Source organism: Lactuca saligna, chromosome 8, assembly GCF_052625555.1.
Source record: "Lactuca saligna cultivar CGN05327 chromosome 8, ASM5262555v1, whole genome shotgun sequence".
Classification (NCBI taxonomy): domain Eukaryota; kingdom Viridiplantae; phylum Streptophyta; class Magnoliopsida; order Asterales; family Asteraceae; genus Lactuca; species Lactuca saligna.
Window position 1 is genome coordinate 173,258,119 of NC_136424.1, and position 60,948 is coordinate 173,319,066.

The following is a 60,948-nucleotide window of genomic DNA, read 5'->3' on the forward strand; positions in this document are numbered from 1 at the left end:
TATAATTATTATTTGCATGTATTCAAAAATGAATAGGATGAAATAACATAAAAAAAAAAACAAAAAACAAAAATCCTAGATGTCTTGTGTTGATTGAGCAATTGCAATAGTTACCGGACATGTATGTAAATTGTGAAAAACTTGTTCTCCACATCCTAAGCACATTTTATGTTCTTTTTTAGAATTAACATACGCTATTTCACCTACACTTGGAATTCTTTTCTTGATTTTAGAACCTTTGTTGTTTTGAACTTGTCGACCATGAATATTAATCTCTTATGGAATAGGAACAGAAACACTCATAAGCTTGCATACGACTTCACCATCCGTCTTGCTTTTCAATCCACCAGATGTATAATCACTATCAATTCCCTTCAACAATATATGTTGTTTCCCAGCAAACAAATCTAACTTCTTTTTTTTTCATCTCTTACAGTATCCAAACATTATATAAAACTATAATATGAATCATTGACTAGCTTCACATTCTCATGATCCCCTAAATCGGATTGATGAGAACTAAAATAATAATTTCTTGATATCACGTCCTTTCTCCATCTTTTCAGAATGCACCTTTCAGGAATTTCTTTAACACCACGTCTCATCATTATTGTGAAAGCATGTTTTCATAAAACACCCATATGGTTGAAATGTAACGACCCAAATTTTCAAAGAAAATTTTCATTTTTAAATAGTCAAAACATTTTCAGTAACTCACAAAATCTCAAGAATAATTGTTTTAAAATTCATAACATCTACAATGTTATTTCAAATATCATAGTATCCCATAAAAACCACTTGAGAGAGTGCATGTCGCGCCATCAAGCCTTGCCCTTGCCCTTCGGCTCAGAAGTACCTGAAACAATCAACAAACTGTAAGCTAATGCTTAGTGAGTTCCCCAGAGCATACCCCATACAATCCATATAATCACATAACCATATTAGTTATAAAAGCTACATAAACCACATAATCCATGCATATAACATATATGGATGTCGTGGGCTCGTCCCCAGGGTCTTACTCAAGGATGCCATGGGCACTCCACATGGTGTTACACGTAAGTGACATGTGCTCTCTCATGGTCTTTAATAGGAAAGCCATATGCTCTCCACATGGTCTTACATCTAGTTGCCATGGGCTCTCCCATGGTCTTTAGTAGGAAAGTCATGGGCTCTCCGTATAGTCTTATATCCAGGTGTCATGGGCTCTCCCATAATCTTCAATATAAGCACACCACATATACAACTAGCATACTTCCTAACACATAACCAACTATCATGCCTCATAATATAACTTCAGCTAGTGTACTGTTATCATAAAATGGGTCGGCCCTGGTGCCTTCGACCAATTGGTATGGTATAAGATTAGATCGGATAAGTCCCCACATGCAGCTCCAACTTAACTGCCTATAGCCATCATGTGATTAACTTGTTAAACTCCCGAAATACCATAAATACCCTCAAAGTCAACCCTAGTCAAATTCCAAGTCAACAGTCAAGGTTAACAATCCATGTTAACCCCAAATCGTCGAGTGTATCTAGCAACTCGCCGAGTTACCTTAGTAATTCATCAACTCGCTGAGTTACCTGAATAACTCGTCGAGTTCCTTAATGTCCAGAAGAACAAAAACTCATGTAGACGGAAACAGGGCCGGTCCAAACGTATATGGGGCCTAGGGTGAAAAGAAAAATATGGCCCCTTAAATACAAATATAATAAAGATTAAAGAAAATATAATTTATTCTTCACTATAAACGCGCTAAATTAGCAATAACAAGCAACCCAAATTGTTTATCTTTTAAGCTAGTTTGAGTTTGAACCAACTTTAGACCCTAAAAATCATTTACGTAATAATTTTTTTTATATATATGCACTACATAGCCCAAGAATTTTGTGCCCCTTGGAGACGTGGGCCCTGGGCGGTCGCCCAGGTTGCCCACCGTCTAGACCGGCCCTGGACGGAAAACCCTAATCCTTCACCAAAACCACTCAGAATCTCAAAAACGGGTAAACCTGACCCGACTCGTCGAGTTGCCTAAGCAACTCGTCGAGTCCCTTTAACCCTCTTTTTGTTCAGTCCTTTCCAGTGGGATCCAAGGCTCAAAACTACAGATCCAACCCCTTATGGTATAGTTACCACGTAAAGTTGCAAACTTTACGTGCATGCAAGGCCTCCCAAGGCCAAAACACTAAAACTAGGGTTCATACAACACTTAGGACATGGAAAAGGGCTTAGACTAGGTAAAGGAAGCAACTTTATGTCATGAAAGACCTAGAGGTGTCCAGATCTAGAACCATATCCTTATGACAAGTCCAAATCCGATTTTAACACCCTTTTTGCACCAAAAGTGGCCATATTCTTCCATAAGATGGGATCTAAGCAAGAAGAGATCAAGGTAGCAACTTTTTACCTCTAACTGGATGCTAACAACTGGTAGATGTCGAATCCAAGCCTTCTCCTCACTTCAATCTCTTCACTCTCCAAGTTTCCTTCCAAAAAGCCCAATATTCACTCTCCAAAGCTAACACACACTCAAGAAAGCTCCAAAATGCGACTAGGGTTTCTCTTTGGACTGGAAGAACAATGAAAGAGGCTACAAATGAGCGATAAGTTCTTTAAATAGGGTACACCCCCCCCCCCCTGAAAATTAGGGTTTTCCTCTACTGCGCCTACTCGTCGATTCGAGGCCTTCCGACTAGCCGAGTAGGTTCTAAAACCCGCGTCCTCATAAATGAACTCTACCCGATGAGTTGGAGCTCCCCAGCTCGTTGAGTCCTAGCACAAAATCCTAAAACTTAGAGAATTAAATGATACTTGGAACAGGCGTTACATGAAATATTTGTTGGGTTATGAGCATTCTAACACTCCTAAGTGTACATGCAACCCTAAATACCTTGGATCTATGTTTTCTCTATTATACATGCAAATATCAACTTTCCAAGGTATTGTTCTATTCTAGCATACTAAACGTTAAATAACACAAGTTAGAATAACATACCTTTTGTTAGTGCTTGTCTTCATGAAGCTTGAGTGCCTAGTGCCCCAAGTGTGACACCTCAAATGGTTCACACAACACCATAAACACTTGGAATAACTTAGAGATAATTCTACACTTCATGAAATCGGCTAGCCCTCTCTAGAATAATACTAGTGCCCGATTTTGTCAAGAATAAGATCTTTATATAGTGTTACAATTAGGGTAAACCCTAATTGTCATGACTTTCCATTTCCTTGGATCCATGGGTTCAAATACACCATGGAGCATCCATGGACCATCCTATGGGTTTTAGCCCAACTTGATTATCCATGGAGCATTAGCCCACTATACAAGTATGGATGATTTACACAATCAACCCATATATTTAATTAGTCTTCTTTTGATCACTTAATTAATCCTAGATTAATTCTTGATCAATACTAATTAAATAATCTTATTATTCTTATTATTAATATACTAGAACTTATAATATATTAATAACCATAAGTGTCTTATTTCTCTCATTATAGTATATCCAAGTGCATGATGCCATGCAACCCAAATGGACCATGCCGGGTCGGGTCAAGTCTTACCAATTATAGTTATGGACTTAGACATTAACCCAACAATATTCACAACTGTAATTTATTTCTTTCTCTTCAACTTTTATTTCAACCTGATACAAAAACATAATAAAAAAATGAAAAAAAGAATTTATACATAATTTATACATTTAAAATCATATATAAATACTCATATTCATATATGAATACTCATATATGAATAATCATATATAAGTATTCATATATGAATATCCAATCATATATAATAATTCATATTCATATATGAGTAATCATATATATATATATATATATATATATATATATATATATATATATATATTCATATATAATAGTCACATTATAAGTATTCATATAAGAAACTAAATTCATATCTGAACATGTTCTAATTTAAAATGATCAGAATATTCATATATGAATATTCTCATATTTATGTATAAAAATTACTTTATTCATAAAAAACTATTCAATTACCTTGAATTCATTTTTAAATTCATGTTTACTGTTGTTATGTTGCACACTATAAACTTCTCACCCATCTTCAATACCAACATTGGAGTATGTACAGGAAAAAAGTTGCTTTATATATTTCCTTTTGCACCTCAAAAAACAATGTACTTGTATAAACTTTTGATGCATGTAGTTCTATTTCTCGAGGTGTTTCCAATTTATATGATGCTTTCTTTGTTGCCTTATCAAGCTCTCGTTGAGTATTCATTTGATTTTGAATAGCAATGTCGTAATTCATCTTGAAATTCAAAAGTAAATTCTCACTTTCAGAGTAGGTATTAAAGAAATAATTCATACTCTCTGACCTCGACGTAGTCTTCATCAACCCACACAGTGGGATATCGTTAAAATATCCAGGTATCCATGAATCACGTTTTGTAAGCATGTCTTTAAACCACCTCGTGTCTTCAAGATTGAATTCCTTCATAAGCAAACCCCACTTCACCTCAAAGACATTAGGTTTCATATTCATGTCCCAAACAAGCTTCGAGAATCATTTTCTAAAGTTTGTGTTCGTAAATAAATCATATGATATATGTATTAAAACAAAAATAAAGTAAACTTCTATATTTATTCATAAATGAATAAATACTAGTAATAAGTAAAATAATAATAGATATACACAAATGAATATACTGATATTTGAAAAAATTACTATATTCATCTATGAATAACTAATACTATGTAACATATTTGAAATATATTAAAATAATACCATGTTATTCAACTTCTTCATTATATGTTGCATACATAATCGGTGCTTTGAATTAGGAAACACATTCTCAGTAGTTTGTTTTATTGCCACATCTTGATCAGTTAAAACTAGTGTTGGTTCTTTCCCATGAGTTTTAAGAAACACTTTAAGCAACCAAGAGTATGAATCAATGTTTTCATTGCTTAGCAACCCCGCTCCAATAGTAACTGATTTTTTATAGTGGTCAATAGCAGTAAATGGAACAAAAACTATTTGATACCCATAACACAAAAAAGAAGTCTTAATTAAAGTAAATGTTTTATTGTATTCATAATTAAATATAAAAATATTCATGTATAAATAGAGTTACAATATGTATGAATATTAAACATAAAGTTAAAATATTCATATATTAATAAGATATAAAAAACTAGATATAATAACTTACTTATTTGTTCGGAAAGTTGCATAAAATGAGATAACATCACCAAATTCAACATAATATGTCTTCTCCATTTCATCAATCCAAAACATAGAGTCCAAAACATCATCTTGACAATTAAACTCAAATTAGTAATTTGGATAGTGAGCTCGACGGTCATTCATTGTGTTTACTATCAACTGGGCATCTTTATAACCTATAACCCTGTTGATATCTATCCTTAAATTTTTCTAGTCAACTATTGTGGGCTTTACAAACTCATACCCACCTCTCATACTTGCCTTCAACTTATGAGCTATATTTGGGCCTATTTTTTATGTGGAAGCACACACTATAAACTCTTTTTCTGAATATGACATTTGTCTCGCTTTTTTTAAATCACTTCTCTTCTTAAGTGGATGGTTGTCAAGTTCATAAAACTGAAAAACTTTATAATTTGGAGTTCCATACACATATTCAAATATAATCTTTGCTTGATAACCAATAAATCTTGAATTTGACTTTCGTTTCCTCCTAACATCACTTGTACCTAATGTGTTACAAGATTTCTTTTTATTTTTGCCACCACGATTACATATAACATGTTTCTTCTTTATAATATTATTATCAAACCTTGTCTGTATGCTCAATCCCACATCAAAACCACCAATTTCAGCATACATATTATACATTTTAATGGCCAACTTTAATGATTTGAAGATTAAACATTCAAATGGAATAAATTGAGCAGGCACATCTGACTTATAGACATGTTCTCCAATTACATTACTATAATCATCTACTAAACTCGAAGATTCATCGGATAAAAATTTATAAAATCTAAATCAATCTAGTGACACTTTATTATAATCAATAATAAACACAAAGGCACTCTTTATTCACATATGAATAAACCAAAAAACAATGTTTATTAATGCATGAATAAAACAATCATATATGAATACATGAAATTCGTATGATTCAAAAAAATATAAAATAAAAACAACATTTATTCATATATGAATAAAATGAAAATAATAATAAATTCGAAATTCCAATTATCACACATTTATTCATGTATGAATAAGACAATAATTTATTCAGATTTACAGATTCATATGTAAATACATGATACTCACAAAAATTAAAAACAACATAAAAATTCAATTAGTGATACCTTCAATAAATGAGTTCGTAACATCTTCTTCTCCACTCTCACACATCAAAGAATATAAATCACCATAAATAACACTCGAATTTGACATAATAAACCAATTGAACTGTAATAAGCAACAAACACAATCTTACTATCGATGAATGATGTGTGTGAAACGAACTAGTTTTAATCCTACTAACTTAAACACAAAGACAAACACACGAAAGGCAGTGTACCTATCGATTAGCAGTTTAGTTCAGGTAAGTAGGGTATCGAACACAGGGAACGGTAAACAATTAAAATAGATGCTAATATTATCTAAATAAAACAAGTAATAGAAAGAGTTTTCTCTAGTTTTGCAAGACTAGAAACTTAAACAATTAACTAAAACTTAAACTAAGAAACTAAGAGCTAAGCAAATAAAAATCAACTAAATTCAATAATAAAGAGGACTTCTGTTTAGGTTCGACTCATTTGTTCCCATGGATGATTTTATGGTAAATATATCGGATTAATTCTTCATTGGTTACCGACTAAAGTGATTAGATTCACATTCGCTGTAGCTAATCCTTAGAAAACAGATTAATTCAAGCAATGGCCAGTTGTCTAAATTAATGAATTTCCTAGTTTGTTGATTCGGGTTTAGAAAGACTTGTAATTAGCTAATCAAATTGGTGATTCAATTAACCTCTTGTTGATGGTGTATCACACAAGCTCACACATTAACTTACCTATCTTCAAGTTAATTCTAGTTTCACATTCGTTATTCCTAGACATACAACTATGTGGTCACGTAAATCATATGAAATTAGCAACTAAGAGATGTTCATACAACTAAATTACTGATTTATTAACAGAAGAATAGTTATTGTTAACACATAAGGTTCTTTAACAAGCTTAATAAAACATAATCACCAATTAAAATTAATCCTAATCAAATAATCAATCCATGTTCACAAATTCATCTACCTAAACAGAAGTTATGAGTTTTTAGCTTATCATTACAATGGAAACAAGCACAAAAACGAAATCAATTGGTAAAAACATAGTTCAAACAAGAGATTAGGTAAGAGTAAACTTGATTTTGACTTGATTCTCCTTAAAATTGAATGTAGGGTTGATTCCCTTGCTTCCCACGCTCTAGCAGCACCTTTAGTCGACAATTGGCCTCCAAGGGTTCATCTCTATCCTAGGGTATCGATCTGAAAGTCCCTTTATATAGATTTTCACAAAACAGGGGCTACTCGGCGAGTCCATTGACCTACTCGGCGAGTCCATCACTTAAAACCCGTGTACGGCAAGTCAGCGCGTCCAGAATCGCGAAACTTCTGAGCAACTCGGCGAGTAATCGACCCTACTCGCCGAGTACGTTTGGAATCAGCATTTTCTCAAAACACGAAAGTCGTCCGAAATTGTGTCTACTTTTCAGAACCTTTTGAATCTCCTCAATCGGAGTTACGGTTCATGAGATATGGCCAAAATACTAATGAGGGGTCAAGCTGTCCAGCAACATCCTTTTTTTCTTCAAAATCCAAGATCCAAGCGTCCAATCGCTAGTTCCGCTTCCTTTTCCATCTGAGCATGTCATTATTGCTGAAAAATTAAATTCTAAACTAATTAAGCACCTTTTTTTCATTAAATGAGATAAAATCAACATAAAGTATTAAGATAATGCATGAAGTTTATAACTAAATATGCCCATATCAAAATACCCCACACTTGACTTTTGCTTGCCCCCAAGCAAAACTGAATTTTAGTACACTAATATTACATAAGACAATCCCAATCAAACCCAGCCATTATGCCAAGACTGCAACGCATGCATTTGTGTCTAAAATTTTCCTAATAACCCCCCATACTCCAAATACTCACAATCCTCATAAACAGTCGCCCACTTTTTCTGAACAATGCTCATTTTATGCATCCCTCCGAATCCATCCTCAGAAAACCTCTTAACCTCAAGGTATTTTTGGTTGAGCAACCCAAGCATACATAATCTAGACAATTACAATTTATGATACCACATTGGAGCTCTTTTGAATTCTTTACTTCTTTGACATTTGATCTTTAATTTCTTTGAATTCACCACCTTGTTGTTTGATTTTTAGTATCTTCAACTTTTTAATTTCTTCGGAATTTTCGATCTTCTAATTTCATACTTAACTTTGATGCTCCAAAAACTCTTCAAACTTTTTCTTGTAATTCTCTCTCTTTTTTTTTAACATGTAACTCACTTTTTTTTTCACTCAAAACCTACATGCTTAAGCAGGGGCGCCCAACTTCAACCTTTATTGGTTAACGATAATAATTTTCCTAGATACATTTCTGGTACATGATGCTAAACCTATTGCATCCTTCAAACTAAGCGAGGTCGTGTTTTTGTCCCATGATTTCACTGGAATAAGGAAGCCACAAATGCACTAGAACGTATATAGGCTCAACTAAACATTTGGGTTTTCATGCAATCATCAAATATAATACTAGCATGATCCCTAATTGCTTTACCAAAATTTTCTAAATTAATCCTAGAAAATTTTATGCAAAACTTTAAAAATTAACTAGTGTAACCAACCAACCCCCTACCCCACACTTAATTTATGCAATGTCCCCATTGCATATCATGCATGATAAAGAACAATAAAAATAAAGAGAGAATTGGAACAAACTCCCCTGGGATAGTAGTGGCGAGGTTGATATCTATTCTCTTCATCTCCATCTTCAATTGACTTTAGACATGGGAACAGCTCATCCATGTCTTGGGTGTCAAAATCTCGTGTGGTACAGTCTTTACAAAAGCTCCGAACATAAGGGAAAAACTCTTAGAAATGCTCGGAAAATGATCTTCAAAGAATAGAACCAATGCGCATATCAAATGTCATCAAATCTTCAGCTCAAAATTAAGAAGAATGAGCGACTCATCGAGTAAGTATGTAGACTCGCCGAGTTGAAGCGTAAATGGCAGAAGAATCGTGAATTTTCACATGGACCCGACGAGTCCATAAGATGCACTCGGCGAGTAGACCGCTGTGTGACAAAAATTTTATTCTGCCCAAGTCCGTTTCTGATGTATGGGGGTTATATAAACTAATAATTTCCCTCATTTTTCTTTAGGTAACAAACACTATATAACCCTTCTATCAATTGGACTCATAGCTTAACTCAAAACTTCGTTTCCTCTCTCGCCTAGACTCGATTTCTCGCTTCATCAGCCTTGACTCTAGACCCTCACATGCATCCTTACACTCAAACTGAACAGATCAAAAACAAAAACCAAGTAATTAAAAAAACATTAAAATAAAAAAAATCCTAAATTATCCTTAAACACTAGAAGTTTAGAAAGAAAAAGAAAAGAAAACTCTAATGACGGGTTGCCTCCCGCAAGCGCTTCTTTTTGTGCGAGTCTTTAGCTGGACTCTCAACTTAATAAACTTCTAATAAATTCGATGCCCATCCATCCATTGCATTAAATATTTTCTTTGGTGGACCAATTTGTAAAATTTGGCTCTTTACTTCTAAAATTGGCCAAACAAGCTCGAATTCATGAAACCCAACAATCTTGACAAAGGTTGGAATCGGTTGGATACTAATCAAAAACGGATCGTGCCTCAGAACTTTCTCCAAAGTTGGAGTCGTCACCCCACGCTTCGAAACACAAAATGTAAATACAGGGGGGCATGTCGTGGTAATAGTCAAACCACAACTTGGTTCCTGCAATTCAGCTTGTTCTTGTTCTTCATCTGACCCTTCTGCTAGCAATCTTTCCAGCTCCTCTAAGTCTCTTTCTGGATTAAATTCTTCATCTTGTAACTTTAGCTCTTGTGACTCAAATTGTTCTTGTGTGTTGGGCAAGATGTTATCTAACCATCTATCAAATTTCTTCAAATCTTCATCCCATCCACACTCCTCATCTTCTTGCTCAATTTCCTGTACTACTTCCTCAAGAAAAGCATCAAAAGCATCGAGATTTGGAAAATACATAATAAATAAAAAATAAAAATAAACTATTAAACTAAATAAAAAAATTAATCAACAAATAAAATAAAAAAATGATAACAATTAGCAAATAAAATTAACTATTTAGAACCGTTCCCCGGCAACGGCGCCAAAAACTTGATGTGTGTGAAACGGACTAGTTTTAATCCTACTAACTTAAACACAAAGACAAACACACGAAAGGCAGTGTACCTATCGATTAGCAGTTTAGTTCAGGTAAGTAGGGTATCGAACACAGGGAACGGTAAACAATTAAAATAGATGCTAATATTATCTAAATAAAACAAGTAATAGAAAGAGTTTTCTCTAGTTTTGCAAGACTAGAAACTTAAACAATTAACTAAAACTTAAACTAAGAAACTAAGAGCTAAGCAAATAAAAATCAACTAAATTCAATAATAAAGAGGACTTCTGTTTAGGTTCGACTCATTTGTTCCCATGGATGATTTTATGGTAAATATATCGGATTAATTCTTCATTGGTTACCGACTAAAGTGATTAGATTCACATTCGCTGTAGCTAATCCTTAGAAAACAGATTAATTCAAGCAATGGCCAGTTGTCTAAATTAATGAATTTCCTAGTTTGTTGATTCGGGTTTAGAAAGACTTGTAATTAGCTAATCAAATTGGTGATTCAATTAACCTCTTGTTGATGGTGTATCACACAAGCTCACACATTAACTTACCTATCTTCAAGTTAATTCTAGTTTCACATTCGTTATTCCTAGACATACAACTATGTGGTCACGTAAATCATATGAAATTAGCAACTAAGAGATGTTCATACAACTAAATTACTGATTTATTAACAGAAGAATAGTTATTGTTAACACATAAGGTTCTTTAACAAGCTTAATAAAACATAATCACCAATTAAAATTAATCCTAATCAAATAATCAATCCATGTTCACAAATTCATCTACCTAAACAGAAGTTATGAGTTTTTAGCTCATCATTACAATGGAAACAAGCACAAAAACGAAATCAATTGGTAAAAACATAGTTCAAACAAGAGATTAGGTAAGAGTAAACTTGATTTTGACTTGATTCTCCTTAAAATTGAATGTAGGGTTGATTCCCTTGCTTCCCACGCTCTAGCAGCACCTTTAGTCGACAATTGGCCTCCAAGGGTTCATCTCTATCCTAGGGTATCGATCTGAAAGTCCCTTTATATAGATTTTCACAAAACAGGGGCTACTCGGCGAGTCCATTGACCTACTCGGCGAGTCCATCACTTAAAACCCGTGTACGGCAAGTCAGCGCGTCCAGAATCGCGAAACTTCTGAGCAACTCGGCGAGTAATCGACCCTACTCGCCGAGTACGTTTGGAATCAGCATTTTCTCAAAACACGAAAGTCGTCCGAAATTGTGTCTACTTTTCAGAACATTTTGAATCTCCTCAATCGGAGTTACGGTTCATGAGATATGGCCAAAATACTAATGAGGGGTCAAGCTGTCCAGCAACATCCTTTTTTTCTTCAAAATCCAAGATCCAAGCGTCCAATCGCTAGTTCCGCTTCCTTTTCCATCTGAGCATGTCATTATTGCTGAAAAATTAAATTCTAAACTAATTAAGCACCTTTTTTTCATTAAATGAGATAAAATCAACATAAAGTATTAAGATAATGCATGAAGTTTATAACTAAATATGCCCATATCAATAAAAATCATGATAAAATAAAATAGAAACTGACGACAACAAATTGTAAATATGAAAACCTGATCAATGTCGAATTTGTCTCACTATAGAGTGTCAAACGATTTGCTTGAAAATTAAATCAGTTCCTATTAGATGATGCAATTGCAATAGAGATCATATGAAAACGTGTTCTGTTTTGAGTATGTCTCACTTTAGAGCGTAAAAACGATATGCTTGAAAATTTAATCAGCTTCGATCAGATGATGCAATGGCAATACAAATCTCACACTTCACAACAAATATTTGATGAAACAATTGCAATACAGATGTGAAACTCCACGATAAATGCATAAAATGACTCAAATTGAACGAATACGTGTAATTGCTAACAAATTATATAAAGAAAGAATCTTGATAATGAATTATGATACATTCGATTCAAACGAGATAAAGTATAGCGAATTTTGATTGAAAAGGAAGAAAGAATAATAGGATTGATATTCAATATCTGAGAAAATTGCAAACTAAATATGAACAAGAAAGAAGAAGATCTAAAAAGTGGCTAATTTACATGCATACCCTTAATGAATAAATGATTTGCATGTTTTTAAGGTTTACATGTTAGTTAAATGATTGGCTGAGAATGATTCACACATTCTCAACATTTTTTATTTTCTCAATTGAAGTTATATATATATATATATATATATATATATATATATATATATATATATATATAGAGAGAGAGAGAGAGAGAGAGAGATAGGTTCAAATGTTTCCAATAACTATTGTGTGCATGAATTGACCAATCAAAATTTAGGAAAAAAGAAATCATTAATTAAATTAATAAGGGTAAATTAGTAATATTACATATATGTATTAATTAACATCCAAAACTATCCATTTTGTAACGACCCAAATTTCACGTCCAAAAATTTCGTTATAAAACATTACTTAGAAAACATTAATAGTTAAAACATTGTTTGATTAAACCATCTCACATCGAAAACCAAATTGAAAACCATACAACCAAAATATCAGTGTCAATCCCAGCATAAACTCATAACTACGGAAACAAGAGTGTGTGTGATATGCTGCTACCGTGTCTGCTCCTTCCCCTTGGCTGAAGAGGTACCTGAAACAACAACTGAAAAAAACGTAAGCACAACGCTTAGTGAGTTCCCCCACTGTACCACATACCACAATAATCACATAACACACATATATCGTCAGGCATATCTGGGTGCCTGACCTACCCCTTCGGTCCTCTCGACCGGATATTGCCAAGCATATCTGGGTGCTGGCCTCCCCTTCGATCCTCTCGACCAGATACTGCCTAGCATATCTGGGTGCTGGCATCCCCTTCGTTCCTCTCGTCCGGGTACTAGAGACTACCTCTCCCCTCTACTACTACCACATAACACGTATCACAATATCAGAATCTATCTAGCATGACTGGGTATAACTACCCCTTCGGCCCTATCGACCGGATATCTTGGGGACTATCTCCCCTACTGCCACTAACACATAGCATCATATCATACTAGCACATACACATAGCACAGTTAGTAGTAATCCTTAGATGAATATCACAGAGACAAACATCTACATACGGCTCCTACTGGTGGGCCGGCATTGTGGCCGCGACCCACCGCTACTGGAAGGTAACTCACCTCAGAGTAGCTGTTGATCTGATCGGGAACTGACTACCTACTGTTGCTGCTGCTGCTCTGGAAATCCTCCGGCTGTAATTCCCACAACATACTCAATCAATTACTACTAACTGTCCTTTGGGTAAAATGACCATTTTACCCCTGATCATGTCTTTAAGTCAAAGTCAGAGTCAACTTTCAATTGACCCGACTCGCCGAGTTGGCTCGCCGAGTCCCCATCCAATAGACTGCCCTGGGTCCCATCTTTACTCGTCGAGTTAGGCATTGACTCGACGAGTTCTCCTTCCAAATTGATGTCTAAGTGTTGGATAAGGTGTCTAAGTCCATAACTTATTTGGTACATACTTGATCCGACCCGGCATGGTCCATTTGGGTTGCATTTCATCCAAACTATTTATGGATAATTTTATGAGAGTTATACACATATGTTTATTAATATATTGTAAGTTATAATATATTAATATGAAGTCATGTTATTTAATTAGTCTTAGTCTTAAATTAATTATGAATTAATTTAGAGATTAAAAGGAAGACTAATTAGATTTTGGGCTATTGGTTTTATATGGTGTGGGCTAACACTCATTTGTTAATGGGCTAGGCTTTTATGGAAGTCCATGGATGATCCATGGAGCTTTTAACCCATGGATCCTTGGAAAAGGAAAGGTCATGGGTTATTAGGGTTTCACCCTAATCATGTACACTATATAAGCATGCTTATGTTGCATGAAATAGCCACTAGTGTGACTAGAGTATGTGTGTTTTTGTGTGACCGATTTTATAAGTGTGTATACACTCTCTCAAAGTTTTCCAAGAGTTTGTGGTGATTTGTGATTCCATTTGAGGCATTCACACTATTGGTGCTTGGCCCTCAAACTCCTTAGGAATCAAACTCATCATCAAAAGGTATGTAATCTCATCTAATTCTTTTATGTTTAAAAGTACCCCATGCCATATTAGATAGGTTATGAACCTTGGAAAAATTATTATTTTGCATGTATTTAGACAAACATAGATCCAAGGTTTATTAGGGTTGCATGCACACTTAGGAAGTGTTAGATTGCTCAAAACCCAACAGTGGTATCAGAGCCTAGGCTTGCTTGTTTGATACTTGATGCAAAATAGTGAAAAAAAAGTCGAAATTTTTTGCTGTCTGCATGATGGACTCACCGAGTCCATGGGGGGACTCGCCGACTCCAAGGCAAAATTCATCCTACTCGTCGAGTAGGATCGTGCACTTGGCGAGTAGAAGGTTCAGAATGCAGATTTTCGACTTTTGCTGCTGGAAATGGACTAGAAACTTTACCCTAAACTGTTTTGATGTTTTAAAACTTATTTTAGTTGGTGTAATGGTTTTTCTAATCCATTTACAATAGCATATATCAAAATTTCATGCTTTGTATGTGTTCATATAATTTTTGAAACTTTGATAATCATGTTCATGTTCTTATGAATTTAGAAGATGATAGGAATTATTTGCTGAATTGTTTAGGATTAATTCTTGATCATTTATGTGTTTTAATGGAGTCCATAATTTGTCCGCAAGTTATGGATATCCAAAGGTCACTTTTCTTTAACACACATTAAAAACACATAAGTTACATAAAATGAAGAGTCTTCATTTTATGAACCTTTAATTCATAAGTTATGAAATGAAAAGTTTTGAAGAGTTACAAAACTTGCCCTCAAGTTTTGGAATTTGGAAAAGTTTCACACACTTTAATAAACTTTAATTCCAACACTTAGAATTTTAAAAGTTAAAATTCAACACTTATACTATTTATAACATTAATGGTTAATTATATATATATATATATATATATGTGTGTGTGTGTGTGTGTGTGTGTGTAAGAACAAGTCGTTTTACTGTTAGTAGGCCTCATTCACGAAGCCGGTCTATAAGGTGGGTATAAGGTTGTTGCCTATAAAATGGTGACTTAATGGGTGTCCACTCTCACCCACCGCTTGCTTGATCGGTGGAGGGTCGTTAGCCGAACGGGTAGGACAATGACTTTAAATTCTCATTAAAAGTATAATGATTATTATAAAGTAACTGAATATTTTATTTAATTCCCAATCTTAGTTACTTTAGGAAAAATGTGAATTTGGTGCTAGCCCATGGAATTCACACTTTGTACCTTACCAAGTCGTTGGTGGAGCGTGTGTGGTTAACCGGCACACTAACTTGGACTAGTAAGGACCACGAAGGGTGACTTAATGTTTGTCATAGATCAATGGAGCGTGTGTGGTTAACCGGCACAATGATTAGGTGATAATATTAAGGGTATCAAGTGAATTGGTATGGTTATTCACACCTTGTTTTGTGATCCTCGGCATCCCAATCACAAAATTTGAGAGGGCACACTCGAGATTGAAACATGCCATTGAAAAGTTCAATGAATCTCAAAAGATCTAGGAATTTCAAATCCAATTAAAACCTAATAAATTATTTCGTTTTTCATGGTGGAAATTGGTGAATCATCATTCGCCTACCTTCAAATATTTTATAGCTTGGATTACGGCATCCCTCTTCCAAGTTATAAAATATTGTGTTGGGTCCTAGCCTTAATATTTCATATTGGGTGTTATATTAAGGACTTTGAATCAACTAACTTGATTTTCTCCCATTATAGATGTCTGGTTCAGACAACTATGATCTTCCCAAATCTCTTGAAGATGGTGTCCCTCAACATCATGATTCACTTCCTCCACCTCCTCCAATTATTCTCCCTCGCCCACAAGTTCTTCAAAAGTTTAAAGTCACTCAATCCCTATTGGCAAGCATAGTATATGTGCTCACATCTTGGAGATAAAGTCACATATTGACAAGCCGGGAGAGTTGGGTGTCAAAGTCTCGTGAAAGTTGGATGTTCAATCACTTTCTTAGTAACATAGTGAGTCTCTTTGGGACTACTATGAGACAGACTATGACACGAGCCTTAGTGATCTTATCTATTTGCTGACTGCTGCAGATTCAGCAATGATTTGGAACACTAGTAAAGCAACTTTTATTAAAAGATCAACTTCCCAAACCTTAAATGGACATTGGCAATGGTAGCATTGGATATCTAGAAAAGCATTTCTCTTCCCAATGGAAAGGGATCGGCCATAGTCAACTCGGTTGACCAAATGGTAAAGAGAAAGGCTAAGTCTGAGATAGTCTCATGTGCTATTACCAAAGGGTCCATGTGTTTTGTTGTCAAAGGAAGGGGCATTGGTTGCGAAGCTGCCATATTTACCTGAAAGTTCATAAGATTGATCAAGTCAAAAAGTTTGACTCTACTTCAGTTAAAAGTCCACTGACTAACTCTATTAAGTTCCTATTTGGAGATTCTTATTACATAATGTGAATGGGTCACATGTTGATGTTTTTAAGAATCAAAGAAAAGATAGGAAGCTTAAAGTAAGTATATGTTGATTCTGATTGCGAAGGTGGGTTTCGATCGCATGGTTCGGTAATCAGAATTTTCAGCTGTTGCTTAAGAGTTATAATATATTGCTTATGAATAGATAACAACAAGGTTTTCATGTGGATTGTAAGGATAAGTTTTTCCGCAAAGTTTTAAAATAAAAGAAAAAAAGGGTTTTAATTTTATTTATTTTAAAAAAAATATCCTTACAATGGCATCTGTGGAAATTTGTTGCTTATATGTTTCCAGTAATAGCAATATTGGAAAGTGGATTTGATTCTTGCATTTGTGGTAGTGTCTGAATTTACCAAATGAAGGAAGTTTTTCATCACCCAAGTTTCAATTGGACAGAAACTTGGAATCATACAAGTTGTATTGTATGATGAATGAGAATTTTCATCTTTGAAAATTAAGACTAATTCTTTGATCACATGTATATGTGAGTCAATTGAAGGACTAAGGAATTAGGTACACTGGGTGTGCGCTGGTCAAGGTCCACCACAAAGATGATTTGTCATGATTTACTAAAGATTAGTAAATATGATTATACTTATAAGGTTAAGTATAATTCTGTAACATTGGAAAGGTTACAATGTATGACAAAACAAATGAGAAGAATCAAATTAGGCAGAAAGATAAAAGTTTCTCAAATCTGAAAGGATGGGAGAGTACTTTAGTATCATATTTCATGATCATCTTAATGATTATGAAACCATATCACAAATTCATACTCTAAGGACGTCTTAGTGCATTGTTATGACTAAGAAGAGAGGTCATGAATTGTTGCATTGGTTAAAATCAAGAAGATGAGTCATACTTCGTTCCAAAACAATTCTTAGAGTCATACTCCAAGATTGTAACCTTGAGTGACATAAAGGAAGATTTATTAACACTAGTTGAATGTAAGAGTAAAATGTTTTCTACCCTTGTACATTTGAGATTGGTAAGTTGTGATGTCTTGGATGAGACAAAGACCATCTAAGACCAATTGTGTGAAGTGTCAGTCTTGATAAGAATCCGCACTATCCCTTGAATATTTGTTTTGTCAAGGAATGGTTCTTGAATGGGGAAACTTATATGTCAAGGGGACAGTGGGAGCCTTAAAGATCCTGAAAGAGTTTCAAGATTTAATCAAGAGTAAAACCTGTAATTTATCACTAGCACACGACTTGAGGTTTGCAACCTATCGTGTTGACATAATTCTTATTTTTGTACCTACTTCAAATAAGTTGAATTTGCATGTGAGTTATCAGAGTTCAACTTGGAAGCATTGGTGGGCCTTGTGCTACCAAGGTGACAAGAAACTAAGATTGAACAAGTTTAATCCATGTAAGGCTGAATTTGTCACTAACCTTATCTTGTGATTATGGTTTTGACAAATTCACATGGATAGGAACTCATACACTATAAAATCTAAGTGTCATAAGGTTTCTCTCCGATTCATGAAAATGATGGTGAGGAAACGCTTTCACTAAGTAGATTTTACGTAGATATCAATTGTGTTATTTGCATTTTCAAAAGTCGTTAATGGAGCGCGTGTGGTTAATCGGCACACTAACATGGACTTGTGAGAAATGGAAAAGGTCTAAGGAATTGAGACTATGATTACGGCATCCCTTTTCATAGTTCTGAAAATTGTTTAGACACACATGTGAGCTATCTAAGAAAGGGTGTATGAATCTAAATTTCAGAAGTCCAGCAGATTTCTGGAAATATGTCAGAGCTAGTGGGAGCATAAGTGTTATGCTGATAATCATCATGTTAGTGGGAGCATGATAATTATGATTAGTATTGCAAGCTAGCAATGTTAATTATAGAAAAACAAAAGTTTCAATTCGTGAAGTTGCAAGGGTTGAAAAAGTCGTTTTGCTATAATTAAGGGAGAGAAAATTATACTTCATTTCAATTCTAGAAGCTTAGATTGAGATTTTAATCATCTTTAGTCAAGGACATATATATGAATTTTATGTCTGAATGGTTCGACTTAAGGAAATTCTATATATATTGCGTTTTCAAAATTCGATTATGATTACGGCATCCCTCTTCATAGTTAAATTTTGAAAACATGGCAAATAAAAAATATTGTAGCAAAAGACTGGTCTGGTATCATGTCTTTATGTGAGACATCATGAATCGTGTCCCATATGCTTCGGATATAGGATCGATTGCATGTGCTATAATATTCATCTTTTCTAAATTTTCCAAATACTTAAGGCATTGAGAAGGGAAAAGTCTAGAACTGGATATGACTAAAGTAATTAAGCAATTGTCGAGGACAATCTGAGGTTCGCCAAAGATTGGTTGCTCAGGGAAAGTTGGAAGTATGATGTAAGTTGTCGAAAAGGACCGTATTGACATGTTCTGAAAAGAAGTAACTCTTGTTCCGAAGTGATAGTCAAAATGGGACTGTGGAAATGTCTCCATAGGTGGAAGTTATTCAATCTATGCAAGATTAGAAAACTAAATGCAAGAAGGATGTTCAAAGCAATGTACTTTGAATATGAGACTTTCGTTCCATAGAAGTTGACCTTCTTTGGAATACTCTGTAATGACTGGTAACAAGGTTTTGGTGACTTTGTGAATAATCATTACAAGAGGAACATTGCATAAAAGTTTAAAATCTAACAGATTTTTTGGTAAATGATAGGAATCGGGGATTCTCACATTTACAATAAGGATTTGGGATTGTGAAATAAGTATCATTGGAATCATGTTCAATTGATCGACATCACAATGTAAGGATCATAGACAAACATAGTGTGCATACTTGGAGTATGGCATAACTATTGTTTAGAAAACAAAGTGTACATGCTAGGAGCATGGGACGACTGTTGTTTTTATTCAAGTCTTAAGTTGATTGTTTGAAACATCATACAATGAATAATGTGTAATCAATATGGTGATAAATAAAAGGTGGTTCTATTTATATTCAAAAGGGTTCTGAGACCATATTGGATTCGATTATTATTGTGTTTCACTTTGCATGTTTTGACTTCTAAAATAGCTAGGTTATTCTTTCCGAATGACTAAGTTATTTAAACACTCCACAGTCGTTCATATGTTGGAAGTAGGTATGAATCAAGACTGTCATGAATCGAGTTTGTAGATGGCTAAATGGGTTTAGTCATAGCAATGGTTGCTACAACATTCATGAGTGCTCATAAGTTATGAGTATTGGAATAAACCCACGCTCACTTGTATCACTTCATGGAATTTATCTCGAGTGATCGTGAGACGGTAATATCATATAAATCTTCAAACCTAGAGATATGAGTTGTTACCTATGAGTTGGTTGTGCATTGAGTGCACGTAAACGCATCAGTAACTTGATGTTATAAAACGTGCCTTTGTGTACAATTCAACAAGTAGTAGAACAAGCATATGAGTCACAGTTTATCTATTCCTTCTTAGAAATAGAAGCGATATATGGGCCCCTCGATGATTTTGTTGTGACCTATGTACCGGCCGGTCAGAACTAAATTGATGTGTTCGATTAAGTTCTTTGTCTAACAAATCGAAAATCGGGAAACAAACTGTTGGACAATAAGTACGACGTTGTTCCATGTATTTGTCCGGTTGATATCATGAGAACAGAGGATTATATGATCACTTATCTAAAATAGCGCTTCATAGTTCAACGGAGTTTTCGAGAGCTACGATTGCTGGTTGGTTCCTGAAGTAACATAAGCAAATATAGTTATTAGACTTATCCAAGTGGGAGTCTGTTGGATAAGGTGTCTAAGTCCATAACTTATTTGGTACATACTTGATCCGACCCGGCATGGTCCATTTGGGTTGCATTTCATCCAAACTATTTATGGATAATTTTATGAGAGTTATACACATATGTTTATTAATATATTGTAAGTTATAATATATTAATATGAAGTCATGTTATTTAATTAGTCTTAGTCTTAAATTAATTATGAATTAATTTAGAGATTAAAAGGAAGACTAATTAGATTTTGGGCTATTGGTTTTATATGGTGTGGGCTAACACTCATTTGTTAATGGGCTAGGCTTTTATGGAAGTCCATGGATGATCCATGGAGCTTTTAACCCATGGATCCTTGGAAAAGGAAAGGTCATGGGTTATTAGGGTTTCACCCTAATCATGTACACTATATAAGCATGCTTATGTTGCATGAAATAGCCACTAGTGTGACTAGAGTATGTGTGTTTTTGTGTGACCGATTTTATAAGTGTGTATACACTCTCTCAAAGTTTTCCAAGAGTTTGTGGTGATTTGTGATTCCATTTGAGGCATTCACACTATTGGTGCTTGGCCCTCAAACTCCTTAGGAATCAAACTCATCATCAAAAGGTATGTAATCTCATCTAATTCTTTTATGTTTAAAAGTACCCCATGCCATATTAGATAGGTTATGAACCTTGGAAAAATTATTATTTTGCATGTATTTAGACAAACATAGATCTAAGGTTTATTAGGGTTGCATGCACACTTAGGAAGTGTTAGATTGCTCAAAACCCAACACTAAGTCCTTCATCCTACTCGCCGAGTTGTATGAACAACTCGTCGAGTTCATCTTCATCCGATGAACACTCATGCTGAGACTCGCCGAGTTGTATGAACAACTCGCTGAGTCTGTTCTTGATCTATGAAGATTGCCTTGAACTCGCCGAGTCAGGCAATGACTCGCCGAGTTCCTCTATGGATGAGTTCGGCTTCCAACTCACTGAGTCACACCCCGTGACTCACTGTTAACACTCGACACTACGAAAAGGGGACAAACTCGGAGACTCGCGAGCAGACTCACCGAGTCGTTGCCATGCAATCATGAACTACACGGATTTGCTCGATTCTAGTCCATGCCATTCACAGATCTGGGTTCCTAGAGAATGAATCACACGTAAAGTTTCCAACTTTACGTGTAGATATTCACCAATATGGGTTGTAGGGTTCAAAATGCACCCAAAGGGGTAGATCTAGGGTCTTCATGCAATGTGGGTCCATAAAGGCAACAGATATGAGCTCCTGGAGCTCAACCATGCCAAGATCTAAAGGCCAATCAGCTTATTATGAAATAATTTGCACATACAAGCTTGGGGATTAGATCAAGAATGACTTAAGTGAAGTAATAAGCATAGAAACAGGGGGAAAACGGGTTATACCTCAAAGGAACTACTGAGAGAGCACAAAGATGCTTGGCTTCCTTCCCTTCCTCTTGATCTACTTCCCTTCTTTCTCCAAACTTTCAAGAACACACAAAAATTGCCTCAAACTCTCAAGGAACAAGCTTTGAACGAGGGTTGGGAGCTCTGAGGGTGAATGGGGGCTAGCCTGGGGCGGATATGATGTTTAAATAGGGTGCAAACCCCTGAGACTTAGGGTTTCATCCAACAGGGGTGACTCGCCGAGTCCAGGATATGGACTCGCCGAGTCGCCAACTTAAACGTGTCCCGAGTCCCGTCCCTACTCGGCGAGTCGGACCTATGACTCGCCGAGTCCAAGGCTAAAAAAAATGGAAAATATTAAAATAAGATTTACGTACCTGGAACCAGGTGCTACACATTTATTTAAGGGATCAATTTTTATTTATCTATTAAAACCTTACTCTACCATTTCATCGTCAGCCATCGACGCTATAGCCACTTTTTCATCGTCCATCTCCATCTTAAATTGTCTTCTTGGTTATAAATAATGATTTTTTTTGTCTTGTTTTCCTATTAGGTTTCTTAATTCGGGACATGTTTAGGCCTTTTTCTTAAAAAGAACTCATGGAAAGTTTGGTATTCTACCAATACAATTTATAATGAATGTTATTTTACACCTGCAAATTCTTATAGAATTAGAAAACACAATATTCTTTTAGAATGAGGTTAGTAACACTCATCAATTTGATGCCTATTATTCAGACAAAATTCGATTTCAATCTCCTTATTTGTCAAGATAGGAAAAGTAAAAAAACATTACAATATAGGAAAAGTAAAAAAACATTCGTTGATGTATTTTTTTGTCATATAGAAGAAAATAATATTATTTGAGTGAATTCTCTTGTGTACTCTATCAGAATTTATTTGTATAAATGCATTATGTCAGAATGTCTTTAAGAATGTTTGTTGACATGTATATTTGCTTAACTAGTAATAATAACGAGTAATGTACGTTATTCTTTCAGAATGCCTCCAATAAGGAATCAAATATATATTATACAAGAGAAAGACTTGGAATGGAGTTCAAAAACAAGTATATTTACGAAAATTACATTCTTACCATAATACATCACATTTTCGTAAGAATACTTGGATTCAATTCGATTATTTGGACCCTTGAAGAAGATCAAGTACATTTGTTCAATAATTTTATATTTAAGAATGCAATTTTATAAGAATTTTATTCATTTTTATGACATTCTCTTAGAATATTTCTAATTATATTAAAATATATAAGGTTGTTATTCTGTAAGAATATGTATTAATGTGTATTTAAGTTCGGATGTCTATGAATACATATAAAAATGTTGTTATTAGTCAAATAGGGGTTCAAAAAAATGATCCTTTAATAATATTCTAATAGAATACTATTTTGACATAATCACAAAACAACATTCTAACTAAATAACATTATGATAGAATAAAATTGGTTTATGCTTACAAATTACGTTTGAAATTGAATTAATTTAAAAAATCAGACTTTTTTAGTCAAGAGCATTAATTATTCCCTAAACCTCGAATTTTCCTTTTTATAATTTTTTATTAATTGACTATAATACCCTTATAATGAATTTATAAGGTTTTTTTGTGTTATCTTTAATTTAGTAATATTTATTAATCACTTACTTAAAATAACTAAAATGATTGGACCACAATCAACCATGCATGCACACAATACTTATCAAAAACACAATAACCTAACTATATATATATATATATATATATATATATATATATATATATATATATATATATATAGAGAGAGAGAGAGAGAGAGAGAGAAAGAGAGAAAGAGAGGGGTAAGTTCAATTGAGAAAATAAAAAATATTGAAAATGAAAATCATTCTCAGTCAATCATTTATTTTTGCCGCAAAACCCTCCATTGTACCAGCCGAATGGAAACATAGTTTTTTCTTTTTTTAATCTTTAAGTAGCTATTTTTATCGAAACATTATTTTAAATATATCAAAATTCATAATTTTTTATTCTATACAAATAGACATTCATATCGATATAGTTTTAAGATAAAATATTTTTTCTATAGTTTCAGCTTTCGTTATTCATAAATGAATAAAAATGTATCAGATTTTATTATAATACATTCGTTAATTACTTATGAATAAAAAATATGCTTAATTTTTTTTACAGTTTAACTATCATTCATATATGAATGAAACATGTATTAGCTATTCTCACAAGTTATATTCATATAAGAATAATGCATTTATCAGAATTTTATTACAGTTCATTTGGTATTCATATATGAATAATGAGTTCGAATTTTCAAAACGTTTCGTCTTTTATTAATATACTACTTATTCATATATGAATAACAAATGAATTGTAACATAAATAAGATAAATGTTTTGTTCATATATATGAATATAACATATGACGATAGTTGTTAATATATGAATATAAATGTGACGAAATATGATGTAAAAAATTTATTTTAGGTAAGAAAATTTAATTATGTGTTATATTCATATATAAATGACATTTAAACTGTAAAAAAGAATTAAACATATTTTTATTCAAAAGTGAATACTGAATGTATTTTAATAAAAATCTAATTCATTTTTATTCACTTATGAATAACGTGAACTGAAACTATATATATATATATATATATATATATATATATATATATATATATATATATATATATATATTATCTTAAAACTATCAATACAGATGTATATTTATAAAGAAAAAAAATTATGAATTTTGATATATTTAAAATAATTTTTTGATAAAAATAACTCCTTAAAAAAAATTTAAAAAAAAAGACTATTTTTTTATATATATTAAGGTGATGATTACCATAGTTTAAGTAAATATGTTTGGTTTGAATACACACGTGTATCCGTTGCCTATTTTCTCCGGCACACCTAAATGTTTTGCGGCAAAATAAATATGTGGTTGAAATTGATTCTCTCATTCTCAACTTTATTTTTCCTCAGTTGATCTCTCTCTCTCTCTCTCTCTCTCTCTCTCTCTCTCTATATATATATATATATATATATATATATATATATATATATATATATATATATATAATTATTCTTATCTATAGCAATTATTTCTCTAAACAAAAACATAATTAAATTAAATACCATATGATAATTGTTTTTAGTGATTTGATATATTATCTAAAAGTAGCCTTTAAATAGATAAGAAAGTTATGTACGATAAGCATCATGAAATATGTAATTATATTTATGACTCATATTATAATCAAATAAATAAATATCAAATAATGTTAAAAAACAATAAAATAATAATTAATAAACATATTTAAAATACATAAAAAGATATAGCTACTGACATTACATTTATTACGATGTTAGAATGAAGAATATAACAAACATATTGACTATATACATACATGTCGACACCTGTAATTTTTAGGTGGTCTAAACTAAATTGGTTAAGTTAGATTGAATCGTCAAATTCTTTGTCTGCTACTTATTTGAATCTTATAATATATCTTAATGCTTTAAATGTAATTAAAATAATATCCTCAATATGTTTGAATAAATCCATTTGATCCAATTTGCTTGAAAAAAACAAACTTTCATGATTGCAAACATGAAATAATCTTGTGATGCTCTAGCTATCCTCATGTATGTATCTTACTTAATTCATAATACATCGTTTGTGTGGCCTTAAGCCTTCTAACAAACGGACATGACTCTAAAAACAATTTGAAAAATAAGGGTATGTTTGGTAAAATAATTGGTAATCGAAAGTTATAACTTGTAGATAAAAGTTTGAAACTTGAAGTTGCAATTTTTATTTATACAAAAATATTCAATAAAAAAGTTGTAAGTTTTTTATATTTATAAATAAATAAAACATAAAAGTTAAAAGTTTTTAAAAACTAATTCTATTTAAAAAATAAAATATCAGGCTTGTACTTTCAAATAATTTTTTTTAATTTGTAAATTTTTTATTTTGAAAACTGAAAATTAAAAACTCTTAAAAAAAAGTTTATTGTATGATTATACCTGAAAGTCACTATTAGTAAATAATCAGATCTTGTAATTGACCATTAAACCAACATCTATGATGAGGAATTATTTAAAATATAAAGTGATACTCAATGAATAATCCACATCGTACTACTTCACATCAATAGTTTTCTGGATCATTGTCATCCAAAACTATTAAGAAATTCTCCCAAATAAAACATTGTATGTCAATTTTATGATACCACTTTATTTATAAAGACAAAATCACACCTATTTGTACTTTTTTTTTTCTTTTTCAATGTTAATTTTTATACTGGTTATTGGGATTATAGATTAATTAATTCATTTGAAGTGATGGTGAATTAGCTTATTTTAGCATAACTTTAAGATGAAGTAAAGGAAAACCGAAAGAAAACAAATATTATAAAAATTCATTAGTCGTAACTTGCGCATATGAAAATGTATTAAATTTTAAGGTTGAAATCGTTTTTATCATTTAATATGTTATTTTATGGGGTTTTATATGATATAAAATATAATTAAGGATTTAAAAGTAAATATAAGACCATAAGATAGATATTAAACATGGTATATACAAGTAAAACATGAGTGACAACGGAATTTTGATTTAGAGAAGGAATTTTGGCATAACTCAAAATAGAAATTCTTTGAGGTGACTTTTTATGTGATTGTTCTTGTTCTCAAATAAATAGGTGTTTTTTTTTGTATTTTTATATTTTATAATATATGTATACACATAAACTTATGTATGTAATACACATAAATGCATGTATATAAATACATATATTGTTGTATATATATATATATATATATATATATATATATATATATATATATATATATATATATATATATATATATGGAAAAGTGAATATACCCTTAAGGATATATAAGCTTAGATACCCAAACACACCATAACACGTCATTTTGTATGATATATTTATTATAATGTTCTTAAACTTCAACTCCTAACATGATTTACTTTTAATATTTTCGAAATTTCATTATTATCTTTCTCATACATCACATCTTTTGCCGAACACCTACTAGCCTATATATATTGTAGTTGAAAATAAAAATTATGTAAGAGTAAAATAAATGTGTAATTTATTAAAATCCTAGAAGTAAATCAACTTCGAAGTTAAATTATAAGAACATTGGATAATTAGAATGTATTATATGATACAAAATGATGTAGTATAATGAGTTTGGGTACCTAAGCTTATATACCCTTAAGGGTATATTCACTTTTCCCATATATATATATATATATATATATATATATATATATATATATATATATATATATATATATATATATATATATATATATATATATATATATGTTTGTGTGTGTGTGTTTATATGTTGATGTTATGATGCTTCCATTTCTTATATTAAACATGTGATTAGTATACTAGTATATTCATCTAACTTGTGATCAATAATTATTTATCTTTTGATCTGTTTATATAATAAATTGTTATCGTTTTAAGGACAAAAAAAGAAAATATAAAACATAATATTGTAGTTCACATGATGGTACTAGTACCATTTCCCATGTGCATGCATGAATCCCTCATTTAATGGTTTTGTAAGTTGTCATTTTCAAAAAAAAATAGCAAAGATGGCATTCTGTAGCACATAAACAACTATCCTTCCAATCTTATCTCTTCGAGCTAAGAGATGCTTATGGTTCAGTTTAATTTGGTTTCCACTAAAATTGAACTATATTGAAAGTTGTCTTAGCCCTAAAAAAAATTGTACAACGGCTTAATAATGCCAAAGTTATGAAAGCATGAAGAAGAAATTTGCTTAATTTCGCAGTATAATACCAAAAGGAAAAAAAGTTGAAAGATACGTATCTAACAAGGCTTATTAGAATGCAACAAATGTCGTAAAGACCTCAAATAATTAATTAGGTAAATAACTTACATATGTATATGTTACAAATATAATATCTTATCAAGATACAACTTGGTTGATTTTGATTTTTCATGCAATACCCTTTAAATTTGAGGATATGTCGCAATAAATTCTCATATAGAGAGGGAATAAACAACATTAAATAAACAAAATCTCCCAAAATCAATAATGTTCATAAAAAATGTTATAACAGTCAAAAAAATTAATAGAACCATCAAGTTCATATTGATCAACATCAACACGATATGACGTCAATGATACCAGAACCAAATATTTAGAATCTAATGAATCGACAATGTTAAAACTCATCAATTCTCTTACATCTCTAAGTCCTAAAGTGCTCAATATCAAGAAATCCATAATCAAAACCTTACATGGAATACACATTGTAATAAGGATTAGGCTATAAATCTTAGTAAGACATGCCATTACTTATCTACATCACCACAATAAGGGTACTTCCATGCCTTTATAGAATAATCCCTATTTGGCTCTTGTTGATGAGCCACACTTCGGGATCCTACTTTATTTCATCATTTGGTGGGCTCTCGAGTATATCTTAAAGTTACTCGTATGGGTCATGTTTATTATATACACATAGTTACTGAATTTATCATTGTCTTTTGCTCTTATAGTTGCATCGGATTTTTTGCATCATAGGGTATCACAAGGTAACAATGTAACTATGCTTCATGATCTTTATGTCTCATATACATCATCTCAAACCCTTTCGAGCTACTAGATGAGACTTAATATATCTTCGTTGTTGCATTTTATGTGGATAATCTCTTATGTCTTGAAGTAATAAGAAACATTAATTATCAACTAAATCCAACATTGAAACTAAATACCATGCCTTAGCTAATACCATTGAAGAGTTTATTTAGTTATGTTCACACTTATTTTGTATATGGGTTGTTAGAGTTCAATATATGGATCTAGTTGTAGTTTGATACTTACTTTAGATCACTATATAGCAAATATATAATTATGGTCACAACCATTTGGGATTTATAGTTATTCTACTTTGAGGTAAACTTCATGTGATGTAGTATAGAATTCATCAATGCACATAGACCAAATAAGCTCATATATATTAATAGTTACACATGAGTATAGTAACTTCGATAAATAAGTGTTATCTCCCTAATGAATAAACACATAATAGAATTGAGATTATTGATCTCATTAGAGAATGGTAACTATAACGTCCTCACATTTCGGTTAGAAGACAAGTGTACATATTTTGGATGATGATTCAACGTTATGAAGAGATAAAGAATGTCATGGAATTGGAAAATAATGGAACTAATGAGATGTTTAATATGAAAGTATTCTCTAAATATCATATTTGGATGCAAGTATTCAGGAGAGCCTTTTACCTAAACATGTGCATATTTATGTGGGTCTTAATGTAACTAGTTTATCTGGAAATATAAGGACCTATATTTTTCCATGGTGATGTACATTTTGTGTCATTGTTTGTTGACTTGCTTCCATTAGTCTAGATGTGATCCACGTGAACCGAAAAACGAAACAATCTACACTAGGTGTTGTTGACCATGTAGAAGTGCAAATGGATCGTGGTAGACCTGTCGACTAGCCTTCCAGAAAATTTCCAGGGAAGTATGTGCATTCTTAATGAGATAAGTGTGTGTATTTGAAGCTTGTAAGGTGAGTTTATAAAGCTTGACAAGGATTAACATGATAACATTCAACACTCTTTTCTTAGTTGTGATGAATTGAGGTTTATGGGACAAACTCAAATGTGAGTAATTGTGTTGCATGAAGAAACCATGTACATATTATGAAAGAATGAGCAATAATGTCATGATTTCTTGCAACAATTACATAAATGATGGTTCGATGATATAACTTTACAATGGTCAAGTCAAGAGCCACTAAATTGAGTTTGAATGAGTTATGTATCGTTAGTTTTGATTTGATGCAAGAACACGTATGTGAATGATAAATTACTAGTTTAACCTTTGACTTTAAGAAGTCAAATTTGAAGATTTGTGCTAAGAAATGAGAAGTGGCATTATGACGCTAATGAAATGAGAAGTTAGTCACAAAACTTAATGTGTCATTAAGAAGGAATGATGGATGGTAAAGATTGATAAATCAGTGATAAAGTGTTATCATTAGCGTTATGGGACATATAGTGAACAAGTGGTACGATTGAAAGCTTGATAAACCATTTACCCTAACGAATTGAAACAAGATACATACCAGAGTTTCAAAAGAGGTACAAAGCTAAAAGAATGAATTGGAATGAAGATAAGATGTTGAATGAGTATATTTGGTCTTATGCACATATTTGGAACTTAAAAAAAGGACAAGTTGAGAGTAAGCTTTGAGGTTAACCTAAGGGCTAGTACAGAAACACAAACACATTTTCCCATTTTAGGGTACTACATGTCGCAAATGATTGAACTTGTTTTCTAGCAAAGATTTATCTGTGAATGTATATTTGAAAAGCATCATTTGGAATGCATATACTTCAAGAGTCTAGTATGCTTTTATTATTATTATTATGCAGTATACATGAAGATTTGTTACAATGGATTATATGGATATAATTCATTTTGTTCCATTTTGGTAAACAGGAACATGGAAAAAAGAAAGAAAAGTTAACAATGTTGATCATAGCCTTTTTATTTTAACTGAAACAGATCCTGAGTACTTTTTTTTTTTTTTTTTTTTTCCAAAAGTATGGCAAAAGGTAAAACTTAATATGGCGTAAGGAACCATGTAAACAGAAGTAGCGATTAGAGATATAAGACTTATAAGAGAGACAAATAATACGATGTTTTGCTAGTTGCTATTTACAAAACAAATTCTGTAGAAACCAAACAAACCATCGGATCAAATCACCACATCCACATATAACTGTAAAAAAGAAACAAACATGATTAAAAATAAATAACGATTTTTCCTTAAATCAATGTAACCGGCCTTTTGCGATGCGATGTTGATATGTTTTTTTTTTTTTCAGATGAAAAGTTTACTGACCTTGAGATTGAGAGTCCGGGAGGGCGCCTGGAGAAACTTTTATTGCAGTTAAGAAATGATTCCAAATTCCAAAAGCTTTCCAGACAAAATGTACAAAATTCGGTTAATAGTTTGAAATGAAAAGCTTCTTGTTCATGACAAATCAAACGATCCTTGTCCTTCACTGATAGCATACACCAGTTGCTTGTACATAATTTCCTGTAGTAATCACTTGTTAGTTGCTACCCAAAATTACAAAATTACAAAATTGCCCTCATTTAAATACAACCAACCTACTTTCATTTAATTGTTTATTTTTATTATACCTTGGTGGAATAAGCAGGAAGCTTCAAGTAATTAGCACATGTCATGACACTTGGCAAGTCATCATCTGCAGATTCCGACGCGCCACCCGCACTCGATGTCACATTACTGCTTGTTGAAGAGTGCTGAGCAACACACAAACAACATTTTATAACCATTTATTTTAAAATTATTAATTAATTATTATACAGAAAGTCAACAATACCTTTCTCACAATGGTCAACTTAGGATTCAAAATTGCAAAACCACCGGGAGGAAGCCGAGGTGCACCAGTGACAAATTGACAAAATGCCCTTTGCTGTTCGGGAGTGAACTCTCCCATTATCTCAAGCAACTAAACAGTTGTGAAAAAAAAACAATAGTAAGTTTTTTTTTTTAATGATAATGTGAATTATATGGAATTTTGACTTACGTTGACTATTGCAGGGCTCTTGGAAGTATATCCGTGATCGAATTTTATGTGGTCCACAAGTTTGTCAGCCTGCGGTTTTGTAAGAAAAATGAAGCAAAAAAAATATTTAATTACAACAACTGGATAAAAAATATTTAACATATTTACCTCCCACAACTCTCGTTGGCCACAAAGTAAATGATCTAATTCATTTGGGGTGAATATTTGCAAAGCCGTAATGTCAAAGACCTGGTGAATGAGCAAAAAATACACATTAGTTGAAATTATTTAAATCAAAATTATGAAAAGATATGTCTCAGGAAAACAGGTTATGTGAAAGACATATCTATAACAATATAACTGTAACGTATTGTTACCAATATGTAAGAAAAGAGAGCATATGAAAAATCATCATTTTTTTTAAAGAAGCAACATCAACATGAAGTTAAAAATATAAAAAAGAAATATGACCTGATTGAAACCAGCTCTGAATGCTTCCATTTGTCTTGTGATACCTGTCTTGACAGTAGCAGCAACTACAAGGGAAATGTACTCTTCCAAATTGTCTATGCTGACCTGTCATTCCCAAAAAAGAATCATATGAATTATGAATATACACAGCAGCCTTATTAAAAAAAAAAAAAATTGAAAGGTAAAAGGATGAGTAAATACATCTTCATTGCCAGGTCTCAAAATGTAATCAGGAAATCCAGGAAGTGTGAAGTCCAAACAAAGATCTTCAACAGGAGCACCTCGGAAATTTAAGTCAAGTATTGCATTGCAATCATGCCTAGGTGTTGACTCCAGGTATTTTTTCCGACAAACAATCGCTTGCAATTCTTGCAATGTCTTCCCAAGTTCAGCATCAAAAGAAGAAACATCATGTAAATCAAGCTCCTACAATGAAAAATTAAGAAAAGGCGCATAAGTCAATTCAGAACAGAAAAAAAGTGGAGTCAATAGTTCATTAACAATCAACTTACTTGTCCAAGAACAAGCTTGTAGAAAGCAGTAGAAAGAGGCATGTCCAAAAGCCTCCCATCTTGAAGAGCTTTCGCCATTACACAACCAAAAAGCCAGAAATGCTCAATCACTTTACCATCACAAGAAGATTCAACCCAAGGGCGTGGGAACAACCCAAGAGGTGAAATTACAATATCGCCCAAATCATCTTTCTTCTCTTCAACTTCAACTTCCATTGCCATACTCCCGTCACCCGAGTTATTACATCTCCACATCTTCAACCCCGTTCTTTGCAAATCATGACTCAAAAGCGTATAAAACTCCAAAGTGGGACCCAACCCAGTCCCAACCTCACCAAAATACTCCACTTCCAAAACAGCCTTTTGGCTCGAATACATTTCCATTACTTTCGCAGCAGATTCCAATATTCTATTCCGGGAAACCCGCACTTTCTGGCGCGACAATCGCCTGACCCGTAACTCCCGCTCGGTGGTCGACCCGTGCCCGTCTGCCCCCTGTTGCTGGAGCCGATGTAGGGCCCGCGACAACCCGAAAGCAGTGGAATAAAAATACTGTCTTCGTGTTTCAAATGGAAACAAGAAAGGACATGCTTTGGTCAACTGATAACACCATGAAGGAAGACTACCACTGCAAAGAGCGAGCACATCTTGAACTTGTCTGGATAATTTCGGGGTTAATTTAGAGTTCACAAACTCGTCAGATGAAACTCGAACACCAGGGGTAATTATGTCGTTTATGCTTGAAATTTTTCCTTCCGAGAATTGATCGATTATTGTTTCGATACGTAAACGCGGTGCTAGCTGATTTAAACCTTCTAATACGCGAAGCAGAGACAGAATATTGTAAGTGGGGTTTTCTTTTTCCATGTCGCAAGGGAGTTCGCCTTGGAGGATGCTATCTAAGAGAGACATTTGACATGTGGACCCCGGTTTTGTTGAATTTGTTGTTTTTTGTGAGTTTATATCGGCTTTTTGGTAGGTGATTGTGTAGATATCGTTCCATAGTTTGCTTCCATCGGTGTTGTATTGGTCATTGTCGCCTTCATCTAACACAAGCTGTTGTTGAATGGCTTGATAGATTGTTAAATGTCGGTTGAGTTGTTTACCATTTGAGGAGAAGCTTAACCGGGGGGTGTTGTGGTCTCTACCACCACCGCTGCCGCCCCTAACCGCCCTAGCGTTGGCGGACGCGAGCCCGGCCATGGCGGCTGCTGCGAATGACATTGATCCCCTTGAGCTGAATGAAGTCGGACCACGGAAGTCGGTTGAGTCTGAGCCGCGAGCTGGGGTTGATCGGCTCGTGGAACCGCGTGCGGGGTTTGTGTGGCTGTCGCTGGTTGTGGGACCCGCGAGGGTGGTGTTGTCGGTTAGTTTGACATCGTGGACATCTGGCATGCAAGCTGGAAGTGAATCGTCCCTTAGCACCTGTGAAAATGGGAAGAAGGAGAATCGTATGTAAAAAGTTGTATTTGTGAAAGATTATAAAAAGTTATCAATGAGTCTTCGTTGTATGTCTGTAGTAAACAAATGAATGATATAATAAACAAGTGAACAGAAATAAGGGTAACATACATCATCATCATCGTCATCTTCTGATATTTCATCATCTTCAATCACCAATGCATCATCAATATCAACAGGTGATATATCTACATCCTCATCCTACAGTACACACATAAGTAAAGTAATCAAAAACAATAAAAAAATTAAAGAGCACTTTATTTAGCACATGAAGAGCATACCTCAGAAGAAGATTCATCATCCACAGACTTCATCAAAGTGTCTTTATCAGAAGCAGCCCTTCTTCTAGAAGCATTTCTTGTATGTGGTCCTCCTCTCCCCTCATCTTGACTTGCCTTCAACACAGCCTTCCCCTTTCCCTTTGAAGAACTTGCATTTTTCTCATGTGGGGTATCCTTTTCACCTGAATTCCCTATACTAATCGCTGACCTGGACCTTGTTGACTGACGCCGTGTACCCGAAGCAGGAGTAGAAGAAGAAGGCGACGAACCGCTGCCGCCACCTGCCGCCGTGTTTCCAGACTCCGAGTTCCCAACAGAAGTACAAGGCTTATTATGGCTAGATTCACTACGTTGCACCCTAGGCCAAAGAAAGTCTTCAACAGCAGCCAAACTTGCTAAAGGGTCAATGAGAAGAACATTTGAGGAATAATCACGAAGTGATTTTTCACCATGTGATCTTACAAGCCGAAGTTTGAACGGACAAGATGAAGCGGATAAACCAGATGACAGACGCGCACTTGTAGAGGATCGAGAATTGTGAGTCAACACTACAGGAAACCTTTCTAACGAAGTCAATGCATTTTGAAGCTTTTGAACTAAAACACTCATAGGAACTAAATTCGATTCATTGTAGACACTTGAAAACGCGATTGATATAAAAGATTTGTATCTTTTGATAGCTAGTTGACGTAACTTTGGGAGATTCGCTTCTGACACTGACACCCTTTCTTTTGAGAAGCTTCCACAAGTTAAGTAGTTAAGTAAAGCATCCACAACACCACTTCCTATGAACTCAAATGTAGAAACACTGTCTCTTTTGGTTAACTCTGAGAGCATAAAGGTTACCACTCTTAACAAATTATCTTCCTTAGTGGGTGAAAAATCAAGAAACCGGGGTGATGTGGAAGCTTTTGACTTCCCTTTTGACTTTGACTTATGGTCGTCAGATAAAGCAACCAACTTTGAGCAAAGATTCTTTAAATGTAGAAGATCATCTGTAATCCCAGCTTCAGGAGCTCCAGGGATTGAAGGGAAGAATTTATCTTTGAAAGCTTTTGCACTTGTACTTACTGACACCCGGAGATTGGAATTGAGTGTGGGAGCCTCTAGGGAACTTGGAGGTGAGCCCTCGGTTTTGGGATCTTCGGGGTCCACATTGGGTGGTCCAAGGCGGCGGCGATAGCGTCTTGAACGTGATGATCCGGGGGTAGAATCGGTATTATTATTTGATGATGATTGGGAAAGAGGATTGGTGGATGGACCAGATAAAATGAGTGTGTCTATAGCATGAACTACACCTTCTCTCACAAAAAGTTTGGAGAAAGTTTCCGGAAGCTTTTCCATTAGGATTTCTGCAATTTGAAGTGATGGCAATAGAGCTTGTGGATCTTTCCATGCCAAAACTCCTGCTAGGAAACTAGTCACGATAGCATATAACATCAGGGGTCTGTTTGGTATGATGGAATTCAACGAGAAAGGAATGAAAACTTATATACCTTGATATATTTGTAACACCAAGTAGAGATTGGATCATATCTGATGTGCTGAAGTACATCAGTTTCCCAATAACTGATAGACATTTATGACGCACAGGTGTATTCACACTTGACCCATATATCTACAAGACCAAAAAAAAAAAAGTTCATTTTAAACTTTAAAGTAGGTTGCTAAAATGAGTTGTAATTAAGAGTTTCCATTAAAACTAACCTGAATGAGAACAGGAAGAAGGTCCATTCCAAATTGCAGCAAAAGGCCAGGTTGATCAGTCAATAACTTCTCTTTTTCTGGTGCACCACCACTTGTTTCTTCTTGCTTTCCAGGTGACTTTCTTATAAGAGACCCTTTGACAAATAAGGTAGAGCTAGAAGGAAGAGATATGGTTCCTTGAGGCAATGGAGGAAGAAGCTCATTTGTCAAATTCACAATCTCAAATATCTGCATGAAGACATCAAACAGATTGGTTATAAATTTTTTCGATTATTAAAATTATAAGGAGTCAGGGAAAATCTGTAAGCATGGAGAAGGAGAACAAGAAGTATAAATAAGCATTACCTGTTCTGGTGGCCTACTCAAAGCAGGGGATACATACATGCTTGCAGCATGACCAGAGCCTGATAATATATCTTTAAGAATGCCACTAATCCCAAGAAGCAGCAATGTTTTTGATCCTAAAGGAGACCCACTTGCACATGCGGATAACAATCGAATTAATCCCTGAAAAATCTTTTTGTTAGGTAATGCAACCTCCAAAAGCTATGTGCTTTTTCCAAAATAAAGTCATCAATATACCGTATATGTAGATGGACTGAGAGATGCCTGTCCACCTCCAGAACTACTGGTTGAAATGAGGGAGGCAGCTTGTGTAACTAATCCATGGTTGCATAGCTCATCTAGTTTATCAGGAGATGCTGCAAATGCTTCTACAATTCGAGTCAAACAAACGGATGCATGCTCCAAAACCTACAAAGAGAGTATTGTTTCAAAAAACAATCAGAAACATAAAAAAGTTAATAAATTTTTTATTCTTGGAATCAAACAACTCACCTTTGCATCATGATACTGAAGAAGGTTTGTCAATAGAGGAACGGCTTCCATGACAAAATCAGCTGCATCAGATGGAAGTTTCTTGCAGATATTTGCAGCAGTAGAAAGTGCTACTCGCTGAAAGATAAAATGAGATTATGGAAAAAGGGATAATATTATATATATATATGCTTAAAACTTAAAACTATATCATGATTAAGCAACATACCTGGACTCCTGTAGAGAAGAAGTCAAGATACGACAGTACTGCCATTAGTGCACCTGCCCTCAAGCATGCAGTTGGATGCTCCTGGGAGATCTTCTTAAGAGCTTGCAAGGACTGTTGTGAAAACAATTCCATTGAACACAGGATTAGTTTAAATCCACAAGTGAAGTGATATAAACATTTAGGAAGTAAGATTGCACACCTGTTCAGCCAAGTCCATGTACTCGATTGTAAGCAATCTAGCAACAAAGCAAGAAACAGCACCATAATGCACAACTGCTGGGCATGAAGAAGGTAGCACATCACATAGATGTGTGAGTGCCCTAGCTGCAAGCAACATGATATCGGGATTGCTTTCATGGTTAAGCAACCCAACAAGAACAGGCACAAAAGAATCCACGGAGAAAGTGCTTAGAGAATCCTCAGTGCCAATAGAAAGCATGTCACATAACTGTGTCAGAGCCTCAACTTGCTTTCCTTCTTCCCCATCAGCACGCAAGCCTGAAAGAATTTTCTTTAGTCGTCCACTCTGGTGAGATGATGAAGCGGATGCCATTGCTGATGACGGAAGCAGATCATCTAACCCTGCACCCAGTTTCCTCAATAAGCCTTGAAGTGCACTACTAGCAGAAGTCAAATTCTGATGTAAAATCCCCACGCCGCCACCATCACTGTCATTGTCATTGTCATCGTCGTCGTCATCTTCATCATCAACTCCCCCGCGGTCTTTATTAAATCCTAAAATGTTGTCTCTGTTGTTATCTCTATCTCTATCCCTAACCCTAATTTCATTCTCTTTCTCTTTGCCTTTATCCAAATTATCCTTATCCAGTCCCGCATTCGGATTATTTATGTTCTTTCCACTACGACGGCCGCGGGCTGACCCAGAGCCTGACGGTTCATTAATGTTAGTATCCATGTTAGAAGCGCGTGAGCGAGTACAAACGGATTGCGCAACGACGTTGGAAGGTGTAGCAGCGGCGGCGGGGGATGTAGTGGAAGAGAGACGAGTGCGTTTGTTGGAACGAGTGGCAGGACCGCCGGACGATGAAGAAGAAGGGGCTGATGAGGTGGCCTCCGCCCTCTTCCGGCTACGAGTTTCCATACAAAACCCCAAACCCACCTTTCGGAATCAACGATCAACGACGATCGATGAAATAATAAATCCTTATCATCATCGTCCTCGTAGTCGAAGAATCTTACAAACAATACTTCAATTTACCCTGCGAAAAAGGTCCAATTTGCACCAAATCTGACAAACCCTAGAAAAATCAATCACGGGAATTATTGTTTCTTTACTTGGTGTAAACCGATTGATTGCAAAGAGACGCATGCGTATGATGAATTTAGGAGTGTACCGACATCAATTTTATGATGAGGAAGGTATAATCAATCCATAAAGGAAAACCCTAATTTATGTATATTGCCCCTTTCCTTGAAATAGTACATTTTGTACATGTTTTATGTTCATGTGTTAAAAAGTCCTTTTCTTTTCCTTCGTTTCTTTCTTGATTTGGAAACAATCAAATTTTTTCGTATTAAAATTAAGAAAATTACATTTTTTTTCTCTGAGTTTAGCTTTTTTCTGTTTTGATTTTGAAATTTACAATTTATCCTCCTCATTTCATCAAATAATCTTTTACTTTTATTTCCTAAAAAAATAAAATTAATGATATTCACATGTCATTAATCTATAAAAAGAAAAATAAAAACAAAATATAAAAAGATATTTAATTTTTTTATAATAATTTTGCATTGTTGGAAAAAAAAAAAATAAAGTAATAACTATATACCCATTTTATCTATTTTTATATATATTGACAATTTAAATCATTATTATATTACATTTCGTCCCACCATAAACCACTTACCCCTCTCATCTTTTATGATTTTTGCTTTTATTTGGAAGACCATACAAAAATCATTATTTTCGTCTAAAAACAATTACTTTAAGTTTTATATATATTATTACCAAAATATTTGTAAAAAATATACGGTTTTATCATTTGACCTATCCTAACATATTTTTCAGGTCAAGTGGGGGAGAGTTGTAACATCTCGAACTTCGCATGTATATTTCGAATCCTTCCTCTTTTATAAGTTGCCAATTGTAGTCCCTGGAGTGGTTGAGTTGGGCCATGAGAAGTATAAGGACTAAAGTTGTCATTTTGAGTCAGGAAGGAGTACGTTGAGCGTACATAAGGGTACATTGAGCATACTAGGCGCGCCCTAGTACGTTGGGCGTACTCATGTCAGGTGCAAACCCTAATATTTAAGGTTGGGGACTATATAAACACCCTTGTAACTCATTTCCTCTTATTATCATCAGCCTCCATATCCCAGAAAACGTTCCAAACCCTAGTTTTGTGTGTGAGTGTGAGTTGGTGTGCATTTTGAACCATTGAAGGTGAAGTCATTGCACCAAGGAGTTGGAGAAGGAGATCAAGGCTATAGATATGAAGTTGTGTTATGCCCTAGAAGCTCCAGAAGGTAAAAAGCTTGGAACTTTATGCTTGTGTGTTAGAGATCTAGTCATTTTAGCTTTATGGAAGCTTTCTTGTCCCAAAAGTCCCAAAATGGTGCATGTGATGACTTTGACAAAATGGGTTGTCCTTTCAGACATTAGAAGAGGTCCTAAGTGATAAAAATGAGGTTCTAATAGCTAGATTTGTCTCATGCATGAAGTAGGTGTTGGATTAGTGTCTAAGTTCATAACTATTTTGGTATGTACTTGACCCGATTATAAGTATGGTCCTTTTGAGTTGCCTTCACCATAGCAATATGTAGGATGAATTAAGGAGAGAAAGGTTTAATTATGATTTATTAATATATTATGAGAATAATATATTAAAGGAGAAATCATGTTTTTTAATTAATATTAGTCAATAACTAATTAAGTATTAATTTTGTGGCTAAAGGAGATTAATTAAACTTAGGGGATTGAAGTTGTAATTATAAGATAATAACAATTAGGCTATGGATCACCTAATAATATATAGGTTGGACGAATTCTATGGGAAGCCCATAAGGAATTCGTCCAAGGGATATGTTAAAAGAGTCCATGGGCTGCTTAGGACCTAAGCGATCATATTAGGGTTTCCTAGTTGCAAACCCTAATAGCCTACATGTAAATGCTTAGTGGTGTTTGTGCCTCCCCTCTCTTCTCTCCTTATTCCAATTGCTTAGTGGTGTTTGTGACTCCATTAGAGGTGCAACACTTGAGGCACTAAGCTTTTTGAAGCCAATCAAAGCAAGGAATTGATTGTTATTGCTATATAACAATCAAAGGTAATTACTAAACCCTTATTTTAGTTCTTATATGATAGATTTAGGGTTTATAGCTTTAGATATTCAATTGCATGTTCATTAAACAAACTAGATCCAAAAGCTATTAGGGTTTGCATGTTGTGACAACCCGAAATTTTCATTCGGTCAAACCCTAAAAGTCAATCACTTCATATTATAACTCAATTTCATTTCTATTTGTTTTTAACAAATTTAAAGTTAGTTTGACTATTATAATAATTATTCTTTAAACGAACGGGTGAAAGGATGTGTCGTCTCGAGTTTTGAAATTTCAAAACCGCGAATACCACGTAGCTTAGAAGTTCACGACCAAACTTTTATGTTTGGGCCTCAAATTACCCTAAAAACCGTAAACTCATGCTTAAGCATGAGTTTACTCCCCAAAACACTCACTTCTCATTTGAAACCTCAGGAGTAAACTACAAACACTCTCAAGTATCATCCCGGTTTTCACCCGATTTCCCGAAAACGTAAGTATTTCTCGATGTGATTAGTTGGTATAACATAACAACTAGTGATTACACATCTTTTCATCCATCCATTATTGTGTTTTGATTAGATTTCCAAAAACACCAAGAACACACACTAGTGTTCTTGGGCCCTTAGCACCTTTTCAAGCTTCCAACTAGTAAGTATTCCTACCCTAGTGTATTGTAAGGCTTGTTATACTTCTATACATCAAAGAAACTCAAGGAAACACCAAGATCAAAGGTGTTTACTGTAACGTCCGTGTTTCTGGGCTAAAAGCATTAATAACGTTGTAATAGTCTAGGTCAACCTTTGTAACTCATTTTGAAGTAATAAAGAGGAATTATGTGAATATTATGTGAATTATATGCTTATTTGCTTAATTATTATGATTTAATTAATTAATCATGAAAATAAGCATTGAAAATAAATATTAGAAAAGCAATTATCTTTTAAGAAAGTTGTAGTGACCAAAACAAGGATTCCGGAGATATAAAGAACGCCGAAATTCGAGTTATAACGAAGAAGTTATGACATGTCGAAGTTTCGCGACGGAACCGGCACGACACCGGGAAGCGTAAAAAGTGAATTTACGATAAAGTGATTTTTAGCCTTAACAATCTAAACAAAATTCATAGTATTCGTTTAGACGAGAATTTTGATAAAAAGAACGTCCAAATCTGACTTCGTATGAGGAAGTTATGATTTTTCTAAGTTTTAGCTTAGCAGTAGACAGCTAAATACTCAAATTTAAGATCGAGTGATATTTAGCCAACACAACCTAAACGAGAATCAAAGGTTTCGTCAATAGTAGTACAACGGTAAAAAGACTGACGAAAACGGACGTCGGATGAAGAACTTACGAATTTTTAACGGATATTCCTGTCCCGATTTGTTAAAAATAATAATATTAAAATTAAAGTCAAAATTAGCCAACGAAGTCTAAATGAAAGTTGGAGAATATATTCCCGCCTACGCGTGCATATAGAGAACGTCAAAAACGGAGCTCGTATGCGAAAGTTATGAATTTTAGAAGTTTTGGGTGTAATTTTCGAAAAATTCGCATGGATGAGAAGCGGCCACGTCACCCTCGCCTCGCCTACTGACCCGTGTCCGAAGCAGCTGCATCATCTGATCGTGGTGCGTCCGAGGAACGATGTGTATCGCATCCTTCTAAGTCCGAGCTCCCGTCCAATCATCTGAAGACGCGTGTGACCTCGGTGGCAAGCCCTCGCATGCGAGACGTGTCCGAACCCCCTATTGTCGCGTGTTCGCTCCTCAGCCTCCGTGTCCGAGCCTTGCAGCCACTACGTGGACCCTTCTCAGCCACAAGGTCCGAGCCCTCGTCCCTATATAACCGGGGGGGGGGGGGCTGCGAGCCTTCTCGGGTACTTTTGGAATATTGACATTTTTCACCCCTAAACTTATATTTTGACTATTTTGACTTCCCCCGAAGCCCCGATATCATTTTTAAAGCTCGGAATACGTCCCGAAGTGCCTGAAGACCCGAAAAATTTTATCTTTTCGGTTTTGAAGCTCCAACCCTCGCAGAGCCCGGTTTCTCAATAATACTCCCGGTTTTATCAGAAACGATCATTTTAGGGAATGAATTGCTGCCCGATTATCATCAAATCAAGTGAGTGTATAGTCACTTTTCATCTTACACATAAATATGAAGTATTTTATATAAATACGTGCTATGTGTGTGTGTGTGTATATATATATATATATTGATTGTTTATTTGAGATGATTGTTGAATACAATGTTTTATACAAGTTATAAATTGTATATGTATTTTATCTACAAATATGTTGGGTAAAACATGGGTAGAAGAAATAGTTGATGTGTGTTAAAATGATGAGAGGTCTCGATGTTGTTGTTGTTCCAGTCATCTAGCGGAGTATGGATGACGACCACGGACTCTTCTAAACAGTCTAGTGGAACGCTAGCAGGCTCGCAACTTGTAGGTGTTTGTGGGCTTGATGTTCACCGGTGTACTCCATCCCCCTCATGGTTGCCTTACGGACATATATGGCTGAGGAATCCCCTTAGTAGTAAAGTCCAGCCCGATGATAAGATCCTTAGACTAGGTCCCTTGTATAGGTGTTTAGGGACGTAAAGTGAGGATAACGAGAATGGGTAATCAGGGTTATTGTTGGTTTGATAAAACTAATAAATTTATTGTTGATCGATGAAATTAATAAATTTATTATTATTTGTAGGTTGAAAACCCTATATGCTCAGCAGGCTCCCAAGCCTGACCTACTCAGCTTTCTGTTTTACAGGTAGTGGACCCAGAGCATAATTTGGATGATGATGAGGGATTTTTGGATTATAGGCCAGTAGTTGTAAATAACTGTTGTAAGGCTTATAATGTACTGTTTATGTTTTTGATCTGTATCAAATATGACATCCCGAGTCTTTTTAATGAAATAAATTTTTACGGAAATGCTTTGATAAATCTTTATTATATTTTTATTTTGGGAACAAATTCCGCAACACTTTTATGTAAAATATTACTCTGATTTTCAAACAAGCATAAACAAAATCAGTATTTTCTGGCCGTGAAATTGGGGATGTCACAGTTGGTATCAAAGCATTAGTTTAAGCGAACTATGAATTTGTAGGATTTGTAGACTTAAACTCAGAATGCTAAGCGATGATTGTGAGGTGTGAGCACTAGTATATTTTAGGAAAGATGCCTAAAATGTTATTATGTGCTAAATGTTATGTGTTTTCCATACATGATATTATTTGTTTGGATCTATGGTCTGTTGCCGACCGGATCTGGAAACCTTATGTGTGTAGGATTCTAAGCGTATGATTATGATATTAGAACTAGCATGTAAACGTTTCAAAGTCTATAGTGAATAGAGATCTAAATTCACCTTATTCGGTGTATAGATCAAGATGACAAGAACCCGTAGTGGAGCCGGGAATGCAAATGGAAATAGAAATCAACCACCAGTACTTGAGCAAGTACCTGTTGAAGGAGCTGCACCGGAGCCAATAACGATGGCTGGAGTGCAAATGATGATTCAGACAATGTTGGATCGTCAGATGGAGGAGACCAGGAGGTTGCTACAACAAAATAGGGAAGAAACTACGATACCTGTTGAACAACCTGATTTGAATGAAGGGCAATCGGTAGGAGGGAACTACAGTGGGACTGTTGGTCAAGCCAACCCACTGATTGTTAAACAAAACAACCAGGATAGATAAGGTGATGGACATGGATGCAAATACAAAGATTTCATGGCATCCAAACCACCGTGTCTATCCGGAAGTCCAACACCGGTGGAAGTTATAAATTGGATCTCCGAAATGGAGACAGTGTTTGAAAGTTGTGAGTGCAACAACAAACAGAAGATTGCACTTGCAATTCCTCTGTTGAAATCTGGTGTGTTGAGCTGGTGGAAGTTACTACTTGATTCGATGCCAAAGGGAGAAGCTAGCAAGATGTCTTGGGAAGATTTTGTGGTACAACTGAAATTGCAATACTGCTCTGAGCAGGATCTTCTGGAAAACAATAATAAGTTTCAGAATTTGAAGAAAGGAAAAATGAGTGTTACTGAATACGCTGCTAGTTTCACTGAAAATATGAAGCTTGTTCCATACTTAGTTCCAACTGAACTCTCTAAGGTCAATAAGTTTGCACAAGGTTCACCAGCAGATTTTGGTCCAATGGTTAAGCAAGCAACCACATTGAAAGCCGCCATCTGGGCTGCTAAGAATGTTAAGACCCATATCAGGGATAAGGGTATGGAGAGGACAGATATTGGTGAGAAGAGGAAGTTTGAGGGACCTTCAAGGCCCAACAAGAAAAGTAAATTCTTGAAGTCTGGTTCGAGAGGAGTAGGAGGAGAAGCAAAATGGTGCGATAAGTGTAAGAAGAAACATGTTGGGAAATGTGACGAAGAGGTCACATGTTTTAAATGTGAAAAGCTTGGTCATTATGCCAGTGAATGCACCCTCATCAAGAAAGTTTGCTATGGGTTTGGTGAGGAAGGGCACATCTCAAGGGACTGCCCAAAGAAGAAAGGGGAAGCAAGGCCCAATCTCCCACCAAAGCCAAAAGCCAGAGCCTTCCAAATGACACTTGAAGCTGCAAAGGTGAAAGTGGATGTCGCTTCAGGTACTTTTCTCGTAAACAAATTGCCTGCCCAAATTTTGTTTGATTATGGAGCCAACTACTCCTTTATTTCGCATGAATTTGGTAGAATACTAGCTTTGTCTATCGATAGACTAGATAATGCTTTAATAGTCGAGGTTGTTAGTGGCAAGTTCGTACCTGTTAGTGATCGTATTAGGAACATCGTCATCCACCTAAACGGAAACGAATTCCATGAGGAGCTATTAACCATAGAGTTGAACGGTTTTGACATTGTTTTGGGAATGGATTGGCTTAGCGCCAACGATGCTGAGATTCTTTGCAAGAAGAAGATAATAAGGTTGAACCTACCCGGAAAAGAGTCATTTATGGTGTATGGGGACAAACACCGAGTGAGTCATGGAATCATCTCCACAATGAAAGCCAGAAAATGTTTGGCCAAGGGATGTACATCATATCTAGCGTTTGTGATTAATGCTAAGAAGGAAAAGAAGGAGGCGCAGGAGATACCAGTGGTGTGTGACTTTCCGGAAGTCTTTCCCGAAGATCTTCCCGGATTACCCCCTGATAGACAAGTAGAGTTTAGAATAGACTTGTTACTAGGAACAACACCAATAGCAAAAGCACCATACCGATTAGCACCAACGGAGATGAAGGAGCTTATGACACAACTTCAGGAGTTATTGGACAAAGGTTTCATTAGTCCTAGTTCAATGCCCTAGGGAGCTCCGGTGTTATTCATAAAGAAGAAGGATGGGAGCATGAGAATGTGCATTGATTACAGAGAGCTGAACAAAGTAACGATAAAGAACAGGTACCCGTTGCCAAGGATCGATGACCTGTTCGACCAATTACAGGGTTCGAGCTATTTCTCGAATATCGATCTTATGTCGGGATACCATTAACTAAAGGTGAGAAAGCCGGATATCAAAAAGACTGCGTTTAGAATAAGATATGGACACTATGAATTTTTGGTTATGTCGTTCGGACGAACCAATGCCCCAGCAGGTTTCATGTATTTGATGAATAGGGTTTGTAAACCATTCCTAGATAAATCTGTGATAGTATTCATAGACGACATCTTGATTGATTCGAAAAGCAAGAAGGAGCATGAAAAGCATCTACGTGAAGTGCTAGAAGTCCTGAAAAAGGAGAAGTTGTATGCAAAGTTCTCCAAATGTGAATTTTGGACTCAAAAAGTCCAATTCTTGGGTCACGTGGTCAACCAAGATGGGATAATGGTTGATCCAGCAAAGATTGAAGCTGTAATGAAGTGGGAACAACCAAAAAGTCCTATGGAGATCCGAAGCTTTTTAGGATTAGCTGGATATTACCGAAGGTTTATCCAAGGCTTTTCTTCGGTAGCTGCTCCATTGACAGCCTTGACCCTATAAGGAGCACTTATACTTGGAGTGAAAAGCATAAGGAAGCCTTTGAGAAGTTGAAGAAGAAATTATGTGAAGCACCAATTCTTTCTTTACCTGAAGGAGTTGAAGACTTCGCAATCTATAGTGATGCATCAGGAGTTAGGTTAGGTTGTGTTCTGACCCAGCGGGATAAAGTGATAGCATATGCATCAAGACAGCTGAAGGAGCATGAAAAGAACTACCCTACTCATGATTTGGAGTTGGTAGCGGTAGTTTTCGCTCTAAAAATATGGAGACATTACCTCTATGGCACGAAGTGCAAACTTTTCACTGATCATAAGAGTCTCTAGTATCTCTTTAATCGGAAGGAATTGAATATGAGACAATGACGCTGGCTGGAATTACTCAAGGACTACGACTGTGAGATACTTTAAAGCAAATGTTGTTGCTGATGCTCTCAGTCGGAAAGTCAACCTTGAAAAGAAAAGGCCAAGAGCGTTAAGAATTGAGGTTGTCTCAACACTTGTGGAGAGTTTAAAGAAAGCTTAGGAAGAAGCTTTAGAGAAGAGAGACCGAAAAGAAGAACGCTTGGGCAAAACATTAGTATTCGGTACAAACAACCAAGGGTTGAAGGTATTCCAAGATAAGATTTGGGTACCTGAGATGGGAGGAGTAAGAGATCTTCTGATGGAAGAAGCTCACAAGACCATGTACTCGATTCATCCCGGTAGTACAAAAATGTATAGGGATTTAAAACCCTATTACTGATGGCCAACGATGAAGCTCGATGTTGCTAAGTATGTGGCTGAGTGTGTGACATGTGCAAGAGTCAAGGCACAACATCAGAAACCGTATGGGAGTTTATAACTTTTACCTGTAGCCATGGGTAAATGGGAAGACATCACAATGGATTTTGTGACTAAACTACCCAGAACCAAGAGTGGTCATGACATGATTTGGGTGGTCGTGGATCGTTTCACCAAGAGTGCACACTTCATAGCAACCAATGAAAAATGGTCTATGGATAAGCTTGCGAATGCTTATGTGAAGGAAATTGTGAGACTTCACGGTGTTCCTCTAACAATTGTATCAGATCGTGATAGTCGTTTCATGTCGCGATTTTGGAAAAGTCTACAAGAGGAAATGGGTACCAAGTTGTGTTTAAGTACAGCTTACCATCCACAAACTGATGGTCAGAGCGAAAGAACAATACAAACAGTTGAAGATATGCTGAGAGTATGTACCCTAGAATTCCAAGGTAACTGGGATGAACATTTACCTTTAGTAGAATTTTTCTACAACAATAGTTTCCACTCGAGCATAAAAGATGACACCTTATCACGCTTTGTATGGACAGAAGTGTCGTACGCCGTCTTGTTGGCTTGAAGTTGGAGAAATGCAGTTTATGGGACTTAAGATAGTCCATCAGACTGCTGAAAAGTTGAAAGTGATTAGGGAAAGGATGTTAGCAGCTCAGGATCATCAAAAGAGCTATGCTGACAAGAAAAGAAAACCAATAACATTCGAAGTTGGTGATTCGGTTTTGCTTAAAGTCTCACTGTGGAAGGGACTTATAAGATTTGGTAAAAGAGGAAAGTTGAGACCAAGGTTTATTGGACCATTTAAAGTTCTTCAGAGGATTGGGAATCAAGCTTACAAGTTAGAACTACCAAAAGAACTAGATGGTATTCATAACACTTTCCATGTGTGCTATTTAAGGAAGTTCACGGGAGATGTTCCCAACATAATTCCAATATATGAGTTAAGGCTGGATGAAAGCAAGAGGTTAATCGAAGAACCAGAGGTAATCGTTGGCCGTAAGACTAAAAAGTTACGACGCAAGATGGTCGATTTAGTGCTTGTGCAATGGAAACATACGAATGGACCAAATCTCACCTGGGAAATGGAGAATGACATGATGAGTCGCTACCCACATTTATTTGCTGATGTGTGATTCTGAGGACGGAATCATCCTAAGGGGGAGAGAATTGTAACGCCCGTGTTTCTGGGCTAAAAGAATTAATAACGTTGTAATAGTCTAGGTCAACCTTTGTAACTCATCTTTAAGTAATAAAGAGGAATTATGTGAATATTATGTGAATTATATGCTTATTTGCTTAATTATCATGATTTAATTAATTAATCATGAAAATAAGCATTGAAAATAAATATTAGAAAAAGCCAATATCTTTTAACAAAGTTGTAGCGACCGAAACAAGGATTCTGGAGATATAAAGAACGCCGAAATCCGAGTTATAACGAAGAAGTTATGACATGTCGAAGTTTCGCGACGGAACCGACACGACACCGGGAAGCGTAAAAAGTGAATTTACGATAAAGTGATTTTTAGCCTTAACAATCTAAACAAAATTCATAGTATTCGTTTAGCCGAGAATTTTGATAAAAAGAACGTCCAAATCTGACTTCGTATGAGGAAGTTATGATTTTTCTAAGTTTTAGCTTAGCAGTAAACAGCTAAATACTCGAATTTAAGATCGAGTGATATTTAGCCAACACAAACTAAACGAGAATCAAAGGTTTCGTCAATAGTAGTACAACGGTAAAAAGACTGACGAAAACGGATGTCGGATGAAGAAGTTATGAATTTTCAACGGATTTTCCTGTCCCGATTTGTTAAAAATAATAATATTAAAGTTAAAGTCAAAATTAGCCAACGAAGTCTAAATGAAAGTTGGAGAATATATTCCCGCCTACGCGTGCATATAGAGAACGTCAAAAACGGAGCTCGTATGCGAAAGTTATGAATTTTAGAAGTTTTGGGTGCAATTTTCGAAAAATTCGCATGGATGTGAAGCGACCACGTCACCCTCGCCTCGCCTACTGACCTGTGTCCGAAGCAGCTGCGTCATCTGATCGTGGCGCGTCCGAGGAGCGATGTGTGTCGCGTCCTTCTAAGTCCGAGCTCCAGTCCAATCATCTGAAGACGCGTGTGACCTCGGTGGAAAGCCCTCGCATGCGAGACGTGTACGAACCCCCTGCTGTCGCGTGTTCGCTCCTTAGCCTCCGTGTCCGAGCCTCGCAGCCACTACGTGGACCCTTATCAGCCACAAGGTCGAGCCCTCGTCCCTATATAAAGGGGGGAGGGGGTTGCGAGCCTTCCCGGGTACTTTTGGAAAATTGACATTTTTCACCCCTAAACTTATATTTTTACTTCCCCCGAAGCCCCGATATCATTTTTAAAGCTCGGAATACGTCCCGAAGTGCCCGAAGACCCGGAAAATTTTATCTTTTTTTTTGAAGCTCCAACCCTCGCAGAGCCCGGTTTCTCAGTAAAACTCCCGGTTTTATCAGAAACGATCATTTTAGGGAACGAATTGCTGCCCGCTTATCATCAAATCAAGTGAGTGTATAGTCACTTTCATATTACACATAGATATGAAGTATTTTATATAAATACGTGCTATGTGTATATATATATATATATATATATATATTGATTGTTTATTTGAGATGATTGTTGAATACAATGTTTTATACAAGTTATAAACTGTATATGTATTTTATCTACAAATATGTTGGGTAAAACATGGGTAGACGAAATAGTTGATGTGTGTTAAAATGATGAGAGGCCTCTATGTTGTTGTTGTTCCAGTCATCTAGCGGAGTATGGATGACGACCACAGACTCTTCTAGACAGTCTAGTGGAACGCTAGTAAGCTCGCAACCTGTCGGTGTTTGTGTGTTTGATGTTCACCGGTGTACTCCATCCCCCTCATGGTTGCCTTATGGACATATATGGTTGAGGAATCTCCTTAGCAATAAAGTCCATCCGGATGATAAAATCCTTAGACTAGGTCCCTTGTATAGGTGTCTAGGGACGTAAAGTGAGGATAACGGGAATGGGTAATCAGGGTTATTGTTGGTTTGATAAAACTAATAAATTTATTGTTGATCGATGAAATTAATAAATTTATTATTATTTGTGGTTTGAAAACCCTATATGCTCAGCAGGCTCCCAAGCCTGACCCACTCAGCTTTCTGTTTTACAGGTAGTGGACCCAGAGCATAATTTGGATGATGATGAGGGATTTTTGGATTATAGGCCAGTAGTTGTAAATAACTATTGTAAGGCTTGTAATGTACTGTTTATGCTTTTGATCTGTATCAAATATGACATCCCGAGTCTTTTTAATGAAATATATTTCTACGGAAATGCTTTGATAAATCTTTATCATATTTTTATTTTGGGAACAAATTCCGCAACACTTTTATGTAAAATATTACTCTGATTTTCAAACAAGCATAAACAAAATCGGTCTTTTCTGACCGTGAAATTGGGGATGTCACATTTACGGTTCAAGAACCCCTTGAACCGTAAACCCTTTTTTAAGGGCCAAAAGTGTGTCTTAAGGTGCCTTAGTCCATTCACAAGCCTTAGGGACAAGTCTAAATCCTTCCTTGATGAGTTTATCACATAAAAAGCACAAGAGTCTCCCATTTATATGTGTTTACGGTTTGGGAAGCTCCCAAAACCGTAAACACCCCAAAGTGAGAATAAGTGGCCCTTATTTCATTCCTATGCCTTAGTGACTAACATGGTTCCATTCATTGTTGAGCTAAGGACTTGAAAACATGAAAATACCACTTTCCATATGGGTTTACGGTAGTAAACCCAAAAGGAAATGGCCTTGGGACCGTAAACTCCTCAAAGGAGTGTAATGATGCCCTAATCTCTTCCAAAGGCCTAACCATGAAGTAGAAATGCTTCAAAGGACTTGAAAAACCTCAAAAAAAAACTTATGGTCAAAAAGTGAGGAGTTTACGACCTTAAACTGATTAGGTCAAGGTCATTAAAACCGTAAACTCCAAAGGAGTTTACCCTTGAACCCCAAACACAATAGCAAGGTCCTTTAACACTTAGGTGCAATCCTTATGACTTGTAGCACTTATATAAGGTGTTTTACATGCCTTAGGATGTCTTGACTTTGTCAATTAGTGGTTTAAAGTCTAATTGAATACATATATGTGTAATCATGTGTTAACTATGATCATTGGGTGTGAACAAGTCTTCACCTGTCACCTAACTTTCCTACATCATTCAGTTCATCCAAACCACCATCTACAGGTGAGTTCATACACCTTAATCAATGTTTTAAATGATTTTAAATGCTTTAATAGGGGGGAATACAAATAGAAAACAACATGCTATAGAATCAATCACATGTGATTTATAACTGTGTTTTCATCCAACTGATTTCACATGCTTCAAAATGTGATGTATAAAATGGGTTTCCATCTTAAAAACACCTTGTTATCAAATGTATTACTTTTGAAATGTTTAATTAAAATGACATCAAGTCATTGTTAATTATTGTTCAAAACTCTTAAATGTCTTACAAAACCATTTTCATCTTCTTGATCAAAACTATATCTATACACTTATGTTCTTATATATGTATTGATATGATAACTTTCATCCTTCATTCAGTTTCCCATACTCTTGTGTAGCAAGGGTGTATAAACTGCTTGGGCAATCAATTACCTTCCAATTAACTATTATATGGATAGTTAGGGGATACACAACATTATTCCTATTACAAGGAATTACACCAGAGTCAGTTCATTTATGAGTCTATACTATACATTACATATTACATGAATACGTCTACATCGATACGCTTACATGAATACGTATACATATATACATTTAATTGTATACACTTACATGGATACTTGTACATAGATTCAATATGATGAGTTACTAGTACATATTTGTAAGTTGTTCTGCCTATCCTAGTACAAAAGGATAACTAGACGGGACTAACCATTCCGGAACCCATATGTTAGCAACAGAGGTAATTAACGTCTACGGATGCCTACGGTTAATACTTATATTAGGGGTACCTTTACGGGACTAACTATTCCTTAAACCTGCTGCCACTTACAGAGGAAAATGAACAATCTACGGATGTTCAAGGTTATACATTTCGGCATTCGCGATGTCGAGTTGATCCTAATACAAAAGGATAACACTTACATGGCTATATTTTTCCTATTACTTTATTTTGTGATACATTCACATAAACGATGAGGTAGACTAGGTACTGTTAATAATAGTCAAAAGAGGGAAAACTATCATTGTTATAGCAAAACATACAGGTCTTGGTAAAAGACTACTTTAAAACATACAGGTTTTGGTAGAAGACTACTTTCAAACATACATGTCTTGGTAGAAGATTACTTTCAAACATACATGTCTTGGTAAACCTACAGGTCTTGGTAGAAGACAACTTTCAAAATATTCGGGTCTTGGTAGAAGACTATTCTTATACTAATAGGAAATATGGGATTTTCTAGGGTTTTCATACTTATATCAATTATTTCATTCAATGATTTACATGACATTCATAACAGATTTCCAAAACAAGACAATGACACTTAAATACTTATGAATTCACTAGCTTTATGCTGATACTCGCTTTCAAAATAACTTGTATTCTCAGGTCACCAGTAGACAGGTACGATGGTCAGGTTTTGAGAAGACGGAGCACAGACAAGACTCATTTTTTATTTTGATTTCATATTTTGGTGTCTTATTACTATCAAAGAACACACATGTATTAAATATTTACTTTTAATGCAATGGATGATGTTGTTGCTTGTTTACTACTTTGAATTGTTGTGATACTGTACATGACGTCCTCCACCCTTGAACGTTTCTGTCGTTCTTGGTTTCGGGGTGTGACAGATGTACACCATAGGAATGATGTATTGTTCGAAACCCATCAGTGGTATCAGAGACTAGGGCTGTTTGTTAGTGAATTTGATGCTTATTTGATCGAAAATTGGTTGAAATTCGAAAATTTTGAGGTTTTTCGACACTGGGTGACTCGCCGAGTCCATAGTGAACTCGACGAGTCCAAGCCTGACTTGACGAGTCAGAGAGTCAGATGGAGCTGATTTCGGGATTTTGACATGTTTTGGCTATGGATAATTACCTAAAACGAAGTTTATTAATAAAAAACGATTTTTATCAATATTTGGAGATTATCCTTGCCAAAATAGAAGATAATTGTCAAAATTTAGATAATCTTTTGTTTTATTAGATAAATATTGATTATCTGTAATTTAGATTTGAATTATCTTGTGAAAAAGTTTCAATTTTTTCCTTTAGGTTTTATAGTTTAAATTTGAACTTAAAAGTTTTGTTTTTGAAATTTAAATAGTTAAACCCTAATGTTTTGAAAAAGTTTCAAAACTTGTCCTCAAGTTTTGGAATTTAAATTTTTGATTAAAAGGTTAATTTTAAAATATTTAAATTCTAAACCATAAGTTTGAAAAAGTTTCAAAACTTACCCTCAAGTTTTGGATTTTAGAATTTAATTAAAAGTCTTAATTTGAAATTTTAAATTCTAAAACCCAAGTGATTTAAAAAGTTTAAATCACACCCTTATGATTTTATTAATTAATTAAGGTGTATAAATAAAAGAGATTTAATAAATCCATAAAGTTTTGGTTTACATTTAATTAAATTAAAAGTATACTTTATTAAATTAGACCACCTAGTATTTTAAAAGTGTAAAATACACCTTATACTATATATAACATTAAAAGTTTGATATTTTATATGTATGAGTAAAAAGTCAGTCTTACCGTTAGTAGGTCTCATTCACGAAGCTGGTGTATAAGGGGTGTTTAAGAAAATTGCCTATAAAATAGCGATTGAATGAGTATCCACTCTTACCCACCACACTCTTGACTAGTGGAGGGTCGTTAGTCGAACAAGTAGGATATGACGAAATCTTCCATTAGAAGTATAATGAATTACAAAGTAACTACATGCTTTTACAAATTCCCAAATTCTAGTTACTTTTGGCAAAATGTGAAAAATTATGCTAATACATGGAATGACACTTTGTACCCTTGTCGAGACGTTAGTGAAGCATGTGTGGTTAACCGACACACTAATTTGGGTTTGGCATTGGTGGCGCAGGGTGACTCGATGTTTATCGTAGATCAATGGAGCGTGTGTGGCTAACCAGCACATTGATTAGGTGATAATAGCATTGAGTGCACCACTCATATTCGTATGGTTATTCACACCTTGTTTGTGATCCTCGACATCCCAGTCGCAAACTTGAAGGGCATAATCGAGATTAAACATGCCATTGAAAAGTTCAATGAATCTCAAAAGATCTAGCAGTTTCAATTCATTTAAAACTTAAGGTTCATTTTCGTTTTTTCATGGTGGAAATTGGTAAATCGTCATTTACCTACCTTCAAATATTTTGCAACTAGATTACAGCGTCCTTCTTCTAGGTTGTAAGGTATTGTGTTGGATCCTAGGCTTGATGTTTCATTTGGGTGTTACATCAAGGATTCTTATCAACTGACTTGAATTTTCTCCCGTTTTGTAGATGTCAAACAACTATGGTCTTCCTGAATCTTTTGCATACGATCAAGGAACAAGAGATCATGCTTCACTTCTTCCACCTCCTCCAATTGTTCCCCCTAACCCACAAGTTTGAAGGCTTAAAAAGTTCAAGCTCACTCAAGCCCTTTTGGTAAGTAAACACGAAGATGGGAAACATGTGTGTGTACACGTCTTAGAGATGAAGTCACACATTAACAGGTTAAGGATGTTGGGTGTCGAGATTTCAGGTGAGTTGGCCGTTGACTAGGTTCTTCAGTCACTTCCTGAATCATATAATGAGTTCGTAAGAGAGTACTATATGATGGAACACGACGTGCCTCTAATTGATCCCACTTATTTGCTTATAGTTGCTGAATTAGCAATGATTTGGCGTGCTGGTCAAGCAAATTTGTCTAGTGAATCAAACTCCCAAAATTCAATGGATACTGGCAACATTGGAAGTCCAAAAAGGACTAAGTATGAGATTGTCCCATGTAATGTACCAAAGGAGTCCATCTGCTTTTATTACCAAGAGAATGGGCATTGGAGACAAAGCTGCCCAAACTACCTGAGAGATCTAAGAGATGGGAGAGTCATGACATATGGCTCCATTTCAGGTAAAACCCATTATCTAGCTCCTTTTAAGTTCCTATTCTAGATTTTTAATAAATGATGCGATAAGATTACATTTTGATGTTTTACAGGAGCGAAGAAAAGAAAGGAAGCTTAAGAAAGAAGTGCGTTGAATCTGATCATGAAGAAATGGATTTCAATCGCATAGATTCAATGATCAGATTTTTGAGCTGCTACTTTAGAGTTAGAATAAATTGCTTAGGAATAAGTGATAGCATAGTTTTCAATTGAATTGCATTGTAAGGACAAGTTTTTTCGCAATAAAGTAAATTTTGAGTTTTATTTATTTATTTATCCTTGCAATGGCATGTGTGAAAAATGGATGTTGTGTGTATTTCTAAATTTAACAATGTTGAATTGGATATGATTCTTAGTTTTTTTTTTTGGTAGTGTCAAAAGTTTACCAAATACGGAGAGTTTCTCATCGCCCAAGTTTCAATTGAATAGAAACTTGGAATCATGCAACATGTATTGTGTGACGAATGAAAAACTTTCACATTTGGAAATTTAGAGTAATTCATTGACAAAGTGTTAATTAATGGACTAGGAGATCGAGTACACTAGGTCGTACATTGATTAACTCTACCACAAGAGTGACAAATATATTCGTCATGATTTATTAAAGTTTAGTAAATATGGTTATACTTATAAGATTAAATATAATTCTGAGTTGATTGAAAGAGTTTCAATGAATAGCAGAACGAATAAGAAGAATCAAGTAGGCAGAAAGATAAAAGTTTCTCTATTCTAAGAAGAAGGGAGAGTACCTTTTATTGTGTTTTATGATAGTCTTAATGATTAAGAACCATATCTCAATTGATCCTATAAGTGAGTCTTAGTACATTTGTATATCTAAGAAGAGGAATCGAGAATTGTGGAAATGGTTAATCAAGAAGTCAATCATACTTTGTTCCAATATCGAGTCTTAGAGTCATACTCCAAGATTGCGAATTGAGTGACACATCTTTAGTAGGTTTATAACACTCAACAAATGTGGAATTGGAAAAGGTCTTCTTGTTCCTGCACATTTAAAATTGGTAATTTGTGATGTCTTGTAGAAGACAAAGACCAACAAGAACCAATTGAGCAAAGTGTTAGTCTTGATATGATTTCGCAATAACTCTTGAATATTTGCTCTATCAAGAAAAGTTCTTTGACAAAGAGAACTCAGTTAATCACTAACACACAACTTGAGGTTGGCGACCTATCGTGTTGACATAATTTTGTTTATGTGCCATTCCATATTAAGTTAATTATACATGTGAGTTCTATGAGTTCTCATTTGAAGGCATAAAGATAATACACCTTGATCAATGGAAAGTACATTGATATGTAGGGGTGAGTTGCTTGGAGGAGATGGTGAACATTCATGTTACCGTGAGGCAAGGAATCAAAATTGAACAAGTTCAGTCCATATGAGCTTGAATTTGTCGCAAACCTTGGTTTTGGCAAAATTCATATAGATAGGAACATATACACTATAAAATCTAAGTGACATAAGGTTTCCCTCCTTCATGAAAATGATTGTGAGGTAATGCTTTCACTAAGAGGGATTTTAAGGAGATACCAGTTGTGTAAATTGAATTCTCGAATTCGATTATGATTACGGCATCCCTCTTCATAATTCGAATTGTGAGATTTGGCAATTAGTCTGAACATTTGGGACTTAGTAACATAAGTTCTGAATTTTTTTAAACACACATTTGAGCTTTCTAAGACAAAGGTGTATGAGTTTAAGAAGCTTAGATAAAGGATTATCAAAGCATTAGATATTAGAAATATGAACCTAAGGAATTCAATAAGCATTGTCTTCTGGAAGTTTAATTTTTTTCTAAATACATGCCAAAGCTAGTGGGAGCATAAGTGTTATGCTAATGAGGAAATAATCATTATGTTAGTGGGAGCATGATTATTATTTTAAGTATTGCAAGTTAGCAATATTATTTATAGAAAAAACAAAGATTCAATTTGGAAAGTTGCAAGGGTTGAAAAGTTGTTTTGCTATAATTAAGGGAGAGAATATTATACTTCATTTCAAATCTAAAGGCTTAGATTGTGGAATTTTAATCAGATTTAGTCAAATATATATGAATGTTGTGTTGCAATGGTTCAACATGAGGAAATTCTATATATGGAAAGGATAATTGCATTCTCAAAAATTTGGTTATGATTACGGCATCCCTTTTCGTAATCAAAATTGCGAGAACATGGCAGTTAGAAATATTATAGCAAAAGACTAGTAAAGTATCACGTCTTTATGTAAGACATTATGAATCATGTCCCATACGCTTCGGGTATAGGAACGATTGAATATGCTATAATGTTTGATAATTCTAAATTTTTCCAAATGCTTAGTGCATTAAGAGGGAAAAGGGACTAGAGCGGTTTTTGACTAAAATAATTAAACAACGATCAAAGGACGATCTAAGGTTCGCCAAAGATTTGTTGCTTGTGAGTAGTTGGAAGTATAGTGTTGGATGGACCATATCAACATTATTATGAATAGATAAGATTCTATTAAGAATGAGTTGTCATATTGCAAATATGGAAATGTTTCCATATTGGGAGTTGGAAATTAAGAATATATGTCTAGATTAGAAAATTTTATGCAAAAGGATGATCAAAGTAATGTACTTTGAGTGAGAGACATCACATTTATAGAATTGTTTTGTAACCATTTCTGATAGAGAACCTTGTAATTTCATTGGCCAAGTCTTGGTGACTTTTGTACCATGACTTTACGAAAGGATCGTTGCATAAAATGTTAGAATCTAACATATTCTAGTAGTGACAAGGACCTTGTGTTCTTACACTAACGATGAGGATTAGGAATTGTGAAATGAGCATAATTGGAAAAGTTTTCAATTGATCTATTTCACAAAGCATGGACCATAGGAAACATCGTGTGCATGGGACAACTATTATTGAAATTTAAGTGTCAAGTTGATTATCCGAAACATTAAACAATCTATAATGAGTAATCAATATGGTGTTTAAATGAAGGTGTTTTATTTACGCTTAAAAGTTTTGAGGCCATGTAGGACTAACTATTATTGTTGTGTTTCACTTTGCATGTTTTGACTTCCAGAATAACTGGGTTATTCGAACCTCCACAGTCGGTAATACATTGGAAGTAGGTATGAAGCATGACTGTCATGAATCTGTTTGTAGATTATCTAGAGTGTTTAGACATAACACAGGTTTGCTACAGAATTCCTGGGTGCTTTAATAAGATTAAAGTATTGGATTAAACCCATGCTCACTTGAATCACTTCATGGTTTTTATCACGAGTGATTGTGAGATGACAACATTATATATTCTTGAAACCGAGACGTGTGAGTTGTAATTACAATTCGGTTGCACATTGATAATATGTAAACGCACAAGTGACTTGGTGTTATAAAACATATTGTTGTGTATGATTTGATGAGTAAGAGAGAGCGAGCATTTGAGTAAAAGTTTATCCATTCCTTTTACCCAAAGTGGGATAAAAACAATATTTGTGGGCCCCTCGATGATTTAGTGATGATACCTACGCGGTTGGCCAATCCAGGACTAAGTTGATGTGTTCAAATGTAGTCCGTTGTCAATCGTCAGAAATCGGAAGTCTGGAAACAATATAGAGAGAATGATTAAAATGCATGTCTTGTGTCTATACGATATCTTGAAAATGGAGGAATATATGATCTCTTATCTAAAGGACACGCGTATCTGATAAGATCAGAGTTCACATCGGCTTTTGAAAGCTACGATTGCTTATCAAGTTCTAAAGTTATGCAAAATAGTTATTAGACTTATCCAAGTGGGAGACTGTTGGATTAGTGTCTAAGTCCATAACTATTTTGGTATGTACTTGACCCGATAGTTTAAAAATCCAGAAAATCCAATATTTTCTTATCAAATGGTTGTACTTCTTGTTTCAAATCGAGTATAGTTGCATGTGTGTCTTAATTCATCGTTTTTCCAAAATCGTACGAATCGTTCCTCCAAAAAATCCTATATTTTCTGAAGTATAAAATAGTAATTTTGGTAATAACATAACACGGGTGTGAAAAGGTCTCATTGAGGTAGTCAGAATAGTTGATTTTTAACCAAAGATGAAATTTGTATAATAACATTTTTGATATATTCTAGTGAGTCGTTATAACCATACTAATATGACGGAGTGCCTGTTATGATGTTCTTCAGGCGTCGGTTTTGTTCAAGACATTTGTCACCCTAGACTGGCCGGTCTAGCTGTAGCGAACAACGAAGGTGCGGGGTGTCAACCCCGTATAGATCTATACACAAATTCACGCTCTCCCTCCAGGAGACTCTAGTTATAACTCTTACAGGACTTAAGGTGTATAATATTGTATATAATATATGTACTGTGAAGATTTCGTCTGACTAGAATACTTATAGTTTCACACAAAGCATTGAAATTCATTATTCACCAAATAATTAATACTAGTTGTACTTGTTGTCTAGATATTCTGTTTCGTTTCGTTTATTGAAAATTATCCGCTCTAAGTATTTATCAAATCAATTCAATATTAGTGATGTCGGCTAAAATGGCTCTCCTCTCCATATATTACTGAGTGAGACCCCATTTACCGGGAAAATGTTAAGTTATGATTTGTGTGAAACTTATGACTTCTGTGAAATTATGACAATAGCTTTATGACATACAAAATTTCATGTCATAAAGGTTATATTTGCATATATTCTAGGTGAGATCACTTATATCCAATTTTTATAATGACCCCTTAACAGTTTGCAAAAAGTCATTTATGGAACATCAAGTTCAAATTTCGAAATTCTAGACTTAGTGTCAACCTTTCAAGGTCTATTTCAACAACTTTTATATCTAAATATGAAGAGTATGGATACAAGGATGCATGTTAAACACCCCCAAAAACTTGGGAGGCTCATTATGTAAATTGTATTACTCATATAATGATTAAAATATTATTTATTTTCATGAGTTCTGTGAGACTTCACGTTCACAGAGAGTTATACATAAAAAAATGATAATATTTCAACACACATATTAAACACATGTACACATGCAATCATTTAAGAATTTAGAACAAGAGGTGACTTGTACTCTCCCCCAAAATCAACAAAAACTAAGGAAAAAGGTGGGGTATAAAGCTCACCTTGGTTTAGCTTGTTGGGTGATTTGAAGAAGTGTAAGGAGTTTCCAAGTTCCAACACTTGGAAGTGTTCTTTGAACTTCAGAAAAATTCTAAGAATAAATTTAGGTGTAGGTATAGTGAAATATTAGGAATGGTGAGGAAAAATCACTATTCAAGGAGCATGAACACTTACCAAAGATTCCAGAAATTTTCCTTGAAGGAATGAAGCTTGAG

At 34.8% G+C, this 60,948-nt stretch overlaps 1 protein-coding gene across 1 annotated transcript; it reads right to left on the reverse strand.

Moving 5' to 3' along the window:
- Positions 1–30,905: 30,905 nt before the first annotated feature.
- On the reverse strand, positions 30,906–38,765 carry LOC145008295 (E3 ubiquitin-protein ligase UPL3-like). Its single transcript, XM_078966913.1, has 18 exons — positions 37,536–38,765; positions 37,337–37,447; positions 37,129–37,245; positions 36,874–37,044; positions 36,637–36,798; positions 36,292–36,519; positions 36,081–36,202; positions 34,585–36,001; positions 34,415–34,504; positions 32,843–34,267; positions 32,532–32,756; positions 32,331–32,435; positions 32,028–32,108; positions 31,881–31,949; positions 31,674–31,802; positions 31,471–31,593; positions 31,166–31,363; positions 30,906–31,042 (listed from the first exon to the last, which is right to left on the reverse strand). The coding sequence occupies exons 1-17, from the start codon at positions 38,436–38,438 to the stop codon at positions 31,298–31,300; spliced, it is 5,544 nt and encodes a 1,847-aa protein (XP_078823039.1). The 5' UTR covers positions 38,439–38,765; the 3' UTR covers positions 30,906–31,042; positions 31,166–31,297.
- Positions 38,766–60,948: the final 22,183 nt, after the last annotated feature.

Excerpts from the sequence above, each read along its gene's own strand:
- LOC145008295 (XM_078966913.1), bottom strand. The coding sequence starts at position 38,438 with ATGGAAACTCGTAGCCGGAAGAGGGCGGAGGCCACCTCATCAGCCCCT. Across the intron at positions 37,448-37,535 it reads ACATGGACTTGGCTGAACAG|TCCTTGCAAGCTCTTAAGAA; the intron begins GTGTGCAATCTT and ends TTTTCACAACAG. Across the intron at positions 36,799-36,873 it reads TCAGTCCATCTACATATACG|GGATTAATTCGATTGTTATC; the intron begins GTATATTGATGA and ends AAGATTTTTCAG.